This window comes from Arctopsyche grandis, chromosome 5 (assembly GCF_051622035.1).
Source record: "Arctopsyche grandis isolate Sample6627 chromosome 5, ASM5162203v2, whole genome shotgun sequence".
In the NCBI taxonomy this organism is placed as follows: domain Eukaryota; kingdom Metazoa; phylum Arthropoda; class Insecta; order Trichoptera; family Hydropsychidae; genus Arctopsyche; species Arctopsyche grandis.
The window spans coordinates 17,340,450-17,412,538 of record NC_135359.1 but is presented as its reverse complement, the minus strand read 5'-3'; the positions used below and the strand labels follow the sequence as shown (position 1 = coordinate 17,412,538).

General features: G+C 34.5%; 5 protein-coding genes across 5 annotated transcripts in view; 4 read left to right on the top strand and 1 right to left on the bottom strand.

The window, feature by feature from the left end:
* Window positions 1–25,692: 25,692 nt before the first annotated feature.
* Window positions 25,693–26,774, top strand: mRpL27 (mitochondrial ribosomal protein L27). Its single transcript, XM_077431348.1, has 3 exons — window positions 25,693–25,820; window positions 26,010–26,173; window positions 26,251–26,774. The coding sequence occupies exons 1-3, from the start codon at window positions 25,760–25,762 to the stop codon at window positions 26,452–26,454; spliced, it is 429 nt and encodes a 142-aa protein (XP_077287474.1). The 5' UTR covers window positions 25,693–25,759; the 3' UTR covers window positions 26,455–26,774.
* Window positions 26,775–27,431: 657 nt separating this feature from the next.
* LOC143912136 (uncharacterized) lies at window positions 27,432–40,332 on the bottom strand. Its single transcript, XM_077431347.1, has 14 exons — window positions 39,963–40,332; window positions 37,315–37,577; window positions 37,014–37,241; window positions 36,742–36,921; window positions 36,511–36,657; window positions 36,363–36,439; window positions 36,071–36,202; window positions 34,079–35,275; window positions 33,883–34,006; window positions 33,713–33,807; window positions 33,520–33,608; window positions 32,917–33,447; window positions 31,598–31,838; window positions 27,432–30,141 (listed from the first exon to the last, which is right to left on the bottom strand). The coding sequence occupies exons 1-14, from the start codon at window positions 40,045–40,047 to the stop codon at window positions 30,051–30,053; spliced, it is 3,480 nt and encodes a 1,159-aa protein (XP_077287473.1). The 5' UTR covers window positions 40,048–40,332; the 3' UTR covers window positions 27,432–30,050.
* A 2,608-nt stretch (window positions 40,333–42,940) lies between these two features.
* LOC143911600 (RNA polymerase II-associated protein 1) lies at window positions 42,941–46,608 on the top strand. Its single transcript, XM_077430558.1, has one exon. The coding sequence runs from the start codon at window positions 42,952–42,954 to the stop codon at window positions 46,555–46,557; it is 3,606 nt and encodes a 1,201-aa protein (XP_077286684.1). The 5' UTR covers window positions 42,941–42,951; the 3' UTR covers window positions 46,558–46,608.
* Window positions 46,609–50,273: 3,665 nt separating this feature from the next.
* On the top strand, window positions 50,274–63,996 carry LOC143911632 (C2 domain-containing protein 5). The gene is made up of 20 exons (XM_077430605.1): window positions 50,274–50,591; window positions 51,053–51,215; window positions 51,287–51,427; window positions 51,504–51,664; window positions 51,738–51,949; window positions 53,460–56,008; window positions 60,568–60,699; window positions 60,771–60,939; window positions 61,022–61,113; window positions 61,190–61,359; window positions 61,430–61,533; window positions 61,615–61,849; window positions 61,974–62,168; window positions 62,273–62,389; window positions 62,477–62,682; window positions 62,760–62,847; window positions 62,933–63,229; window positions 63,304–63,462; window positions 63,554–63,658; window positions 63,740–63,996. Exons 1-20 carry the CDS (start codon window positions 50,412–50,414, stop codon window positions 63,800–63,802), a joined length of 5,538 nt encoding a protein of 1,845 aa, XP_077286731.1. The 5' UTR covers window positions 50,274–50,411; the 3' UTR covers window positions 63,803–63,996.
* Window positions 63,997–70,867: 6,871 nt separating this feature from the next.
* Lgr3 (Leucine-rich repeat-containing G protein-coupled receptor 3) overlaps window positions 70,868–72,089 on the top strand; it is a 17,180-nt gene continuing 15,958 nt past the window's right edge. Inside the window, exon 1 of the mRNA XM_077431633.1 lies at window positions 70,868–70,960. Within this exon, the coding sequence (XP_077287759.1) occupies window positions 70,873–70,960 (88 nt within the window). The 5' untranslated portion in view covers window positions 70,868–70,872. The remainder of the gene's footprint in view (window positions 70,961–72,089) is intronic.

The window sequence follows — 72,089 nt, the reverse complement described above, 5'->3', positions numbered from 1 at the left end:
TAATATGTATGTATGTATGTACATACACTAACATTAAAATAAGATAATATTATATATGTACATATTTATTTATTTTTTTATTTTTATTTTACATATATACCAGGAAGGCCTTACAGGTAAATCCCAATGCGCCTTCCTGGCCAATTACAAATACAAATGCAGCATTTTTTTTATTATAAGTCGTTGAATTGCGAGACACTGAAAAAACTCGCAAATTAACGAGACATCTATGAATTGTACATACATTTTTATTGTACATCCATCAAATTTCAAATAGTGGTGACATAGTAGGTAGGAAGGATTTTTAGCCAATTTTTTTTCCGGGAACCGTTTCAACAATGAAATCAGAGAAAATTGGCAAACTCTGATAGGAAACGATCAACCTGGAGTCACAAATCCAGGTCTGACCAACAGCATACTCTGAAAAATTCATTTTCATTCAGGGATAGAACCCGGCACCTTCTTGACGGTAAGCAGAAGCTTAACGTCCGAGCTATGCTGCTGGCTATTATATAGTATATAGTATATATGTATATTATATTATATGTATATTATGTTGCACTCGAAGTGTATTTTAAGTTGGATTATATTCCAATTGGCGTTTTAGGTCATTCATATTCGAATACAATTCAACTAGTAAATTATATCTCAGTCACTTGAGTACCTTATTACGATAGCTCTAAGAATGGGTTAAAAAATGTGACTCTCCAACCCAATTTACTAGTCGAGTGACGTTTTCACGAAAACAAAACCGCTCTATCTACCTGATAACAACTTATAGTTAAGGTGTATTATCAGTTGTAATATATGTATGTATATATTATGACTAGTTGGAATGTAATTCGCAATATGAATCAACTTGCGTGGGTTACTCGGAATATATTCCAAGTAGTCGAAATATATTACAACTGAAAATACACTTCAACTATAATGGTAGTTGGTATCAGATTAAATGGAATATATTCCAAGTAATCAAAATATATTACAACTGGAAGATACACTTCAACTGTTACACATGTAATCATTTTAGAATTAATTTTAATTTTTTTGGGGATTATGGCTATACATATGTACATGCATGCATATAAATACCGGAAATAAAATTTATTTTCATTCCAAAAGTCAATTTTCTTTATTTCGAAAAAAATGCTTGATTTTTCGCAACACTGAAATAGAAATAGAATTTTATTTGTTTTTCTAATATAAAAATATTTGAACATTGAATTCACATATCATTATTGTTGACTATTGCGACATTGAATCTCTAAATTGCATAAACGAGTTTTCCTTTTTGTCTTGTTTTCCGTCATTCTTGACCGCATAAATTCGAAGGACCCTTTTGCGGATATCCTTTGAGCCCGCTGAAGGGATTCGTCGCAAATCCTCTTGCGGTTTTCATTTGAAACTCGATCGCTTTGTGTTTCGCCGACGATGACGGTGACCTCTCCCCTCTAAGTTATTTTGATATGATTTAAAGAAAAGGGATGAAAACGGAACCTGGGTAGTTTTTCACAGTTTTCCGGGTTATTTATTCGATGCACCAAATGGGAAATAATAAAAAATGAAAACCGAGAGCGTGTCGAGAAAATTGAAGCGACGCGAACACAAATTGAATTAGCACAGCTGGAGCTGTAGTCGGAAACTCTCATCTTTCGACGGCTTTCAACGAATTTACTGTTGCCGCGATCAGGTTGAAAAATATTTAATGACATCCTCATACCACTCACTGGCCACTAAATAAGATTAAGCGACCCTTCGAAGAGCTTTCACCTGTTGAAACTCAATTCAAAGCAGCTATTACGCTCCGAGTTATCCACTCCCCTAACTATGTAGGTCCTCATTAAAAAAAAATTCACCATTCGTACATCTAAACAAAAATAAACATTCGCTGAAGTTCATCAATTTATTTTTCGCTGGAAAAAAATACCAAGTCTAATTAAAATTTGCCCAGCGTAATAATTAAAGGATCTTAGTTGACCGGTTCTTCTTCTTTAACGACGAACGAAGAGACCTCGGCGATAATTTGGAGATGTTTATGTGTGTAAGTGTGATGTTTTCATTAAAACTTTTGATTCCACAAATTTCAAGCAACATCACATGACGGCCGTAATTACTTTCTAGAACTTCTATCCGTCCAAATTAGAAGATCCGTCCGTCATTCGACGCTGTTGGATCCTAGCAGAACGAAACGTTCAACGTTAGTTGGCTGTTTCTGACAGTTGCGATATACACATATATAATTCTCGTATATATCAATGTACAAAGTAATATTTCCAGATATCATATTTTGTAAATGTATTCAATGCAATCATTTTCATTTATTGCTGTGCCGTGTATTTAATTAATATAAAATACCCAAATATCAATTGTAAATTTAATTATGAATTATTTAAAACAGTGGGAGACATATTTCTATATTAAATATGGAATTGGTATGGTTGTAGAAACTAGCCGACGACTGAAACTTTCTCGATAATTATCCCTTCAACTTGAAAATAAGGTGGAATTCCGATTAGGTACACTTTTTGTTACGTGTGTGTACGTGCACTTGTGTATTAATGAATCCCCTAACATTCATGATCCAAAGGGCTAATGGGGCTTATGGGCTTACGAGCTTAGGGCTTCATCTAAAACGAATCGAGCAAAATTGGTTATTACTACCAAGTTCGGATGATATATATTCACCGGGGGCCCATTTGGGTATGCTTTTCATCCGACGATAAATAAGCGGAGGTTTTGCTTTTTATTTATTTTCATATTCTTTTTCTGTTATGTTTGTCCTCCTTCGAAACAAAACACATACTAAAAAAATGAGTCATTGACATTCGTTCGTATGAATCCGCGCATTGGGAGAGTTTCCATTTTAACGAGAGTTCGCATTATCCGCAATACGAAGCACCTGAAATTATTATTGTGTTTATTTCGCTTTTGGAATTATTGCGTTTTGTTATTTACCTAGTGAATAAGTTGTTTTTAGTATATGTATATTAATCGAAATGAATGAAAAAAACTGAATCGCAAAAGATTTTCTTTTATAATAACGCAGAAAATTCATGTCAACTCGGCAGAATGACTGATGAACGAACCGAATCTGATAAAAAAAAGGAATCGCGTATAAAACATAATACGCAAGCTCGTTAAATTGATATATAAGTACGTTTTTATATATGAATGTGTATCGAATTTTTTCCACGCAATATTATATGTACATATGTAAAAGTGAGCCGAATATTCTATTTACATGAACATGGTATTTTTGTACATTTCTGAAAACGTGCCGCATAAAATGTAATATTATGTTCTCAATAAAATTTCTATTTTTGCAAAACATTTCAGCAATATTCTTGACACATACAAGTGAATTTAGTTGAATGAATAATTTAAATATAATATGCCTATTACTATATTTCAAAATAATATCTTGTAGACCGAAGCTTGCTCAATAAAAGTGAACAAAGGCATACGAAGTAAAAAAGTATTGATAAATATGTTTTCAAATTTAATATTAACACCTTTATTTTCAGCCTCGATATTTGTTAGATTTATTAATGGATTCCTTATATGAATGGTTTGTAAATGAAATTTGTTCGATTAGAGTTTATTAGAGGCTTAATTCCGTTATGTAATCGCCTAGATGAGTTTTTCCAAAGTTAAAATATTTAGGCCGGAAATATGAGTAGATAATGAATTCCAATACCAAAACTACCAAATACAGCTATACTGGTTTTACCAGTTTTACCAGCTATACTGGTTTTACCAGTTTTACCACCTATACTGGACGTAGGTCACCTTCTAACATTAGTTTTAAATCGGATTTGCCTGAAGACACAAATTGATGGATGTTTTTCATTCAATTATAAGTTCATCTACGAAGCCAGTGTTTTAAATAGCTAATAGGGATTCCAACACCGATACTACCGAAATCAGTTCCACGGGTTTTTACCAGAATTTGACCTTCAGTACTATCGATAGTACAAAATAAACTAACAGTATTACCGAAAAATAATAATTGAACTTTTATATTAGATGAATTGCGTTTAATTCAGAAGAAAACGTTTTATCGTTTAGTTTGTATGGATTTGCAGAATAATGATTGAAAATTCAACATATTTTTGACCTACTATTCAAAGGAGCCGCTAAATGTATCATGAATTTAAAATGAAACATAAAGTATGCCAAAAATATCGTACTTATTATTAATATATATTACATATTACAGAATACATCTATTTATTTATAGCTGACTGTTAACAATGAAAAGCCTCACCACCTTCAGATTTTTTTGGAAACCTATTTCTTTCATTTGACAATTTTTTGATTACATTCAAATGTATGTAATATTTGTATAAATATATATATATATATATATATATATATATATATATATATATATATATATATATATATGTATGTAAGCTTAAACCATCACTTAAACACAAATTTTCTTCAAAGCAAGGAGTACGAAAATGTATTTACTTTTTTTTGACACTCACTGATCGCTAATTCGTGTTTTGTACATATGCATACATGTACATATGTACATACATATGTATAAAGACTCAACAATCAATTTATTGATCGAATTAATAATAAGCTGACAATTAACCTATGTACGATTAAATAATTAATACTTTATTGGAAATTAATTACATTTTATCGCAGTAATTGCTTAATTAAATCAATACCGGTACTACTGGTAGTGACAAATGTCGGTATTTGTAGAATCTATAGACGAGATGAAAAAAAATGTTGAATAATTAACAGTTTTATAATAATGTTTAATGTAATGATAAATCATTTATAATTAAAAGATTATGCAAACATACGGCATGTATATGTACATATGTATGTATATATGAAATATTATATAAAACTTAAAAAAAGGTTACTAAAAACTGTAGCATGTTTTCAATTATTGTAAATGGTTTCATCTACGGTAAAACGTACATACATACATACTATATAGGCATAGCTTTAATGAATGAGTTGAAGAGTACATAGTAGCTTTCTTCCGACAAGTGGATGGTGAAAATTTTTATGTACAAATATGAAATTACAAATTTTCAATTTTTTTATAAAGGCGACAACATTCGCCCACGGCGATAAACTGTTCGCAGAAATTTCTCGCACACGCGTACTCACTTAGATTGACGAGCTTTCGCCGAACGCGAGGTTTTTCAAGGAAAGCGCCGTAAAAAAGCGATATCCCGGGAAAAGGGTGATGGTTGAAGGGGCGCGTGAAGATTGAGAGAAAAGAGAAGAGGGGGGTGAAAGGATCGGGGAAACGGGAGATGAAGCTGCTGCCGGTGTTTCGATGGGGGATGAGCCTAATTCGGAGACATAATGATATGCTAATGCGGCTGGCGGGGCCCCTCTGGCGGTATTTGATTATTAATACTCGAAACGCTCGCTTCGGAAATGAAATTTGTCGAACAAAGCGCCAGCCGCGTATAAATTGCGTAATATTCGCACGCAAAAACGCTCCCCGCGCCCAAAGGGTTGAATCAAAAACCGCACGCTATCCAGCGAAAAAATAACATAATGTATTCCAATCGAACGCCGTTTTCCCAGCGCATTTTTTTAACTCCCAAAGCTAGTTTCGTTGGGAAATGTATTTGCTGAACACATTCAAATCAAATTATCACTACCTACTGAATCGACAAATTGAACTACATAAATCCAGAGTTTCATATTATCCTTTTTTTATACAAAATATCTACTTTTATGTACATTCATACATGCATATATAATTTCTACCTTACTGTGTGATTGCTTATATTACAATAATTTTAATGCAATACTTTAATTAATCCTACATTTTTTTTATTATTTTTTTTTCAATTAATCATGCACACTCGCCCAACAGATTGCTCCAAAGCGGCGAGTGTGCTAAACAGATTAAGACTCGAGAAATTATATATTACATACATGTATTATTAAATACATAATTATAACATACATACCGGTCTGGGTTTGGTGCATCCGCTCTAAAATCGCCAGATTAACAGAACGGCAGCTTTAAACGTAATTCTTGTCTTCTCGAATGATATTAAAATTGAGTTGGATCTTTCTGGCGAGTTTAATAAGGCAAGATTCGAAAATTCGAATCTTGCCTTATTAAACTCGCCTGAAAGATCCAACTCAATTTTAATAATTACCATTTTAATAATTGCATCTTTGCACATCGAAAGATTACCCGTCATCTGATGTGCAATCTATCATTCGAGAAGACGAGAATTACATTTAAAGCAGCCGTCCATTAATCTGTCGTTCAATTTGTCTGGCGATTTTAGAGCGGATGCACCGCATCCACCGGTCTCCGTGACGAGCCCGAATGTGAAACGCCGGAAAACGCAAATATCGGAAGGCAAAGATCGAAAATCGAAAGATCTTAAGTCGAAAGATCAAAAAAAAGGGTGCATGGTAAACGGTACATACTCACTTAATTTGCGCGAGCAGGATACAACAGGAACAAGAGAAACAGGCTTTTCCTCGTTTCACATTCACCACTAGACGACGCTGCTGGTATATAGGTTTAGCAAATGGTCGCTATATTTTGAAAGTGCCATAAAATGTTTTGTGTTTAACAATATTTAAATATACTTGTGGCCCATATTACGTTTAATCGGCTTTTCCAAGATTCCGGACATATCGAATAAAATAAGTGATAAGAATTTGTGAATTAAGTCAAACAGAAATAGTGCTTTTGGTAATAAAAATTGGACTTCCGCCACTTTCAAATATAGCGGCTCATATGTAGAAATAAAGAGTATGAAAACGCTATCAGTGATCGATAAATTAAATTGCTCAAATCAATCAAAAGTTCTATGTCAAATTCGATCACTAATGGATGAAGGCTTCTTCAAAACTCTCATCCATCTCATTCTACACATTTTTCTAATTTCATCTATGTACCTTGATGGCTCCATCCATTATTTTACACCTTTTGTCATTTCAATCTTTTTACTCTCTTATAATACTCACCCACGTACCGTACTCCGTTGTCTATCTCTCACCGTTAAGCCGAGCATATAACGTTTCATACTTATTTGAGTGCACTGGACAATGACATATTTTGCATTCATGCGTCATGACTAGGAAAACATATAAATCGAAGATCTTTTCTTCGGGCAGTGACGATTCGGATTTGAAATTGGCTTTTTTTTCTCCCAAATGCACTTCATCCTGATTTTTATTTAATTTTCTTTACCATGCCAATGATTTGACGAATATTTCGTATGAAGATAAAAAATAAAAACATAAAATATGAATTTTAATAATATGGATGTATGTTATTTTACATATTGGATTCAAATCAGTGCCTAGTTGCAAATGAAATATCTAAGCTAATGCATATGTACATATGTATATGTACATTTCAATTAAATTTTCTGTAATGAAAGTCTTTATAATATATGTATGTGCTTATGATGGAAAATAAAGTGGAACGTTTAGTAGTCTCAGATGTATTACTTGAGATTGGAATGACGTTAAATTGCGGTGAATGCGATTTAAGTGCAGTTTAATGGGATGTTGGATTGTTTTATGCGCCTTCTACACGAGCGCCATTTTCACGAAGAAAAGTTGGCTTTCCTGAATTTTCTTTAAGTATCCAATCACATTTCGATCAAGCTGAAACCGAAGACACTTTCCAGTAGATAGAGGACGTGAATTTAATATTGAAAAACTCTTTCATTTCAACGTGCGGCCACAGACAAGTACTATGTTTCAACAACTTTTTTTTTGAAAAAGTGAAGGAAGGGGTGGCATGCAAAGTCATCCCTTGCCATTTACACACACATGCCCCGTCCGTCCATTTGGATAAATTTGCGCAATTTAATCGATCGTTTTCGGCATGGGTATACTCAGGAGGTGGGGTGGTCTTAACCCATCCCGTTGCCTTCGCTTGGTCTGCGGAAAGTGGAAAGAAAACGGGTCAGGATGCCGGGTTTGGATTAAGACAAATCACCGGATCAATCTCTACCTTCTCCAGCACCATTTCCGATTTTCAGCGGGCTTTCCCTTTCGGTGGAAACGTATTACACGGCGTTGCGGTAGACTAATAAAATAAATAATTTATCCTTCGCGACCGTAACTACACCGTTACCCGAAAGCATTGCACTCTAAATTCAACGCAAAAACTCACACAAAAATCCAAATAAATTTGAGAAATATCATACGTAGGCGTTCTTTCAATATAACATTTCACAATATCATACATATGCTCATAAAAGTTTTTAAACTTTCATCCAAATAATCTTCAAACATAAAAAGGAATGATTTTCTGTTACAGTTGTGCATACTTTCCGCACAGTGTTTCCTTTTCGTTTTCATGTTTTCGAGCATGTTATTATTGAAAGTAACTAGTCAATTACGAAGGCAGATGTAATTAAGAAAAAAAACCCAAATTGTAGTACCCAAACTATTCCTAGTTGTCATTTATTTTAAATTGACTATATTCTTTCGTTGAATAGCCATAAAAAAACGGTTTTGCGCATTGAGTTTGCATATTTTCAATTTGGCGACGATTCTTCAGTAGCGGAAGTTAAATCTCCGCTTTTCTATACGGCTGAAGCAGGTGTATTTCCTCGGAAAATTCTAGTCACTGGCGTGATAAACGCAGAGTTGCGCACGCATCCGGAACTCGTCGGACGGATAAAGGTTTTCCGGATATCCAACCGTTAGCCGAAACAGGTTTGCGAAATGTAAATGAGGGTATCCCTTTAATCCGACACTTTTCGTCACGCCTTACACGCATAATTATCCCAACGGAATCGACATTCCAATCCTGTACTACTAAACTATGCATGCAGTTACAAAACCCAACAATCCATGTCCTTCTATAAAACAAATTGATTCAATTCATTCTCGTTATATCAAATTCACAACAACCTATGGAACTTCCCATCAACTCACAGATACAGTTCGTATTGTATTATTACAGTGATGGTTTGCCAATATTGTATGATTACATTGAGAGCTTTGTCTCGAGCTTTGCACATACATAAATTGTGATCTAGGTCAAATTATGTTGTGGGTATGACTTGGACCTGTTTTTCTTCAGTAACTGAATCAACTCCTTCTGGATAATCCAACAGACAGGCATCAATTGAATAATTAGTCAAATTTTAATTATAATCTGGTATTATATTGTATGTTACATACATACGCTGTACTCTGGTTATTCGAAACTTACGACAAGCCACAATTGTGATCACTAAATATGTACATACATATAATATGTACATATATGTTTCGAAGTACCAAATGTGTTTATTTGCTGCTGCATGTAAATTTGACAAATTATAATATTATTTTACATGAATATAAATTTGTGTACAGAGCGACCAAATTATTTTAGTGAATTGCAATATTACAAATTATATGAACGTACGTATACTCATACGTAAGTGTAACTACATATGGATATACATATGTACGTAGATTTCATCCTTTTTAGTCGCTTTTATAAATTAGGGTACATTGAAAAAAAAATATTCTGGAATTAAGAAATTGCGTTAAAATAAAATAATAATTTGAAAAAAAATTTGTGCCATCACCAGCTCCGTTTTAGTAGTTCTCATCATATTAATGGAATAATTTTACATTTAAAAAATCGCATGAGATGATTCTTCACATTGCTAAGGTACGAAAAAATTCGGACATGATGTCCTATGTCCCAGAAATCCTTATCTCAAATCCCAAGAAAAATATTTCAATCAAAACTTTCTTTAAATGTTATAATAAAGACGAATGTATACCTTAGGATGAAACAATTATGGAACGAGTGTATCCTTCTTGTATTGACGATTCTAGAATGGAAGATACACTTTTAGATTTTAATTAAGATGAGAAAATTGTGTGTTTGACGACGAATAAAAAATTGAATAAACTGACAAAGATTTTGCATTCCCTGAAATATTTTTGCCAGATCTAGAAGCAGGCTTTCAGATTCTCATATAAATATTTTAGTATTCTTGAAGCTATTTCAAATAAATTTACTTTTACAATTAAACTTTTTCCCGTTAATAGATATGTACGTATATTGTTTACATTTTTTTAATATTTTGCTAATGAATTAATTTTAAATTAATTTTGTATTAAAGAAAAATATTTTTTACATCATATATCCCGGGATCCCCAGCTCTGAGAAATCAGAAACCCTAAAAGCCAAATCTCTGGTCCAGTATCCACATCCCTTAATCGTTTTTTACTTATACTATTTACCATTAAGATTTCAGAAACAATAAAAATTGTATCGACACTAATATATTTACATATCGGTGGCTTGGTGCAAAGACATTGTATGTTCATATTTGTATTTATGTATATTGAATTTTGGGTTTGTAGATGCTGGAATAATTCAGGTTTTTCCTTTCAAGGTGATTTATGTACACCACACAAATTAGATTAAAAACCTGAATCATTCCAGCATCTACAAACTTAAAATTCGATACAGGTTCAGAAGTGGACATACAATATATCGATATGTACATAAAAATGGATGTTTGTTTTACAACTTGGGGTTACCAAATTTTGTATAGCAAAATTTCCGATCATTAATCTGATTTTTCTTACATCTGAGGTTTTATACATATATAATATATTTATCGTTCGAATTGTAATTATTGCTATTTCAGATTTGACACTAGTCAAACATTCGCGTCATAGTCCACAGGGTCGCTTATGGTCTCTGGTCAAATAGAGACCCGCAAACTGCTGGCAATTAATCTTGGTATGAGTGTGTTTGCCATATTATATTATTATTTCGACGTGTTTGACCAACGCTAATCGGCGAGTCGTCCGGTCCACTTATTTCCATATCGGAGCTTATTGTTTGCCCGAAATCTTATCTGGGAGCTTTGCACAGCGGCTTTGCAGGGTTCGCCGATAAGCCAAATTAATATTTACCGCTCGAATTAGTACTCGAAATGAATCCCATACGCAGACGAACGATCCACTCTTTACTAACGACTTTGAATAACTTTCGTGTTTGCCGACGACGGGTTATATCACGGGCACATCTACGTGCTTTGAACATATTTAATTTTTATTTTTATTTTTACATTCATCATATGTGCTATGACAAGAATTACCCAAGGCGACACGTGTGGTTAGACTATTTTTGTACAAAAGTACTAACAATTTTTCAAACATTTTTTTTGTTATTTTTTATTGTTACAAATCAATATACACTCGCCATTACAGATTTTGCTCCAATGCGACGGGTGTACGTTAACGAAATACAGAATACATAAACAATCAGAAGCAGAAATACAGTAATACATACATATACAATCAGAATATATAGCATATAACAATTAATCAGAAATAATAATCATAGAAACATCTATGGATTATTTTGAATTTTTTTTTGTGTACAATTTTTATACATATAATAAATACGAAATTATAGAGATGTCTATAGAGATATCTATAGATTTCAGATTACTGTGTATAATTACAAATTATACACAGGCAGATTTTGTGACAACAGGATTAGATCTAATACCAATTTTCAGGAACCGTTTCAGCAATGATCAGATAAAATTAGCAAACTCTGATAGAGAAACGATCGATTTGGAGTCACAAAACCCCCAAATCTAACCAGCAGATGGTGAGGACTCGAACCTTTGACCTCTGTGGTGCTAAATATATACGCTACCACTAAGCCAAACTGCTGGCTAAACATAACACTACATACATAGAATCAGAGAAATGTTATAATAATAGAAGTGGCTTTAGGCGTTATATTGTTGTCAAGTGGCGATTGTCCACAGACATTCCTAAATAATTTTAGCATCAGTCGTATTTGATACTTGGTGCTCGACGTACGTCCGATAAAAACTTCTCTGTTTGTTTATATTACTCGCAAGATGGGTAAGCATCGGTAAAAATTGCACAATGCATTCTAAAACACACAATAAACAACATGGGATACATTTTTATAAGTCAATTGATCCGATTGTATTCCGTGCGTTGTAGCGTATTTATAGAAACTTACCGCCTAAAATTGACAACAATTATTTATTCGTAAGGGCCCTTCTATTATTATTACATTTCTCTACATAGAATACAATAGAGACAGATGACATCCAACAATTTTTGTTGATACACAGAAAATTCGATATACCTAAATACATTATGTAGTTAGTATTTGTAAGATTCGGGATGAAAATATCTTGAATTATTTAGATTTAGTTAGATTTATTAGATCTATCACAACAATTAGGCTAGAAATATCGGAAAATCCTAAAAGAAGACGGTTGATCTGTATTTTTTAAAAACATCTCGCCAGCAGTGAATTTGGCCGGGACTTGAACCCACGACCTCTTTACTGGTATGCAATAGCTCTATTAGTGCAATACGCTTTGGCTGCTAGCTTATTACTATAAACGTTGCTGGCGATATCTGGGTAGTTATTAAAACCTAAATCAACCTTATTCTGGTAGAATTTGGCGATTTATCTAACTTAATTGTTGTGACGGATCATTCAATTTCTCGCAAATTCATTTCAAATCGAATTTTTTATTGATAAAATAAAATATGGTTGTCTACTTCGTATCCAGAATATGTTTTTCCCAAAATCCTTCATATATCAAATTTTTTGATTGTTCTATTCCATATAAGACGCCATTTTATGGTATAATAACTGAATTTTATTGATATTGTGTTAATCTATAATTGGGCCCAGATTTTATGAATTTCTACGTCTGAGGCCTGTTGATTTTTCAATAAATAAATTACTTATGTACAAAAATATTACCATAGATGTCGCTTGGGGGCAACCTGTCATGGCACCTATGGTAGAAATGTGTGTATAATAAGTAACTAAATAAATATTTAATGTGTATTTAAAAACTTTTAATTTTACTGTAGTATTTGACACCAAATCATCGTTTATAATCTCGAGTTATTCAGTGGAATTAACTGTGAATAATAATACCGTTCCTTGAGATGTAATTGAAAGGTGTAAGTTTAAAGTTTAAAGTTTTGATAAAATTATTTAAAATTCATTAAAACAAGGTTCTGCAGTATCGATGGAGTGCCTTACTATGACACAATTTTAACTTAAAACTGTATAAATTTGTCATGATGATGGATTTTTACTTTATTTTTTCTTGTTTTTTTCACGTTGAAATATCATTTTTATTGATTATTAACTATTTCTAAGAAGTTTCTCTATCACTCTTCTAAGAAGTATCACTCTTTTTAATCATTCTAATTGGTACATAAATATTGTAACAATTTATGTACATAGGTTCAGATAATCGTTTATCCTCTTCCACATTTTGAGCTTGACAATATTTTAATTTTATATAAATGTAACGATATGATATTACAATTTCATTTAAAAATAAAACGCTTATTACGAATGAATTGTAATTCAATTATTTTTTTTATGTAAATCAGCGAATTTTTGATCGCTCTACATATTTTTGTTTCGCTGTACAAGCACAACACATCAACGTCACAAACACAAACAGGTCATTAGCGATTGTCACTCAATTTTCGTACGAATGAACATTTTTTCAAATAAGTCGTCATTAAACACATTTCCTTTCGGAAGCGGGCGAATTTTATTCAAAAAGTGTATATCTGTCCAAATGACGTCTTTTTTTCATTCGGTTATTGAAGGGAAAATATTTTCAAATTGAACTTGAAAATTTCTTCGCAGCCCTCCCGTAAAACGTAATAATAAAAAGTCAACGCGACACCGGAATATTAACACTCTAGATTTCCTCCGTTTTCTTTTGCACGCGCGCTGGAGTATCCATTGCGATTTCCCGCGGCAGTTTCCTCCGGGCGAATTTTCCTCCGGGAAAAAAATCGCCGGCCGCCAGAGAGTCGATTTTTCCATTAACTGATAAAAATAAGCTTCAATCTGATAAAGCGATCCTGCTCGAGCTGAAAATCTGTGAGGGCCGGCCGGCTAGGTCGAATTCTATGGATTATATTGACCGATTAAAACGTAATCTCGACGAAAGGATAGTGCTGATTTGGAGCCAAAGTAAGTGAAGCAACTTTTACGATGATGACCGACACCCTCCCCTTCGGATAACCGAAATTTTATCACCACATTAACTAGACGATTATTACCACCGTATCTTTATTGATAATTAATCTATGGCAATGGCTACTGCTACAGTGTACAAAATATTAACAGCTTTCTCTCTTTTATGATATTTCATAACAGCGACTAATATTTATTCAATTAAACAGTAAATTTACCACAGATTACTTTGTTTATTAATATTATTGAAATGATTCTATATAAAAGTCACCTATTAATTATTTATCCCAAAAAAATGTATCCTCCATCATTCGTATTCAATCTATGTACATATATTCAATCAGCTTCGTCCTATATACATACATACATATGAGACATTATATTTGAAAGTGACAAAATTTCAATTTGCATTTATCAGAGAAACTATTTCAGTTTGACTTAATTCACAAATTGTTATCACTACTTTTAATTCGATTTTTTCCAGAATCTTGGAGAAGCAGAATTAAACTTTTACAGGCCACCGGTATTTTTTAATATTGTAAAACGCATAACATTATATTTAATGTTTTACAAGATATGTATTTCTCAAAATTAAAAAAAAGTGGACTTACGCAAATTTCAAATATAACGGCGCATATGTACAATAACAATGTTTTTTTCATATGTATACTTTCTCTCAATTGTGTCCTAAAGATTACCTAAACACAATCTGCTTTAGGTCATCGACTTTAGAGAGTCTTCAATTAATTTTATGTATTATGAGCATTTATAAGGATTGTAAATAGGTTTTTGAGCTCTTTTTCCTATTATGCTGTAGATTAACATTATAATAATATAATACTATGATTACTAACCAAATTAAATTAAATTGTAAAATAGAAAATGATCAGTGGATCAGTAGCTATTAAAATAGATATATGATTTATTGTGAACATAATTTCGTAATAATAAAAAGCATTTAAAAATCACAAAAATCGTGTCATAAATATGTACATGCATACTACATATACATATATCTGAAAATCTGAACTAAAAACATTATATTGTGGAACTGATGTGATTGATTTGTAAAATTAACAGATTTCTTTAACAATAGTGTGTATATTATAATAAGGGTATCAAAAAAGTTCCTCTTTCTCTTGTTCCTCTCACAACGATTCAGTCAAAGTTGTGCGATGCTCAACTATCTACATACATACATATTTATATTCGAAAATTAAACATACATACTAAAGAGTTGGTACATACTAGCTCTCATGTCTTACAGGAATACAGTAGTTTTTTTTTTTAGTCTCCTGCTAGAATTTGCCGAATTTGTTACATAGTTACATAGTATATACTTATGATACATAGTAATAATGTTACATAATATATACTTATGAGTATTGCGTAGTATGTAATTGACCATAGGTGTCGCCTTGTGGTAACCTGTTATGACACGTATGCTATAAATAGCCAGCAGTGTATGCTTAGCACCAAGTGATCAGTGGGTTCGATCCGCTATACTGCTGGTTAGATTTGGGGGTATTTTTGACTCCAAATCGATCGTTTCTTATCAGAGTTTGCCAATTTTATCTGATCATTGTTGAAACGGATCCTCAAAATTGGCAAAAAATCATCTTTCCTCTTGTCACAAATATTCTGTATTTATTGTATGTACAATTTGTAAAAAATATTTGTAAAAAATCTAAAATAGATGTCTCAATGGATTAATTCTGTAATTAATTAATTGTTATTTCGTGCTCTTCAGTTTCTGGAAATACAGTGATTTATGTAATGATAAAATGCCGCATTTTTGTAATTAATTTTCCAGGAAGGCGCATTGGGGTCTTCCCGTTAAGCCTTCCTGGTATATATCTATGTAAAAATAAATTAAAATTAAAATAAAATAAAAAAATGTAAATTCTGAAAGTTAACTCAATGTTGAATGAATTGACGTCGGGTTTCACGTTACATAATATTTTGAGAATTGGTTTATCTATACTTTTCGCAGAAAGGATTTTGTCATTTCGTTCAAGAGTCGTATATTTCGAAATCGTCCCACTTTTCTTTTTCGCCTTCAAACAAAGGATTATAAAAGACATTCGCCGCCAAAGTTTTCCTCGGCCACGTACTCAGTGTCTCCAGTTCGGCGCGGCGAGAGCTTTTTTCTAAACTTATTCATGAAACTTTCAGCGGAAAATGATGTAACCGAAGCGAAAGCAGAGAACTTACTCTTTTCATTTCGGATCGAATTCACCCTGCGTGTATGTGTGTACGTCTTTGTGGAAAAACAATTTTAAAAGTCGGCGATAGTTGCACCTGCGAACGTCGTTATTAACTTTTGATTCACTCCACACCGAAGTTTTTCCTGAAGAGAAAACTGTGTCATGAAACCCTCATCTCATTTCAAATTTGAATTTTTCCCAAATTAATTTCCAGCTAAGTGTGAAACGTGAACAACGTAAAAGCATCCTATAATGACTCGGGCTAATACTATTAAGCAAACCACACACTTTAGTAATCTTACGCCGTGAAATTCCTTTCAAAATACCAGGGCTTAACAATATATATATATATATATTGAAATATAAAACCCATATTATTCGAACGTACGATCGATATATTTAATACGTTTAGCTACATTTGATACTGTTGAATTTCAAGGAAATAATATATCCTCCAAATATAAACACACAATATGTACACGAGTCAAAATCAATATCAACACTTGATACGAAATTCAGATATGTATAACATTTAATATATAGGTAGTCAAATGTTAAAAACCTCTGGCGTCAGATTGAATCCAAAGGTTATTAACTTGCCTCTGTTAACTTGCGGTTTTCATACTATCTCATAGAATCTCTCGTAAATAGCACTACTATCAATTTTGCTCGTCTTCAACACATTTATAAGATTTATCGATTGAATTTTAATAGAAATTTGACTACTTTACAACAACGACGTAAGTTTTATAGTTGTATAAGGAAAACTTCGATGTAGCTTTTACCTACAATTGTAAAGTTACTCGAATGCACCGAATCCATCTCTGAGCGACACCAAAGAAAGACTATGTAATCCCAATATCCCGAAGGATCTTAGAGGGCAACGGATAGAAGAAGCTTTTCTGGAAAAATCCGAGTGTAAGCACGGTACAAGTCCTCTACGTATATACATATATTATGTATATGTACATGTAATATATTCATGTATCGGTCGATATATTTTGCTTTTTAAATAAAAATTGTTATCAGTAGGCATAAAAATTGACATGTATTGTGATTTTAAAATTGGAAATACAATGTTTTTCAGTTTACCCGTAACTTTTTGAATGATTCGATTTAATTTAATGGGTTTTGTGTTTCGGGTATCAAATGCGATTAACCATTTTGTGACTAACGAGATACACTCTGTTGTGGGAATCACATAAAATGATTTACACCGAACACCCTTTGACCACCCGCATAAAAATCCTTCCGCACCCTTACTGCAGGAGTGGGAGGAAGCAGAGGCTTTTGAACCATCCCAAATATTTGAGGCATCTGTGTTTGGGCTCCAATTTTCGATTCGTCCTCCCAGTAAAGGCGACAGAATTTCAACGACGGGAAATTAAATCATTTTGTGGAAGCTTTTACTTTCAAATTACCTCCTTTCTATAAAAAAAATATGAAAGGCTAAGTATAATCCAGTTCATACATAACAAATACGGAAGGGATAAAGAGTCGGGGAAAGACTTTTAAACAATAGTCGGCGCGTGCAATCCCCTTCCTCATCGGCACTTTTTCATCCTTTGTAAACTTTCTAGGGGTAATACCTTAGATAAGGTACGAAACCAAGTTTCAGCGACGAGTGTTTTTTTTTTATTTATTTATTTCGAACTGAAGCTTTTCACGGGCTTATCGAAGTCGTAAGTGAGAAACTTTTTTATTTGTAAACGAGCGAATCTGTCCGAATCAAAGAAACTCACCGTTACACAATATCCAAAGACGAAAAAAATCAATTCGTGTAAGTAGTCAAAGCATCATATATTTCCACGTTACCATTTTCAATTTGGATTTATCACGTACATATCCATTTACATATTATAATATATATAAACTTTTGTAATATCTACATATAAAGGTTCGTTTATACCAATACAACTCAACCCTACAACTGTACTCAAGCAGCAGTACGAAAAATACTATTTACTAGATTCTATATGGACACACATATGTACATATTACATACATATATGGACACAATTGTCTTATTTTGCTGTTGCATTTACCATAGGAATCTTCTATATAATTTCGAAAGAGATTTTGTACGTAACTATTGTTGGTTCGTAGAAAAACAAATGAATATTCAAATAAATTTAAATAAAATAAAACTATTTAAATAAATTTAATAAAATGTTTACTATTAGATTGGCCATGTTTAAGCGGTTTATATTACAAAAACTTGGTGTCTAAATAATATTATTTAGACATTAATATATTTTTGCTTTCAATAACACTTACAAATCATATAACTGTCCATATTTGAGAAATAATCAAATCTTTTACACAAATATTTTTATAATTGATTTATTCACAATAAATTATTATCATTCCATAAAACATTCGTTCAATTAAATTTGTTCAATTTAATTTAAATATTATATTTTCCTTTTTATTACACACAAACGTTCGTTTATATGTTTATTCATATTGCCACAGCACAGACCGGAAATTCCACGTAAATAGCAATACGAAAAGTATTCTTTGGTACACTATATATGGACGCATTCATATATTCCATATATGTAGAATATGCCAAAGAGTATATACTTTTCGTACTGCTGTTTCCATGTAGGAACTGGTCTGTGCTGTGCCAATATGAATAGATGTGAACTAATACAGCTCAAGCCGGCAACTGCACGTAAACAGCAGTACGAAAAATATTATTTAGTACGTTCTATATGGACACAATCATATGCTCCGTAATATGTATGTGGCGTGCCGAAACAGCAGTAACCGACTCGATCTATTCATATTATACAGCAGTACATGTCACCAGAACGTATCAAGCAGAACCGGTTTTCTTTAGCCACTGTGGAAATAGGTATTGACGCATGAGGTGATGTCATAGTGTCGAGTGCACCCGTGCTAACGAAAGCGTTGTCAAGCACATATGAATATTTTTGGGAGCGACATATTGAGACAGTATTGATTCGAATTGGTATTGGTACGACACAAGCAATATTGCGCCGTATCTTCGCGCTCTGTAATGTGCATATATGTACATATGCAAGCCGATTATGTCCTGCACTCGTCCAAAACAAGTATAAATGTGCCGAAAACGGGCGGTGCTGAATAGTATGAATAGAAGTAGTCTTTTCCGTGCAGTGTCGTGCCAAGCTATTCACGGGTAGTGTTGAATAATATAAACGAACCTTAAATCACACATCAGATGCATTATTCCGTAAATTATTACATCATAAATAATATAATAACATATTATCAGGGCTGAAATGTGAGCTATTCTATCACATACATACATACATATGTAGATATAAAAGCTAAGCCAAATTGATATCCTAAACGAAAATTGAATAGATACCTCATATATTTTCAGAAAATGTAAAATAAATGAGCACAAATCCTGATATTACTATTTGTTAGAAAAATTGTAATCATTCTACATACCTATACACATATAATTTTAATCGTTTCAGGTTTAATAGTTTTAATAGTGTAGAAATTAATCTAAATGATTATAATTGATGTATAATAATGTGAGTGATGTTGAACAGTTGTTGTACGTGAGTGTTATAGTTATTAACAGTTGGTACCCCAGAGACCGGCTGAACTGTTATTGGTCGAGGGTATCAAAATGGTACTAAACCAGCAGCGTGGTCTAGTGGTGAATGTTGAATTATTTCGTACTTGATGTTACGAGTTCGATTCCCCGCTAAGTCTCGTTGTTGGCCAGACCTTGATTTGTCTAGGTCGATCATTTCTTATCAGAATTTGCCAATTTTTCTGATTTTCATCGAAACGATTCCTGTAAAATTGGCGTTTCCTTCCCAATTTTCTGTTGCGAACCTTTAGTTATTGTTATATCTTAAGTTTCGCCATATTGCTCACCATAGATGTCTCTGTGGTTGTTGATCGAATATAAAATTCGTATTGTTACATGAAAGTTATTCATCGTTATTTATCGTATTAATACGATGTTTGTAATATATATATACTGACCATAGATGTCAGATATTTAGATTTACATGTATCTATGTAATAATTATGTGGATCAGGAAGGCGCATTTGGGTTTTACCTGTTAAGCCTTTCTGGTATATTTGTATATACGTATGTGAAAAATATGTATGTAAATAAAATAAAATAAAATAAAAATCAGCGGGCCGAGTAGCGTTGTGCCGCTGACCGGCTAGATGCGCACGCGCATCGAGTGTATACGTAATACTTCAATAAACGTGGATCATTAATAAAGATCGCCTTTTAATTGTCTCTCTCCTGCAATCCTCTCTATACCCAGGACTCCTACAATAGTATTGCTATATTGAAAATATATGGATTTCTATGTATTTTTCTACAAGTATGCTTAAATAACAAAAAGAGACCCTTGAACTAGCCCCATTCAAAAAATTAGATCCAACAACAAAGCCCCTAATCAATCGTTCTTAGCACAACTAAACCTCAAATGGTGTAGCAGTCGTGACAGACGTTCTTCTGCAAAGTTCAAGTTCAACAAAAAGAAGAAAAGAAAACGAGAAAACTGCACGTCTCCGGTGACAAATGAATGCACGAAAACTCTCTTGTGCGCTGCATACACTTCTAGTTTGCATGTGCACCGCGAAAAATGTAATCAACTACCCGTGTTGACTTTGATTCATCCCTTTTCTCGAGACTTATGGCACATTTGTGTTAAACTAGAAGCTTTTGAGCATAGCCAAGATACCACATCCCGGTTACCCACACACACCGGTGTTGTCGCTTTCAACACTTAATCACTCTTGTGGCACTTGTTTTTCTTGACACACTTTTGAATCATTTGCCATTCCCGATTTCAAGGTACATATATTCCTAGGTTTATTTTCACTCTTTGTTACAAATGGGACAAGTAAAAAATTGACATTTACGCATTACCACTCATAATCCGAAAGTATAGTTTTCGAAGCTCAATTTAACATTGTGTCTACCCCACGCGCGTTAAGCCAATTAATCACGCTTGCTAAAATATTTGCTCAGCTTGAGAAATTCTGCATGAATTATGATACAAGTATTCAATAAATTGAAAAATTTGCTCCAGTAGCCTTAGACTTAATCTCACGACACGTGTATTATTATACATATAATATGATGTCTTAGGCGAATGTAGTTTGTTGTCAAGTATGAATTTATTATCCAAGAGTTACGATGACAAAACCTGAGTCCTGTGGCTCCTAATTCCGTGTTTTCCCACAGGGAAAATCCATAAATAACGTTCGGAGTAGTGAGTATACGGAAGAGAATCCTGTTTGTACATTTTGGAGAAGCTGATGATCTCGGCTATCTGATGCTGTAGCCCCGGGGAGAAAACCGATAAGAAAACTATACACCTTATCATGAAAACCCACCCAACCCATTTCACAAATAACTCATAGATGTGCCCTTGTAAGAAATGGAAATATGTTTTGTCTTGTTTTGTAACTATAGAAAATTGAAAAACAAATTTGGGTGCTACTTTAGTGTGCAGTCTACCTTAGCATACGATCTACCTTTGAATCGCAGTCGACTATTTTTTTATTCGTATCGTAGCAACGAAATGTTTATTACAATTTTTGTTTTTTCCTGCCGCCCCATTATGTTGTCGAAGCATATCTATCAAAATATCGTCAACAGATACATATCTCTTAACCAAATCTTAAATGAATGGGGCCAACTTAACTTAACCTAACCTATCCTGACCCTTAAATAAATAGGTGTTGGCTGCTAAGATATATTTACTTTATCTATGTACGTAGTAACAATAGATGAAGTTTTGTGATCATGCGAAAATTTGAACTCGAGATTTTTACTGATTCGAACTCAGAATCGATTACTGATCACGTTTTCATGATCTAGAAAAAATGTGTGTGTCTGTGTGTGTGTGTGTGTGTGTGTGTCTGTGTGTGTGTGTTTTTGTGTGTGTGTGTGTCTGTGTGTCTGTGTGTTTTGGGGATTTTTTGAACACCGTTAGTCCTATCGAACCAAAACTTGGTATCGGGTACTAAAATTCTTATAGACATGACGAAAATTTTTTTCAAATTTTTAAGTTGACCGGAAATGGTACCTCCCCTTATAGGTGTCCTCTTTTTTTAAGTTTTTGAATTCAATTATCTCCCAAACCGCTGACTGAATCGGATTAAAATTTTTTTACATGTAATAAAAATAATAATGTCTATAACCTTATATTTTTTAAATATTTTTATCTGAACCGGAAGTAGTAGTTTTACTCTAGAGAATCGAGGCTTTTTATGTTTTTCTCAGAAACCTTTTAGTTTATTGAACTGAAATTTTATATCTAAAAGTTTAAGCGTAATAAAAAGTTATGGATAAAATTTGGTAAGCATACCTCAACCGGAAGTGGCAGTTTACTCTTGTTCGATTTATCATCCACTATTTTTTTCGACCCCTTAAACATGTGTGATCTTCACGAAAAAATAAAGTATAATTTTTGTATTAATGTGATGAAAATAAAAAAAAATCACTAAATTTAATAAACCGGAAGTGGGTTTTTCTCCTCTTAGAAAGATCAAAAATGTTGTCGCCTGGATCCTGTCCACACCCCTGAACGTATTAAGCTGAAAAATTATATTTGTATTCTTTATGTACTAACTTAGATTTAGTAACGTTTTGGTTAGAATTCGTAAGCCGGAAGTAGTATTTTTTTTTAAAACAATTTTTCATTATTTTATTTTGACCTTTTAAATTATTTTAAGCGTCTTGATATTTATTGTGTATAATAAAGATAGTGATTTTAAGTAAAAATAAAAAATAAAATCACCAAATTTAATGAACCGGAAGTGGGTTTTTCTCCTCTTAGAAAGGTCAAAAATGTTGTCGCCTGGATCCTGTCCACACCCCTGAACGTATTAAGCTGAAAAATTATATTTGTATTCTTTATGTACTAACTTAGATTTAGTAATGTTTTGGTTAGAATTCGTAAGCCGGAAGTAGTATTTTTTTTTAAAACAATATTTAATTATTTTTTCATTATTTTATTTTGACCTTTTAAATTATTTTAAGCGTCTTGATATTTATTGTGTATAATAAAGATAGTGATTATAAATAAAAATAAAAAATAAAATCACCAAATTTAATGAACCGGAAGTGGGATTTTCTCCTCTTAGAAAGGTCAAAAATGTTGTCGCCTGGATCCTGTCCATACCCCTGAATGTATTAAGCTGAAAATTTATATTTGTATTCTTTATGTACTAACTTAGATTTGGTAACGTTTTGGTCAGAATTTGTAAACCGGAAGTAGTATTTTTTTTTAAAACAATTTTTCATTATTTTATTTTGACCTTTTAAATTATTTTTATCCTCTTGATATTTAATTTGTATAATAATTATACTGATTTAAAATAACAAAAAAAATTTGAACAAAATCCGACAACCAGAAGTAGAACTTTTGTCTTGTGCAAGGATTTGCATATATTTGCGCTCAATTTGTATCGCTTTCATAGTTATTAGTTCAATATCTAATTTTGTTTTGTAACCTTCTTATATTCCTCAAATACATAGATTAAGTCATGGGTTGGTCACACCCGAATTTTTTTTTTTGTTGTAAATATTGATGAAATAAAACTTTAAAAAAAAGATGTTATGGAGGATGAACGAATGAGACGACTGGCATGTTAATGCACGTGTTTATTATATGACAGCTGAAGACAGAGTGAGTAGCAGCTGTCCGAACCCAGCCGGGTTGGTCCCCACTCGCAGGAAGGCAACCAAACTCGACCATGTCGTATAAGCGAGCCGCCACATCACTCCCCCCCCAGCATCAGCGATACCAAAATTACAAAGAAACAAATTTTACAAAAGAAAAAAAGTTATTGTTACACAAAAAGCAAAAAAATTATTGAGTGGGGAGAAAAAAATTATGTTGACGTGGGTCATCCGCTGTGTACATAGGTGTACCGCCCTGAATGGTCGGTAGATTCGAGGGCGGTGACGTCGCGAGCAGGACGGTGGGTGGTCCGATGGTCGCGCGATGCGATGCTGCGGCGGCGCCGCTCTTCCGAGGCTGATGTCGGTTGGTGGGGCGGCGGGGGCGGCAGGGGCATCGATGTGGTTGATGATACTCCGAGCTGGACTGTGAGTCGTTGTGGCTCGTGGAGGTGTTGTAGCGCTACCGCCCGTCTCGGCGTGACGACGCTCGTGGGGACGGACGGGGCCTTGATGATGATGATGATGATGATGGTGCTGAGGTGGTGTGTGATGAATCTTGTGGTGCTGGATGACCGTTCTATGTGTAGTGGATCGCGCATGACTCCACATCCAGCTGTCAAGATCGTCGTCTCATTCGCTCCCCCATTTTTTAAAAGCACCTGTCGTCGACGTTGTGGCTGGACGTCGGTAGGTAGGTAGGTAGGTAGGTAGCCGTGTCTGCTCGTTTATTGTCACCCGCGGGCCGCGACGCGTGTTGATGGCGATGGGGGCGCGGCGGGTAGCTTCTCCCGCCTGACTCGGCGAGGCAGGGATGAGCGGCATGTTGAAATTGATCGAGGCTGCGTGGCTCGATGTCGGGGGTCACCAGTATGGAGGATGAACGAATGAGACGACTGGCATGTTAATGCACGTGTTTATTATATGACAGCTGAAGACAGAGTGAGTAGCAGCTGTCCGAACCCAGCCGGGTTGGTCCCCACTCGCAGGAAGGCAACCAAACTCGACCATGTCGTATAAGCGAGCCGCCACAATGTCTTAGCAGCCAATACCTATTTATTTACGGGTCAGGATAGGTTAGGTTAAGTTTGGCCCTATTCATTTAAGATTAGGTTGTTATGGTCGGTATTATTCAGTCTCAGTGTCACACGCGAGAACAGAGACAGTGAGACCGCATATTAAAGTAAAAAAGTGAAGGTACATCGCATACTAAAGTAGATATGTGAAGGTAAACCGCATACTAAAGTAGCACCCAATTTTTTTTCAATCTTTATCGAATTTGATTTTTTTTCATAATCTTACAACTATCAAATTAAATTTTGAAAATGTTTCACGCAAGGAAGAAACCATAATTAACAACCTGATATAAAGTAATTCGCCACTTGAAGTCTGAAACTAAATGTCTTAATTAATAATAAATGAGTGGCTTAATTGTCAGCATACGATATTCTCATTTACCTACATATTTACTACATATAACTTTTCATACATACAAACTTTTTCTACGATATTATTTACTTTTACCCCAACACGTGGGTGAAATACTGCAAACGTTGGCCATGTGATAGTCGTTGGCCAGTTGATTTAAAATAATAAATCATCAAAAGTTTTCAGAGCTATTAAGTTTTCAATTTAAATCAGAATTTCCATTAGTATCATGACTGACGACTGCAGTATTTCTGTTTTTAATGTATTCATATAAGAAACATTAATGTATTATATTTGTGTTCTATTTAGCCATCCGTATAGGCTATTTGCATATTAAAAACTATTTCTCCCAAATTAATTCGATAATGGTTATGGTCAAAATATAAAGACTTACGGTCAGTAAATCAGCTGTCAAATTTTTCCGCTCCTGTGTGATCACACAAGATGTCTCTTTTATCATCTTTTGCTGAATGTTTTCATAAATTACCTCGCCTTCCATTTACAGGTAACTATTTTATTATAAAAATCAAATCTGAACTTCGCCATTTTTCATTGAATGATAAAATTTTGAATGGCAATACCTAACCTCTAAAATACTTTTTTACGTAAAAGTATTAAAGCGTAGACGTTTTTAATTCATATTCATAACAATTAAACATGATATAATTACATTCTTATTATGATTTTCATTCAGATTTCGTTAGATTTGCCAGTAAGAAATCAGGCACAAGTACCAAAAATACCAATTGTAAAGTCAGGCCTAAGCACCGTGGTTGGAAAGTGACTGAAGGACAATTTGTCCGACAAGGAAAATTGCTAGCCACACAATACACTCTGCGTTTTCACCCAGGACTTAATGTAATTATATATTCATCATTTGTCTGTGATACATACTTTGCTAAATTTAAACCTATTCAAGAATGCATTTATTTCAGGTTGGTATCGGAAGTAACAAAACATTATTCGCAATTATACCCGGAAAGGTCTTGATAACTTGCGAAACAGTAAAACCTAATATGGAACACAACTGGATGAAACGATCTTACGCTGGACGTGAAGGCTCAATTGTGTACAAAAAGTACTTCCACGTCATACCAGATCCACAGCATACACAATTCAAAATGATCGATCAAATATAAGATTTTCAATGTAGACGTAAATAGATTTATGTTGTATAATAAAGGATTTTCAATTAAAACAAATATTTGTTTCATTCAATTTATTTCATAGCTTAGGAATGGGGTGACAAACTTCTATGAACAAAATTTAAATTCAAGCAAACGTTCAAAAATGCCGTATATTATATAACAAGAATAAGACAACACTGTTTCAATAAGATTTTAGAATCAAGCCTTATTTATGATTATCGAATTTGGTGTTTGATTTATTCTAATGTAATTTATAAGTATAATATGACTGGTAATAAAATATATTTTCAGCTCTGTACACGTTACAAATTACATTCTGAGATTTACACTAACTTTAATCTCTCAATTATTATCGTCATCCAATCAATACAATAATTATGAATAGTCAACAAGTGCAATTATTTTGATAAATATGTATCAATCAACCGATGAACGAACATTTAAATAGCTTAAAAATATTCTTTATGTGCAGAAGGAATTCTTTTACAATAATAGAAACGGTAACAAATCAAATAACGGTATTCCAGGTCACTTATTATGTTTATCAACGAACTGACAAGAAAATGCCAGATAAGTCAAAATGTATTATCTACCTTAGCTGAATAAAATGTAATCAATGTCACATTTCAATATTGGTTACATTGATTTAGTATCTATGTATATTTTGTGCAATCGTAATTAATCATATTCAGTCTTGAAAAATTCAACGTAACCTACCGATCATTCATCTTAGACACAATTTTAATTAGATGTAAACTTTTATAATACAAAATGCTATCATAACTCGATTTGGAAAATCTAATGTGATGAAAGTTAACTTTAGCGTGTACCAAAATGATCGTCGTAAGTTGTGATGGTGTGTAAAACAATGTACAATCTCCCATATTAAAATTAAAATTATGTACCCCGTGTATTAATTAAAAAAAATAGGAAAAGGAAAAAATAAAATGAAGAAACAATAAAAAATTAAAGTAAAACCAATATTTAATACGATTTTACAATGAATAAAATGATATATATATGTATATATGTATATTGTTAAACTTAAAAGTAGTATAAATAAAATATTCTGTAGCTAAAAACAATTGAAAAATAAAACTTTCACAAAAAAAAAAAACAAAATGTCTTTGTTGATCGAAAAAAAGTCTTAACATTCTGTTTCACTAAAGAAATATTAAATACGATTATTAACATATTCTTAAATATGTTCCTCGAACAATTGGTTTAATAGACTAGTGGAAATAAATATAAATTATGCACAGTAACCTCAAAAATATGTTCTGATTGATGATATTAGCACATGACAAGTTTTGTTGTTATTAATATGAGAAACAACAAATGAATCGAAAACTAATATTATGTATAGAAATGATTAAAAAAAAAGGCGTATAGAGCCTCTTTGAAGCTTAAGTCCCATATAAATAATATATATTCTATGCACTAATACACTCCCAAACATATCACATTTTTAAGTTTACAATTTGGATGAAAACAATATCAACATTGTCTTACAAATTGTTCTACATTTGTCGAAATCTGACTTGACTCGTGTTATAACAACCTCTAATATCATTCTTGTGGTATCATTACATTGAGCAAAAACGTACATGTAAATTATAAAAAAACACATTCAATTTAAATAAAATGAAAACGAAGCTAGGCCCTGGTGACTTTATTGCATATTTTCCACGTTACGATAAGAAATGTTAATCCTATATGTATATTAAGCAAATTTAAGCTATATTATTGTCACCAGTTTTATTCCGGATGGAATAGAATGGAACACAAGCAGTCTGCAATTCTCTAAAAATACAAAATTTCCTCTCGTTACAAGCAACATCGTCGCATTCTTATTCTATAACAAAAATAGTGAATATTTCATAGAAAATATTAAATAAATTCATCACATTATAAAAAATAATTCTGTAATATTTCATCAATTTGGAATTTTATAATGAGAAAAGTATTAAAAACATGTACAAAATAAATTTGAATGACCCTTTCCAATTTGATTATTATTGAAATACAAATCGAGAGATTAAATAAATAAAAATATAATTAACACTGACGAGTTAAAGTCTGTTTTTCTAGAGAGTTTGAATCAACAACATAAAATATGCAATGAAATGATAACTAATGTATAAATAAAGGTAATAGTTTTGTACGAAAATTAATTATGTAGTTATTAGTTCATTATGCGATAGGTATGTTAAATTGATTAAATTATACATCAGATTATACAAAAAAATAATGAAATTAATTTAAAATTTAATGCTGTTTTATATCCAACTGTTCGACTGAGAAATTTATATATTTTTAAATATACATTTTCTTAACGAATAAATTTATCAAATTAATTAAAATTGCACAAGTGCATGTAATTAAGACAGATCTGCGGTTCACTCAGATCTAACCTAGTTAACTGGGAGTCTATGTATATTGAATTATTAATGATTAATAAAAATAAATAAGAAGCAATTCTGCAACATACGTAATACATTATGTGTAGAGAAAATAATACTAAAATCGCGGTAAAAATTCATTTAAACGTCAATTGAACAATCAATATCATTTTCAATTAAGTACAAAAAGTGAAACTTACACCATTCATTGTAAAATATCTATGATTGATATTTTAAATCCAATCAAATATTAATTTTCTGTGAGGTAGATGATTATGTGTCAATGGAGAAAATGTGCCCAAAATCAAATTTTTGGTTCGAAGCTGTGCATCTACACAGCTTTCTTAAATGAAGGAAAAAATTATAATTACAAATCACTTCTGATTTCTTACATATGACTAGGGTTACCGAATGTTGATAAGATCACAATAAATTCAAATAAAAATCGAAATTAGAGACGAAGAACATACTATGTAGCTGTTTGGTACCAAGATCAATAATAAATATGAATCGATGTGAACATCAAGCACAAAAAGATTAAAACACGCAGGAAAATATTCATAAATAGCAATCATATGTCCCTACAATTAAGTTAGTAGTCTCCTTGCATTCGGTGTTTTGGATATTTAGTATTCTCATAATATGTACATACTACATACGCGTCAAATAAAATATGTATTGCAAAAAATATATAAATCTATACTTCGGTTGTGTTTATTATAACTAATATGTATAAACATAATGCATAATTACATAACGCATATTTTGAACCTAAGGAATGACCTGAATAATTATTTACCAACTACCGATAACCTAATTAATATTATCGTTGTCAACCCATAGATACAAGACATGAACATAGCAAACTATACAAAATGACAATTTATTGTGATAAATTAACAAATTCTTATTTGAAAATCAAACGCGAATCACATAAATAATTTTCTTCGAAAATTTGTTTACAATGCCTCACAATATATAATTATAATACATACAAATTAAGTTCTTTTAATATCACTTACTAGACAATTCATGTGTCTTAATATGATTGTACAATGTGACTTTATTATGATTCATAACAAAATATACATTCATTACAATATAAATCATAGCATTATATGTGGTTCCGTTCGTTGTACAATCTTAACATACTGGAATCAAGAAATTATTCTATACAATATTTAATTAAACGGGTCGCGTAGGCAATGGAGACGCTGGTAAGCTCCAAGAAGCAGTAGCTCTTCTGGGTGGGACCTGTGGTGCTCCTCCACCATTTCTAAATTTATAAATAACATTCATAAAATTGGTGTGCGAATTCATTCTCAATCGTGCAAAACATTATTAATATATTACAACCAAAATTAAACAATATTTTCAATGATTTAAGAAAACAGTATGCCAAAAATTTTGAAATATTTTATATAAATCTATATTCTAATTTAGAAAAACTTTACTGGAGAGCAGAGGAAGACTAAAATCGATTCACATAAAAATGAGGCAATCCAGAGTAAGAGCCTGGCCACACTGGGTGAATTGCAAGCAATTTGGTTGGTGACTTTGTTGTCCAAGTATAGTTGCTTGTCGTCACTCAACTTAGGCAACCAAAAGCAGCCAAGAAACCGCTCACTAATATCTTTTTTCAATATGCGACATATTTTTGTATGAAAATTAATTATGCAGAGTTGATTATTAATTATGCAGAGAAATAATTATTTTTGAATTAATTATTTAGAGTTAATTAATTATGAAGAGAATTAATTATTTTCAATATGTGACACGTAGAGTTTTCAATATGTGACAATACAGCCACACGTGTTCATAGTTTTTTGCATTCTGTACTCGTCGGTGGGTGACTAGTTACTGAATGTGGTACCCCTCAATACAACGCTTTACATTTTGAGGAATCGTGCTGGTCACTCAAGCAATAAAATCACGGTGACCAGACCAAACGCCGGTCAGGTGATTTTATGGCTTGGGCAACCAGTGAGTAGCTTGGTGTGGCATGCTCCATACAACTGCATACATTTGATCTGGTCGCGCAACAAAGTCACCCTCCAAGTTGCTCACAAGTCACCCGGTGTCACCCGACTCTAAGGGAAACAGATGTCAAGAGTTGGAACTCTTATGAACATATTCCAATTCAAGAGAATTAAGTGGATTCATCTAAATGGCTCCAACCAGTGGTGGCTGGTTAGATGCTGTATCTCCATCGCACAGTCATAATTGCATGTGCGTGAGCATTGTTTCTGAGGAGCATCGGCGCACCAATAAAGCACTCCTCACACACGCATATAATGCTTTGTGACGGAGATAGACAGCATCTGACGAGCCGCCACTGCTTCAACCCAATCTTAGGTACCGAGAAAGAATAAAAAGTATGACTAATGTTGAAATAACATTTATAATTAAAATGGCGATGGATGATAACCGTTATACTGTTTTTTCCATTCATCAAAGATACAAATGCATTCCAAATCGATCAATAAAATATTTCTAAAAATAAATCATAGTTGAAAATCTCTTAGAATATTAAAATCAATAGACTCAAAACATTAACATAATGCCAAATACTGTAACAGAAAATAAATGTTAAGTTTAGATCCAGAATTGAATAATCAGATATGTTTGTATTTAAATAAATAATTAGACTTAGTCAAAAGCATTTGAACAACCACTTGGGTTATATACGTACATACATTAGCAATATTATATGACATCAAACTCGGAAATACCTGAAATCTGTAGTAAAGTTGCGGGACATATCTTGCGAGCATTTGGAAACGTCATCGTAGTCACAAGCAGTAATCCGCTGTGGATGCGATGTAAATCGAGATACTTTCGTGGATCCTCCCGTCAGCAAAGTCCTGTTTGGGGATGATGATCTACTACCGCCTGTATTATTTGCACCCAAATGTAATTTTACATAAGAAGTAAACCTCTTTTTCATAATGCCGGCTATAGAATTTAGCCAGCCTACATAATTCAATTCAATTTTCAAAAATAAATATAAATATTATTTAAATTTTTACAACACGTAAAATCGAATAGTATAATAAAAGAAAAAAAATAGATGAAAATTGGATGTGGATGTGCATCAAAGAAAGATGTGCCATTTACAAGCAAGCAAATACAGCAAATTTACAACAAACATAAGACATTACAAATATGAAAAGAGCATTCAGAGACGTGAAACAGGAACCATTGGTGACATATTTCAAAAGAAGAAAAGAAAATGTGATACAACTCATCGGTGTCCATGGTGTAGTTCCATAGACGAGGTAGTCCATTCGTAGATGTGGTTCCCATAGCCAAAGGAGTAGTAGAATCAAGAGACGATCGCCAGAGGTTATTCAGCGAGTGCACGAGCGAGGCAGGTGAGTGATGGGTGATGTACGCATGATACACACAACAGGCAGCAGATAGCAAAGGAAATAGGATTTAGGATAAGAAAGGGAAAGATGACAACAAAACATATAGATGTTAGCCATATCGTAACAAATCATAATGATATTCTATACAATTTTAATTTAAACAAAACTATATGCAATACTATTTATAATACAGATTTACGTATGTTGACAACTGATAGACAAAAAAAATCGTGAAAGTTAATATGATCTTCAATTCCAAAAACAAAAATTCTAAATTACAATTAACTTTGTTTTCATTTCAATACTTCATTGACTTTTAAGCTGCATTTTTAGCATTAGTTTTGATATGTAGAATTTTTATATTTTAATAAAAAGTATGTAGTAAGTGTTACTACAAACATATGCTACGTAAGAGTAATTTATTTACCTTTTGGTGTTTTGGAAGTTTATAATGATTAACTATTGCTATATTCGTAACAATTCACATGTCTGAATGTTAAATAATTGCCGAAAATAGTGAAATAATTTATACAAAAAAATCTAATCTGAAATAACATGTATAATATACATATACATATACTGGCATAAATTCTAAATTGTTAGTACCCAAATTATAGGCATATAGCGATTCCCTTCAAGCAAACTAAAATAATAGCAAAAGAAGACAAATTCCAACAAACCTTGTTCGTCTTTTTCCTTTCCATTACTCTTCCCAAGTTTAGGCAACATTTGAGGACTGAGCTGAGTAATATCCTCTTTGATTTCGGCATCAACTGCACTGTCTTTTTTATCTCTTTCTCGTAGCACGCTTGCTTTCTCTTTGCTATTTTTTCTTTCCAATCGTAACCGATCATGAACACTAGTAGGATTTGGAGAATCGTTAATTATCTTTTCTTCCCTGTCGGCGCTATGACAATCACCATTAATATCTTGTCTAGGATCCGTTTCCCTCATGTGATGGTGATAAGTAGATTTTTGCAATTTCATATCATATTGTAAATTCGTATCATTACAAAAATATTCACTATCTTTATGACTAATGGGGGAAAAACTTCTATCGATTTGGTTTTTTTCACAAGTTTGTGGTCGACTTGTAGATTCACACAGTTTTTCAGCTTCTAATGACGTTGCCATCCTTTCGTTCTTATCAACCAGCAACGGTCGAGATGGGGTTAATTCCCTCTCACGCCATTCTCTTAGCAAATGGTGTTCTAAAAGTTGCAACAAATAAATTTTGTAATGAATACGATGAAATTATCTTTGCAAATAGTAAATTAACTTACGTGGAAGATGTTCTCGAGGCACACTCGGATCACGGTGGGCACGGCGTGGTGGCTCTGGAGATCTACCGACACTCGCTTCTCTACTCAAACTGTAAAATAAATTATTATAATTAAATACCAAAGCAAAATTAAAACAGAAAATGTATAAAATAAAATACATAAAAAAATATATAAAATAAAACACTTTATGGACCTTGTTTGCCGCGAACTTGTATCCCAATCTCGTCGACTACGTCGCTGTCCTTGTTGATGGTAAAACCTTTGCAATACAATTGGACTTGTGTTACCCTGAAATTTCACATTTTAATTACAAATAGAAAAACATTTCATAGTTAAAAATAAATAAAATGAAACTGAATTAACTTGTTGGTGATTGGTATCGTTCATACGACGCACTTCTCTCTCTCTATCATCTTTATCGCGAGTACCCCATCGACATCGAAATTGTGGTGACCACAATGGTGGAGAAAAATTTTTTTCATTCAATCTGAGTAAACAATACACAATTAATACCATTTAAAATATAAACTAAATAATATAAATGTCTATAAGGGCATACCTGGGTTGACCTACTGGGTTTTGTCTCGTATCACCATAAGCTTCTAAGCTGGCAGGCTGCGAACAACTGCCTCCTATATTCTGATGGAAGTTTCCAACATTCGATACGTCATTGCGGCATCTGATAGAAGGAGAACCGGGGTATTTCGACATTGTACAAACAGACGTGGAGACAAAATAGTTTGTAGGACCATTTGGACGAAAGGATGGTGGAGAAAATCCATTTTCAGGCGCATTTTTATAACCCTCATCTCGCACTTGGTTATAATTTTGAGGAACAGCATTCGGGTGCGAATCCATTCTCGGATTTCCATATTCATAGTTATACACAAATTTATTACGGCTAGGCGAATAGTATTGTCTTCTTCTAACTTCGGGAGAGCCGATGGAACGAAACCCACTTTGAGCAACATCTTGAGAGTGATCATAATTAGTGTAACCATCGAAACTAGATGGACCACCACCACTCGAAGAAGGTTGAGTTTTAACTTCTAAATTACTGAAATAATTTTTAGTGTTGGGAGAGCCAATAGTAAATTTTGGTGGCGGCCACTTTTCTGTTACATTCGAACCTTGAGCTGATGCATTGCTATGAGACCTGGTTCTGTACGTTTGAGGTGAATTCAAGTGAGACTCTTTTGAAGTAAAAGTTGGGTTTGTCGATTGACCAAGAAAATTACTTCTATTTATGACATCGCTGTTTGAAGTGGAAGACAGGCATTCAGAAGTATTAATAATTTTCTCTCCCTTACTTTTATTATTTGTACTACAGCCACTTTCGATTAGTTCAGACATATTATTTTTTGGTAAGTTTTTACTTGATTTGTTAATAGAATCAGGTTGTTGGATGACTAATTTTCTTAAAACAGTATTCTCATAATTTTCTACTCCGGGTATTCTAGTAACTACATTACTGCTCACTGTTGAATTTTCAGAGACTGGTGAGTTTATGGTACAAGGTGGTTTTTCACTGCTTGGAGTGTTCTGATTAGGCACATCACATTTTATACTTGGCACATTAGAAAGCTTATTTGATATATTTGCAGAATTAAATAAACTTTTATCATCATTTTCAGCGATTTGTGAAGAATTATTTGAACCACCAGGTTGTGAAGTTGATGAAGGCACCTGATGATCGCTTTTATTTTTTTCTCCATTGACTTGTAATCTACGGCGAATGACGGGGGTAGGTAAAAGTCTGAAATTCACCATAGCATCATTAATGAAAATGCAAAAAGAATAATATAATATATTGAATATGTTAGAATAAATTTTCATGCATAGCATCAAAAAGTCCATTAAATAATTCATAGTTTTAAATATATATAATATATAATTATGTTCTAAAATCGGATGACTAACAAGCAACTTCAATTATTGACCAAGTCATCAATTGTAATCATAAGACAGTTAAGTTAAACACAGAATTAACCTTAAATAGCCTAAAAAGCACAAGACCAGTCACCCAAAGATTGCATCTTAGCCACCCTCCATATATAAGAAAAGAAAACTATTTTTATTTTATTTCATGCACATGACAAACTTTCAAAAATAAACTTTTTTAATTATATTCTACATACATATATGCTACATAAAAAATATATTTTACAATGTTACACCTCATTTCGATTAGAAAAAAATTATTACATTCTAATATATTCATGAATAATTAACATATTTATTAATTCCAATCTGCAATTTATATTTTTGTATATAAAAAATCTAAAATTCTAGATTAGATGTATGCATGAATATTATTTTTAATTACAAATAAATGATACTCTTAAATAAAGTATTTTTAATTTCATTAAATTTCTTAGTACATACATAAAATATTTTATATATAAAATGAGATATGTACAATACCTCAAATCAAAACTACACTAATCTAAAATTAGTACAAAAATCTTGAAATAAAAATGATAAAATAGGAAGATAGAAGTTCGTAGGTACTGAAGCACATGTATAAGATGTGGGGAGCATGCATACCTACCGCGGCGAACTAGGAGGCAAAGCAGAAGTCAACCAGTTTCCAACGGATGCACCCGAAGCTGTTGCACGAGTCACAAAAGGATGATTTAAAAGAGCTGCATATTTTGGTCGATTTCTATAATCTTTTGTCAAACTATAAAAACAAATTGATTCAATATTAATGGTCTAATTTTATGATAAAAAAATGATCACACACCAAGAAAATCAGCTAGTGATAAAAAAAAATATTTGAGATTAATCTATAACTGCATAAATAAATTTAACATCAAAAAATATAAATCCACTATTCTTACCACTGTCTAACGAAAGATTTAAAGTCATCGGAAAATATCTGGCTATCGGGTAATACAGGTGGTTCTTCTTCTATTACCTAAAGTTTTATAATAATGTAATAAAATTATTTAAACAAATATACAATCACTATTATCTAATATAAAATACCTTAGACAGTACTTCAAAATCATTTTGACAATCACAATATGGGAAAGTACCAGTAGCTAACTCAACTAAAGTTATACCCAAAGACCAAACATCTGCACGAATATCATAATCTGGTTTCTGAGGATCTGGTGGATTTATTCTTTCAGGCTAAAAAAATATTCAATTGAAATTATAATTATAAAGCCCAATAAAACATATACATGGTTGATAGTTAACATTTCGATGTCTTACAGCCATATAAGCTGCACAACCAGCACTACGAGTTTTTGCTTTTGAATCAACTAAGCGGCCGCTAATACCAAAATCACACAGTTTCACCACACCGCGTTCATCGATTAGAATATTAGATGGTTTCACATCACGGTGAATTACTCCGTGTGCATCCTTCAAATACGACAAGGCATTCACCGTCTACAATTCAACATACACATAAAAACAATGCTATAAAACGTAAAATAAAAATTATTAAAATATTCGATGAGAAACAAAAATGTATCACTCACTGCAACGGTGACTTTTCCTAATATCTCTTCAGGAATGGGGCCGCAGAGACGTTTAAGGATTTTATCAAAACAAGATGCCATTAATTCCATACAAATCCAAACGTCAGCCTCCGTTATAAAATAGCCTAAACATCGTACGATATAAGGACAATCGTGTGAACGCAGTACTACTTCCAAATCCATCAAAATCCTCTTATTTTCTTCTGAATTACCAGAACGCCGCATTTGCTGAAAAGTCGAAAGATTAATTTTTAATCTTTTTTCTAAACAAACACGACAAAACAAATGCTCAAATATTCACCTTGACAGCAACGACAACGTTCGACGGTATATGGAGCATTTTGACAACGTGTCCACAGGTGCCATTTCCTAGTTCTCCCAAATGCTGCAATTCAGATATGGATGAGCGGTAATGTACACCGTCGACTTTTAAAACTCCGCTCATTTGATAAATTTCACGCAGTTTCGCTTCGGTTTTGAGGGAATCTTGCAGGGCCATGTTCGGTGGTATAAAAGGCAGTTCCAGTCTTTTAAGGGGTCGAACGTTCCCACTTGAAACATCGTCTGAAAATATAATTACATAATGTGCAACAAATAATGTTTTGGAATTATACTTAATGAATGGCTAGCACAAGTTTGAACAAATTCCCCCAAATTAGCTGCATTCTGTTCATATATGTATGTATATAATTGGGAACTCAAAACGCGATCCTAATCCATCTACTCTCAGCCAAATATGTAAATAAACTATCTTAAAGCAAAAGCTATACTGACCACTTAAGCTCATTTGAGTTGCTTTTATCATAAATCAGAGGAACTGGATATATAGAGATTTCAATGGGTGGTTTTAGAATACAGCTGATACGTAATTTGAAATTAAAGTTAAAGCCTAGACCGCACTAGGCGGCACTGCACTGTAGCAACGCTGCGCGGTTAAATATTGTTTATATGAAATTGTATAATATAGAACGCACTTAAAATTTTGTACATATAAATCGTATATTGCTGAACAAACAATGTTTATTTTGAAATAAATAATGTATTAGTGAATTGAAAATGTAAATGAGAAAGTGTGAAAGCATGTAATATATGTACATATAGTTGACATGAGATAGTGTAAATAAAATAACTGTAAACCGTAACCGAAACTGTATACAACTATGTAATCTGTGAGGTAAGTTAGGGGTGGCGAGAAGGTATATCTGTCTGAAGGTAGATCTGACAGTCAATTCTGATAAAATTTTGATGATTTCATTAACCCTTTGAGTGCTGACGTCTTTTCTGTCGAAAGCCCGCCACGCTGAAAATTTCGCCAACATTTCCAACTATAATTATTTAGAAATCCAATAGAACGCAGTTACAAAAACCCTAGATAACTATCGCCGAGAATTTCGAGTTTTGTAAAGGTGTGTTTAGACTCTCTTATATATCTTAAAACAATATAAAATAAACAAAAGAAATCTATTAATGAATGTATTTTTCCAAAACCAGTTCCATCTTCGTCATTGTTGTTAAAATGTAATGCTCACAATCTAAAATACTCAGCAGTTGAGGATTTCCATCGAGAAATTCTGCTATGGTCATAAATTCAGAAATTCCGGTGTCAACCAGTCCTTATAAACATTGACACGGATTACACGACCCATGTTCAATGCATTTTTTTTTCAATGCTACCTGGAAAGGCTTAGCGGGTATTATTCTTGTTTACTCTGTACTAGCTCAAAATACAACGCCTATCAGCGTTTTTCAGGCCTATGAACTTTAGACAAAGGGTTCAAAGTGTCAATAATCAAATTCCTCTAGCGCTGTGTCAGAAATATTTTCCTACTTTAATGACAGCTAGTCTTCATATGTCGATAAAATAGAAAATAAATTGGAAGAGAGGAAATTGTTCAAAATCAGTTTACATATTTTGTTCCGCAAACACACATCTAAGGAAACTAATAAAAAGCTTGTAAAAAGAAACTCACTACCACTTTTAAGATTCACTACGCAATAATATGAATTTAATAAATTTGTTTCAATATTGAACAAATAAGATTCAGGTTATCAAAAAATGACACTAGCAGAGACAACTACTTATGAAAAACACTACAAACGTAGACCATTTGGATGAAAATTATACATTAACGTCATTCGTCATGAATTTATATTATATATTGCCAAACAAACATACCAATAATCGAAATTTTACTGGAAAGTAAAATTCTATTCGTAAGGATACAGTGTGAAATTTCAGTATCCAAACAGTTCGTTCGCAGTTAAAATAAATATAAGGGGCAAATTTAATAAAAAAATAATAACAATTACGAGGAAATGTACGTCTTTTTAATCTCGTAATAAAAATATCCCAGTTCGATTGTACAAAAGTAATGAACAGTACTCGGACAGTCAATGAAAGAATTATGGGGTTCTTGTTTTTAACGTTAAAATTCAAGTGGCCAACAACTGCAGTTTATGTACATATATAAATGTGATTTTTCCAATGACATCGATTACAAACACTACATATGGTCATGGTCGTTGATGACCGCATTAGGACCAACGCTGCTGTCACTTCACTCGTGACCCTCAATTGACGATCGAGATGAACAAACTTTAACAGCATCCAAATTATAATAGAGCGATGTCGAAACGTCAACAGCGTCAACGACGACTTGGCAATGACATTCAGTTGTGATTTGACAGCACGCTGATAAGGAAGAGGAGGGGGAGCGGGGGTGGGGGGGAGGGGGGGGGGGTATCGATGAATAACATTGACAGCGCAGCCGAGGTAGTGAACGTAGGGGTGGGGGGAGGGGAATGGGGCGTGTAGGCGAATTTGACATAATGGACGGGTTCATTGCGAAAGGTGAAGCGATCAAGGGGGCGTGACGTAGGTGAGGTGAGGTGAGGTGAGGTGAGGTGAGGTGAGGTGAGGTGAGGTGAAGTGAGATGACGTCTGAGTACCCATGCGCGGTCTCCTCGGCATATTCTCAATGCGCAGCCGCTCCTCCATCCCCCTCAGTTTGCTGCTCATCGACTCGTTCGACATGACGAGCGACGAGCGACGAGCGACGAGCTACGAGTGACGAGTGACGAGTGACGGGCGACGAGCGACGAGTGGGCAGACACCTTTCCGTCCACCAGTCCACCAGCCACTAGCCAGCCGCTATCCGCTAGCCTCTGGCCACCAGCCACTAGCCTCCAGCCACTAGCCTCCAGCCACTGGCGCTAGCAGCCACCGATCGAACCTTCGCGACGAACCGCGCTCCGCACTCTGCGCTCAGATTGCACGCACACACTGCCATCGACACCAACACTGACACTGTCAGTGTGCGCATTCTCGTACACAACGCTCCTGTTCGCCACCGACAATTTCCATTATACGTTATATAAAAATACGGTTCGGTGATTACTGGTCACAAATTACTCGTCACAAAGTCACTAAAATCTCTATAACGGAACATCTGGCAGCCGAAAAGTCCATCATACTAACGATAACTATCATAGTAACGAGAACTTGAGTGCCAAATATTGTGTATTCGCGATTTTCATGGCAAAAATTGTCTTTGTGACCACCCCAATATGACGAATAGTCCAATTACCATAAAAATACGGTTCCGTGCATTGATTTATAATGCACATAGATGGGCCCTGACGTGTGATTTTGGTCGGAGATCTTGTCTTCACTAACTGAGGGGTGAGGGGGGTTTAACTACTGGGGAAGTTGGGAAAAAAATGGTTTTTTTCCCTACGACGCAGCGGTACCTACCTACCTACTAAGAGAAACTGTGCATGCGCCATGTATTTTGTATGCGCCAAAAGGGAGACCAGTATAACACGTGAGGGCGGATCTAGTGTATTATACATCAATGGTTCGGTGATTATTCCGCAAAAAGCGATCTCGCGCACGTCACTTAAGGCCTGTCGCACACACGGCCACTCGCTACCGCCACCGGTGGCAGCCACAAGCTGCGGAATGCATTTCTCATAGAGTTTGTATGGGATGCGCGCAAACACAGCCACTCGCCACACGCTAGGGCGGTGGCCGGCTCTCGCGGCGAGTGGTCGCCACTCGCCCCTCAACGGTCTTCGACTGTTGTTCGACGGTTCGCGCTGTTGACAATGCGACGTCTTCGTATTGTCAACAGCGCAAAGAGTGCTTCCGTGTCGGAGTCCATATTTCAACTACACAAAAACACTACACTCTGAAGCGAAAAGTGGCCGCCACCGGCGGCTGCGCTCGGCCACCAGTGGTGAACACAAGTGGCTGTGTTTGTGACAGGCCTAAATCTCGATCACGAAACATCTGGCACCCAAAAACTCGTATGTGACTAACGGGTCTGGGTCACTGCAAATAAAGTGACTTGATGGAAAGTCGAAAGATGGAATAAATTAAAATCGATTCGTCGACTCGTCATTAACGTAGGTCGAGGTTATCTATCTCTTTCATCATAATGTAACCCTGGCACATGGTAAAGATCCTTCAAATCTCTAACCCGGACCTATGCTAACGACGAATTGATTTTCATTTTTTCCATCTTTCGACTTTCCTTGCAGAGACGGCCACTGGTGACGAACACCTTCACGCGCGGAAATAAAAACCCCATTGGGACGCGCAGGTGGCGTACAGGTGTCCTCCAGAAACACATTCTAAGGCGAAACCGTGGACTGACCTGGAATGTGTCGTTATCTGTCGTAGGAGTTCTCCTAATTCTATACTCCTCGTCGAATCGCAACCAGCTATACAAGCTGACAAGAAAAAAGCTAGAGACTCGATCACCAGGTGCTTCCTCTGCGTAGACGGCTTCTGGCTATTTCGTAAACAGCGGCGTATGAAGAGACGGCAGCTCCAGGAACTGTACAGCTACTACTAGGCTCAGCCGCACGTGGACCGCTCGGCTCCCGGAATGCAGGGAGACACACAACTGTGTCTCTTGAAGGTCTGATGACAAGAAAGGCGTCTGGGACAGGAGCTGAACGTTAGCTGCAGCAGCTGTAATGTGTGTATATGTATGGGTGACCAGTGGCTGTGGATGTGTCGTCGTCTCGATCAGCTTGCTCTGGAACGGTGCGGGGTGGGGGAATTATACAAAAGAGTAACGGTTATGATCTCGTTTTTATTGATGAGTAGATGGCGCGCCGGGGAGTTTCTCGGCGCCTGTGCCCCTTTATGGCGGAGGCTGTGGATTGAGTAGGCCTGCCTTAGTTCGAGGCCGGCTTTTACGAGGGACGCTGCATCTGGCGGTCCGCGCCGGACCCACGGGAGAATCTAGAACGACTGACAGATGGTCAGAGTAAAAAAGAGAAAACAAAAGCCGAAGCCGTAAGAGGACAGCCAACGGCCATGAGGGTTTTTGGCTCGGACAGGAGCTATGAGCTCAACTGTCTCCAAATAAAGTCGGATTAGAAGAGAGCACTTCTGTGCTTGCACACCCGGGAGCTACGTCTGTGGAGTGGGGGTAGCAGGATGCCAACCTATCCTTTGGCATTTCTGCCAACTGAAGGGACGGTGAGGAAGACGTAAATAGTGTTATATCATATTTAATTTATTCTTTTGTTTATGTCAGCCCATCAAATAGCGGCTTCCGTTGATCCGAATTGCAATATTTTACCGAGTGCACAAGTATGTGTACACAAGCCACTAGTTTTTATGGTAAACGGATTATTCCGCAAAAAGTCACTAAAATCTCGATCACTGAACATCTGGCACTCGAGTTCTCTTTAGTACAATAGTTTTTGAGTGCCAGATGTTCCGCGATCAAAATTTTAGTGACGTATGCGAGATCGCTTTTTGCGGAATAATCACCGGACCATCGTTTCGAATATAATAATTGTCTAATACGTGCGTGCGTGCATGTGTATAAAGTACTCGCTATTAAAACCGATTTAAACAATTTTAAGCTAACTTATGGACTTGGCTGTTATTGCAGTGGTTTATATCATAACTTTATAGATGGGAACTGTCAAAGTGTGGTCACGACACCAAAGTATAGGTTGGAGTGTGTTATTCGTATTGTTGTTGAATATATATATTGTCATTATGATCGCTCGTCCCAAACCTGGTGACTCCGATGAAGATATTCTGGCCAACCAAAAAGTTTTTTTGAGTGAAAAGCGTACAAATAAAGATTTTCAACCTGCAGCCAAGCTTGTGGGTACAAAGAAACATGAAATGGAATGTGATAATGGTCCTCAAGCACAAAAACATCCTAGACTTGACATCGATGAAAAACCTGCGAATACTCCTGATGATAAAGTTTACTATCCAGTACCAGCTGCTTCGATTGTAGGAGATATCGTTGAAAAGAATGTAATCAATTCATCATCTCTTCCGACTACTAGCATTGCAGGCTTACAAACCGCAAAAGAAAATAGTAATACAAACTCCACAAGTATATTTGCACAACGTATGAAGAATAAAAGAAATAAAAATATAACTTCAAATTCTACATTACCCAGTGGAAGCGTGGCTGTTGCTTTAAAGCCACACACATCAGCCAATGTACCAGATTGTAGCTTGGTGGTTAAAGGAGATAATGCGATGGAAATTCATTTACAAAATAAGTCAATCCTTGAAGGTATGACAGAAGAAGAAATATTAATGGAAAAGCAAAAACTTTTAACAACGATTGATCCTGATGTATTAAAATACATTCAATCATTAAATAAAAAACCATCTCCGATTAAAAATACATTTAAAACCCCGAATGAAATAGTAAATAAAATCATTCCTGAGAATACTCCATCAAATGATTTTACCGATAATGATATTGTATCCCACCCAGAAATCAGTAATTGGCTTCATTTTGACACACTCGAGAAAGATAAATTGGAATGGATCAAAAACATGTCTTCGGTCAATATAAATTCTGATAGCAAACCTTATGAAGCAAGATTTGATTTTAAAGGCTATCTCTTACCATATACCATGGAATACACCGAAGAAACCAAAACTCTTTTCCATCATGGAGAAGAGCCCCATCGACCAGGATATACATTGAATGAGTTATTTCAACTTTGCCGTTCAACTATAACTCAGCAGAGATCTTTAGCTTTGAATACTATAGCTGGACTCTTGGAATATAACAGCCTTAATATTTATGATGAAATTATTGAGATTCCAATCACCAAGATATTTTTCGTTTTACGTTTTGGCATTGACGAAAATATCCAAATTATTCTTGAACCAGCACTTAAAGGATTGAGAAACATGCTTTATCACAGAGTGGATGAGTCGTGTCTAGATAATATGCTTGGAATCGAAAATGGTGTCCTCCAACCGAGATTACTTGCGAATAAAATTGAATCGGAAGAAACTGAAACCGATGTGGCCGACCTTAAAGATTTCCATTTGACCGATTTGGATCTTATTAGTGGTGCTCTACGCACAGATATTCTCTCTAGAATCAGATATATTTTAAATAGTATCAAGCCTGGGTACTTGTGTGTTGAGTATTGCTTGCAGATATTGATAAGAATATCGAGAGATTCTATAGAAAACGCTGAAAAAATTCTTCAAGTCGATGGTTTGCTTCAGCATGTATTTGACAAATATATTCCTAAAGTTATTGTTCATCGAGGATCGTTAAAAGAAAACAGTGAAAACCACAAACTCACAATCGACTCTCTAAAATTGGTTAGAGTTCTCGCATGTCAATCAAAAAGCATTACAGAAATTTTCCTGTCTAAGTATAGCATTTTTGATTCTATATTTAATTATATAAACATGACGGTAAACTCAATTTATTTGACTAAAATTCAAACTGAAGCATTTTATGTACTGTCTGTTTTTGTAAGATATGATGTAGGTTCAGAAAAAATTCGTAATATTACACCTTTGGTGTTGAAAACTCTTAATGATTGTGTTAATGGCATTGATTTGTCTTCATCTTGTTCAAATGTATTTTATGAACGTGCTGTTTCACTGTTTACTTTATTGTCTAATGTTCTTTTATTCCAAAACAAAACTGTACCCATAGTTGATACTAATATGATGAATCAGATTGACAGTCTACTTGTATTAAGCGTAACTAAGTGGTGTTATCAAGTTAGTACGATGGAGATGTATTCAAATATCAAACTTAATCTTCTTTCATCAGCGTTCATTTGCCTAAATACATTGTCTAAAATCGGATTTAAGAGAGACGTAAGCAGTTCTCAACTTAATGCGTGTATTTATAATATGATAAGTTCTAAGAATTTCATAAGAATTGCAGACCATCTTTCATCGTGTTCAAATATTTTATCTCCATTACGTGCAACACGTAATAACAGTAATACAAATATTTCTGGTCTCTGCTCTATCATTCTTTCCAGCACTCACAAATTACAACCCACATTGGACAATCTGTCACCATTTTCATTTATATCTACCCTTTGTAAGTTTTTGATAATCAACGAGAATATTGATCTGTCGTCTAATTTTCTTAAAAATGATGGAATATCCTCCTATTTATTAGCTATAAATTTAAAAAAACAACCTAGTTTTTGTGACAGTTGGTTTTCCAGAGTTGAGCTGACAACTTTATTCGATTTAATTCAACTAACAACCAAATCCAATTGTTCTGAAATACAGAAGACAATAATTTATAATATTTCATTTAAATTATCTTATATATTAACAACTGGGTTCAGAAGAAAACTGGAATTTTTATTTACAAATATTATTTTCAATAAAGACTGGTTCTCCACTGATTGTCTATTAAAGAATCTGAGTATCGATGAATCAAACGAAGTATTAAATCATCTTAATGTAATTCTTGAGTGCTATATATTTTCATTGAAACTAAATAAATCCGAATTTAATTCCACTCTTATAATTTCAAATTGGAACCAAACAATTTTACCAAGAGACTGGATTTATATGCCTATACTCGGGTTATATAGTAAATTTCAAATAATAGAAAATACTAATTTAACCAATGAAATTAGTAAACATGAAAACATGACAAAAAATATAGTATGTTCATGTTTGAAATGGATTCTAATTTCTGAAATGTACTTTCCAGATATTACTAATGAAATTCATCTAACGGACCGCTTTTGTAGATTGATCTGTATATTTCTTTGTGACAATTCTGTGTTCTTAGATTCAAGCGTGAAATTCTTTTTACAAAAATGTGTCAAAATAATTTTTGATTTAGAAAAAACTTTGCCCGTATCTAGTAAATTGAACTTTGATAGAACCATTTTGGGCATTGCTAATTTTCAGGATTTGTATATGCAACTGGCCGACCAGTATCAAGCAGTCAGTTACTGTGACCCTGTATTCGCTGCTTGTGTTTTACTTCCACTAGCCCAAAAGCATAATATAAAATGGCGTAAAATTGTTTGGTCCGAGTATGCGGGATGTTTGCGTTCGTTGGACTGTCCAGAAGATATGTTATGCTATCCTTTCAATGAATATTTGAATCCCCCTGAAACTGATATTTCTTTATTAAAATGTTACAACACTGCCTTGCAGGGTTACCTTTTACGACCGGGTACTATTACATATAAAATCGCTCAACATCATATTGAAGCGATGAAGGCCAGACAAAAATGTAAAGCTGTGAAATGATTTTATTTTTGTATATATTATGTGTGACTTTCATAAAATAAAATAAATATTTTCATGAAAAAAATCTTGTTTTGTTTTTGTATACATATATTTATAAACATAATATTATCTTTTAATACAGGTACACACATTTATTCTGATTGCTTACTTCTGCAACACAGTATCATTTCTCTGAACCAATGTTCCGTTATTCGATTCTCAAAGTTAACTCTTTCGCCAATTCTTTTCTCAAAGCTAAGTTTTTTTTTATTTCCTTAGTTAATACTGATTTTTCTAAATGTATGGAATGTTAACATATGATATTATCGACCATCTTTTAATAATACAGCTGCTATGTACTGTAGAAAAGTGGTTGTTACAAATATTTTTCACAATGAAATTAAAGGGAAAAAAATGGCTCAATAGATACAATATTTTTTCATATAATTCGACCATTACAGTACATGTCATTAATCCACTGGTAAATGTATTTCTTCTTTCCTATTATTTATTTTTATAAATTTCTAAGGCGCGTTAGAGCGCCTGGCGTCCGTACAATATTTGTCTTTAACAAACCCCAGGCGATGTTTATTCAAATAAATAAAGAAAAAATCGGTACTTTGGCCACTGAATTTCAAAATAAAAAAGTAAGGATTCATTGATGAAACAATTTTGTGCTTTCAGATTTATATTATGAGGGGCGGTAAGAGTGAAACAACGGTGTTGTTGTAGATTTATTTAATATGACGGTCGGGCAGGAAGTAAAGTGGTTCTACCGACATGCCCTAATCGGTGCCGATTCGCAGGATGGCAGCCCAGGTTTGACCATGTCGTAGGGTTCCCACACTATTTACTGATAACCAGAGATGCGCTCAGATTGTAAAATGGGTTCACTATTGTCAATTTATATTGTAAAGCTTTTTTTTGCTCTCTAGCTTGTAGGTTGACAATAAGCAAACTCTCTTTCCTGGAAAATAGCACTGTCGCGCCGAAGCTTACTGACAATACATATATGATTATGCAATCAATTGGTTTCAGTATATTGTTCTAGCTTAAGTGGCCAACAACTAATGTGTTTCTCATATACCACAGAAGATATTATAGCCACTATTTTGTGCCAAACACTCTCAAGATTCAATAAAAATTAAATATAATGTTGACCGTATCCCGGCCTATGAAATCACGGTTGTGTTTGTAAGCGGATCGTTTATTTATGTTCAATTAATACAAGAGTTATTGTATTGTATGAAGGAGCTAGTTGCTCAACTTCGGAGAAGTGAGCTGGCTGAACTCCAGAGGTTCACTCTGTCGTCTGAAAATGGTTTTGTAGGAATATAGCACGACTTGTGCTATTACGAATCAAAACCAGTGATCTCATCATCGATCCTGTACAAACATGCATAACTCAAGGGCAACGTCCCCTTCGACCATTCCAGAAGAAAGAGTTCATCACTCGATCGTAAAACGAACGAAACCCAACAGTGATGTCATCAGGCAACCGCGACACATGTCCTGAAAAGTCATTTACGCGTGACACACGACCACATTCAAATGAACGACGTCCTGGCGCTGACCCCATAGCTATAAACCACACGTGCCTCGAAAACAGGTCAACACGTGTCTCTAACACACGTGTCCTGGAAACGAAGACAAAGCATCTGCACACGGCACGCTTCAAGCCAGAACGTATATAAAGCGACGCACCAGCTCACAACACCAGAGTGAACCTCTAGAGTTCAACCAGATCACTTCTCTGAAGCTCAACATCTTCGTACATACAATAACCATTGTAACAATTGAACAAAAATAAACGATCTGTAGGCGGGGTAGGTATGTGTTGACCGTATCCCAGCCTAACGAAACACTGTTGTGCTTGTTTTATTAAGTTTTATTGTTTGCCTATGGTTGTACAAAGGTATTATATTTGGGCAAAAGTATGTCGTTCAGCGGTCTCTGGATATGGTAGAGTGTCGCTGGCTTGGCATTCAGCTATGTTCAGAAGGTCTCTGGATGCGGCAGTGTGTTGCTGGCTCGTTGTTCGGCTATGTGCAGAAGGTCTCTGGATGCGGCAGTGTGTTGCTGGCTCGTCGTTCGGCTATGTTCAGAAGGTCTCTGGATACGGCAGTGTGTTGCTGGCTCGTCCGGCTGGTTGATCTTCCAAGTCCGCGTAGTGTAGTGGTGGCTGGTCAGGAGCTGGATGTCGACTCTCTGTTGCTGTGTGTCGGCGCTTGCTGCTGTGGGTCGACTGGTCTGGTGCTGTGTGTCGACTGGTCTGGTGCTGTGGGTCGACTGGTCTGGTGCTGTGTGTCGACGCTTGATGCTGTGGGTCGACTGGTCTGGTGCTGTGTGTCGACGCTTGATGCTGTGGGTCGACTGGTCTGGTGCTGTGTGTCGACGCTTGCTGCTGTGGGTCGACTTTTCTGGAACGATTGGCGCCGTTCCGCTCGATGTAGTTTAATGGCTGCGGTATGCTTCGACTGGTTTGTTTCCGCTCGACTGGTAGGGGCGTTCCGCTTGAGTTTAGTATAATGGCTGCAGGTGGGCTTCGACTGGTTTTGTTCCGCTCGAGTGTGAGGGGTGGAACTGTCTCGAAGGTTTTGGCGATTGATTCCAAGAAGTGCACGTGTTGTTTACGTGTGCGAGTTCTGCGCGGAATGTGGTTTGTTGTTGTGGAATATTCTCGAATGTTTCGATGACGATGACGATGACGAGATTCCTACAGATCCTCTTACAAACTACACAACATGTGTTTCGTTAGGCCGGGATACGGTCAACATACCTTCCCTGTCTTACAGTTGACAATAAGCAAACTCCCTTTCCTGGAAAATAGCGCTGTCGCGCCGAAGCTTACTGATAACAATACATATATGATTATGCAATCAATTGGCTTCAGTATATTGTTCAGTATATTCAGAGAAGGTATTGTGGCGGCTCGCTTATACGACATGGTCGAGTTTGGTTGCCTTCCTGCGAGTGGGAACCAACTCGGCTGGGTTCGGAGAGCTACTACTGACTCTGTCTTCAGCTGTCATATAATAAACACGTGCATTAACATGCCAGTCGTCTCATTCGTTCATCCTCCATAGTATGTTTATGTTCAGTTAATACAAGTTATTGTACTGTATGAAGGAGCTAGTTGCTCAACTTCGGAGAAGTGAGTTGGCTGAACTCCAAAGGTTCACCCTGGCGTCTGAAAATGGATTCCTACATATTCTACCACCACTCACCAGCTCACATCATTGTAAGCTATTGTTGCGTGGACGTGAAGAGGGGGCTTCCAGAATCGGAGAAAGACGCTGGACGGTTATAGTAGCGGTTTATTCGTGTGCTCTCGGCGGCGCCCCAGGCTGGAATGCTTTCCAGACCGAGAGCACCCCATATTTATACCCATTGGGCACAACATACATACACATGTAAACTATTGGTCGATCCCGTTGGCCGTTGCATACGGCTCAACCATTCGTGGAGGCCATTTTGGCGGGAACGAGAGATCAGGTGATTAGCGCTCGTGAGCCATCGGTCCACGAGCGCCACCCGCCTAATCTCTACGTTACACTATCATTCTCCTGAATACAACGATAACTACCAAAAATGTAACTGTATGAATCTTTTTGTAGTTTGAAGCAATCAAGTGGTTAGGTGTGTAATAAGTATAAAAACTGTTGATAGGTAAGAATATAAAAGTCACAATCACATTTAAAAAACATAATCGTTGAATATAGACAGTGACGACTTTCGATCTGTTATGGCTATTGATGAAGGATCGTGTAGTTTTCAGTTTGACAGTCGGTGTTGTGCATTTGCGAGAGAGTGAATGAAATCGACTGGCGTACAGACAGTGAGTGAGTGAGTGAAATCCAGCGTACGTCGCGAAAATGCCAGCCAAGGTGAAGGTGAAGGTTTTGGCAGGTCGTGATCTGCCAGTGATGGACAAAAGCAGTGACACGACCGATGCGTACGTCGAACTCAAACTGGGCGGTATCACCCACAAAACAGACGTCTGTCGCAAATCTCTCAACCCTCACTGGTCCTGTCCCGAGTGGTATCGATTCGAGGTCAACATTCACATTTATTTATTCAATATATTATATGTTTTCTTTCAAACCCATCTATTTTCATTTCGATATCCACTACCTACAATACCTACATTATCACAATATTCATATTCTAATTTAATACACAGTTGTGTGAAAAACATTCTGAAAGTATCCTATATTGACAAAAGTATACTAATTTCGTCTATATGTGACACCTGTACATATTTTATATTAATCTTATTCTCGAAAATTTTTTTTCGTATGTACATTCTTCAAAATTACGTATATTACAACATCTGATTTATTTCAGTAAATATCACCGATGCCTTTTATCATTTTCGAAGCGAAAATAACAGAATCGTATGCTTTTTTGATCGCTTGCCAACTGCACAATCACTGTGTTCACCTAAACATTTGTAAATATTAGCGTAGTCCCTTCCTACGCGTGTTGAATAATTAACTTAAATTTTTTTCAACAGGTTGATGATGCAGAGTTACAAGACGAACCGTTACAACTGCGTCTCATGGACCACGACACATACTCGGCTAATGATGCTATTGGCAAAGTCTACATATCGCTGAACCCACTGCTTTTACCTCTAACGCTTCATACCGGTATAGAAACTTCACATCCGGGCAAAGGTTAGATGCCCGTTAAGTATTGCCTTTGAACATAATTCAAATTTAATAAGTAATTTGAGAACATTTTTCAGGTGCCATAATGTCAGGATGGATTCCAGTTTTTGATACAATGCACGGGATACGCGGTGAAGTAAACGTTATAGTGAAAGTTGAATTGTTCAATGATTTCAATAAATTTCGACAGTCTTCCTGTGGCGTTCAATTTTTTCACTGTAGGCAAATCTCCAATTTGAAAGTTATTCACTATTAGATTGAATGATCAAAAAATAACCTGTGTTTCAATTCCAGCTCCCATCATACCGCACGGGTATCAAGTTCAAGCTATTCATGGTTTCGTTGAAGAACTCGTAATCAACGATGATCCGGAATACCAATGGATAGATAAAATTAGAACGCCGCGCGCATCTAATGAAGCTAGACAAGTCGCTTTTTTAAAACTTAATGGTCAAGTAATACATTTCTTCTTTCTGATTGAGGCACTTTGTATTTAACGTAAATGTACACTATTCAATGTGTTTTCAGGTTCAACGTAAAATCGGATTGAAAGCTATAGAACTCGGTGCCAATGCTGTGATCGGTTTTAAGAGATGTTTAGATCTTGAAGGTGAAGTCGGAGTCGTAGCACGGGGTGCAGGAACTGCTGTAACACTATCGAGATTACAAGAACCGCTTTCGATTATCACCCCCAATATCATGACTTCTCAAGTCGCTCATTCTCCAGATACTCTTCAACAGTGAGTTTTTTATTTTTTATATGAACTTATTTTCAAGTCAATCGTAATTTTTTTAATGTAATTCGATATGTATCATTTGGTTAAACGCTGATTTTTTTTTTAAATTCTTAAACAGCACAACTAATTTTGGTTTTACGGTTCATATTCACAAATGTACTGTTAACTGATTAACAAATAATTGGGTGTATAAGTAAAATAAATATCACTATTTATTTTAACTCACTAAAGGCCGTCAACACAGTGTGTGTTTTTAAATCCTCCAAACTTCATACAACAAAGGATTATTTAAAAAATATAGTTTCAAATTTCCAATCATAGATATCATACATATCGATTAATAAATTTTAAAAATATATATTTCTATGGTTAAAAATTTTTTAAGATATTTTTTCCCAGGAATTGGAAAGGAGCAACATAAAATCACGTATTTTCTTACCGAAGTGGAGACTAATCAATCTTTACTAAGTTTGACCCACTGAATTCGAAATGATAATAATTTTTGTTGGCTTGTTCTCGTTTAAGAGAAAAATTAGTATTATATATTAGCGAAATTAGCTAAAAAAGTGTATTTTTGACTTAAAATTCGCTAGTTTATTAATTATAAGTATTTATAAGCAATTAAAACATACAATCAATAGAAGAAACATCTAACTATTGATTCCCACTTATACTATGCTCACTTTTGGCACAGCAGTACCAGATTTTGAATTAAAAACTGCAAATGCCAAAAATTTTAAAAATTGACCATTTTTTTAAACGCTCATATCTCTTAAACGAAAGCAAGCCAACAAAAATCGTTGTCATATTTGAATTCAAAGGGTCAATCTTAGTGAGGATTGATAAGTTTACGCTCCGTTAATTTTTTTTGTTGCTCAATGTAATCAGAAAGGTATTCAAATCCCAGATATCGAAATTGAGTAGCTTTTTCTCACGTAGCATACATATTTCTCAAATTGAATATGTCATTCAAATGAATAGATATAGTTTATTACATGAAAATATATTGAAATGTATATAAATTTTAAACAACATTGAATACAGCAATTACCATAGTTTGAGGAATACTGATCTGATAATTCACATGGTCGAAAAAAACTGTTTAGAAATTGTATCCCAATTTTTAATTTAATTTGTAGAAAGGTTTCGAAGTTATGTTTAATTTACAAAATCTATTATATTATTCAACATCTACTCATAGAGTTTTTGGACAATTCGGACGGTCCATAATGAGTTAATATTTGATATGGAAATTTATTTAGTGAATTCGTCAATTGGTGCATATATTTATATTATTAAAACTATAATGCTGCGATATTAAAAAACTCCACATACATTTGATTTAATTTATTATATTACATGAAGATAATTATTTGAACTAATTTTTTTATTTTATTTTTTCTTTGCATGGTTGTGTATTTTGTGTCACATCAAAATGTTTTACATATATTGGCATTTATTTATAAATTCAATTTTTTTTGTCTATTTTTCACACTATTGTGTTTCTCCATAGCCAACTAAAAAAATATTTTGAATTCATTAATCTTGATAAATCTGAGAACATCAAATCGGACATGCCTTATTCTCATCAGTTAACAGAATCAGATATCTTGAATCGTTTACCACCTCTTGCTATTTATGGGGATGATCAATTAAACCAAACACAGACAGAGATTAATTCCGTTTCATTTACCAATACTGGCGAAAACTCTTCTACCATGACTCAAGATGATGAAAAACATATGTTACAAGAACTTTTACGCCAAGAAGATTTACGGCAAGACGTATCCAAAAAATCACTTAAAAAAAGTATCAAAAAGCTAAGGAATTCGTCACAAAATCTTTTTAATAAGAAAATGCGTTCAATGAAGACCAAACGATTTGACTTTTCCAATGATGAAGAAACCGCTGACAGAGCATCAATCAGTTCTATTTGCTCCGATAGGTCTGCTAAATTTTCCTTTACAGACATAAAAAATGAAATTAAGCGAAAGTCCAATCTTAAATCTCGACTTTTAAAAAAATCTCCCGACGGTGGAGATGGTAGTGGTATGGCAGCGTTGTTGGTTCGTTCTGTAATGCATGCCCACTCCAGTTTGGATTGCATTAAAGAAAGCCTCGAATCTAATTCTCCCAGTTCTACATTGAGAAGATCTAGCAAATCACAACCTAAAATCGAAATACCTTCTGCGACAAACAAAAAAACATCTCCCGAATTATCTATTGTAATCGATACACCACCAAACACGAGTCCGATCGAAGGTGACCATGCGGAAAATCCTTTCAAACTTCAATTTCTTTCTTTAGATAACATCAGCTTAAATTCTGATAATCCTAGTGGAAAATTAAACTTGGCTCCGATAAAACGAGTATCGGAATCATGTCCTACAACACCTAAAGAGTCGATGATCACTAATCCGTATCTATCCATACCGAGTGATGGAAATCTTGCAGCCTCCAGCATTTCATCCACAATGTGCAGTTCCGACGAATACTCCAGCAGTGACGCTGACGATTCAGACGAAATATCCGACGGCAATAAAATCATCAGCGATTGTAATTTAGACACTGTAAGTGGTGTTGTCAGATCGGTGATGGAGCATCAAATCGACAGTAACGTAATAAGTCACATGGATGAAAAATTACAAAATATTTCTCCAAAGTCTATAGAATCAAAACCACTTCAGTTCGAATTCAGAAATGATATGTGGAATTCAGATCCTAATATCAAATATGATAAGAAAGAAAATCAGTGTAAAAGAGACTCTAATGTGTCCAATTGCACCGAGGTGCTTTCTTTTCAAAACGCTGTAGATCAAACTACTATTTATATGAGTAATTTAAATGCGAATAAAAGTTATCGTGCTTCGACGGGTGATTTGCGTGAAAGTGTTCACGCCTCGACATCATCCAGAGATGATAATGCGCAGTTTTCAAGGAAATCGCGCTTACCACGAATCGATCCAAATTTAGATCTTCCACCGGTGATGGGCGGAGCGAGCATAAGTTCAACCAACTTAGTCGATTCTGCTCTTCAAACCATGCTATTAGACAAAGTTAACGTTATCGGTTGCTATTCATCGCCTGCGACAGCCGATGTTCTGTCGTCGCCGTCTTCTGCAGACCCCAATAAACACAGATTCAGATTTCATTTCCCAAAAAATATATTTCACCGACAGACATCTGAAATGGCCGAGAAACCGTTGAAAAATAATTTACTGCAAAGAGCTAGCAAACTGTCACTGTCTTCGTTAGGTCCGTTGAGGAAAAAATTTAGAACATTTTCTGCCGGAGACAAAGAAGATCACCCTAGTTTGATCAAAACGGCAATGCAGACAATATTGATGGAAAAAGTCAATATAATGGGTGAAATAATCAATAATAGCCCAATTGTTGGTGACGAAGAACACTTGCATGGGGATTTAGACATCGAACATGAAGGCAAACACGACTCATTTGAATTACATTCTGACGTCCTATCGTGCTATTCCGATGATTCTAAACATAACACGCTAGATTCACATTTGGATAGTTTATCTCAAGATTTGTTGTCGCTTTCGATGAAGGAAACGGTTCTTGGATCACCGTTTCTTTCGTATAATGAACTGCGATGTTGTAGTGATCCTAATGTGAACTGCGAAACTTGTGCCAAGAAATGTCCGGATAGCTTATCATACCAGTCGAATAATTCTCACGACATGGAAACACACAATTTGGATTCGATAGCTACAAAAACTAATATAAAACAGGTAACAGAATTCGAAAGCTCGACCGTTCTCCAACGGGATATGAAACAGCTTGATAGGCGTCGGTCATTAGACGACAGTAAAAACAATATAGAAAAAATAATAAATAAAACGGACTCTCAATCTGTCAAAAACTATTCGGATATTTCGATTTGTACTAACGATGCGTTGGGAAAGTCTAAAAATATTTACAATACATCAAAAACATCTCAAGACTCCTCAAAGGATTTGCCGGAGTTTAAAATGTGCATCGTGGACCCGGGGAATAATCAAAAAAAAAATTCTTGCACCCGTTGCGGCTATCCAAAACTTGACGGTAATTAGTCTGTGGTGGATTCTTGGTTTTGCACCGTTGTTTTACTTTATTTTTTGTTTGTTTCTTTTTTGTTTTGCTATCTATTACCCTCCGTTTGCCACCCCCCCACTTATATGTAATTAAATACGTATTACATGTAGGATTTCATTTATACACACAATCGTTAGATTTATATAACTGTTATCGAAATGTCATGAATGAGTGTGATTAACCAGCATGCCTTGTGTGGGTGTGGGGTGGATGTGGGCAGGTCCGGTGGAGGAGCCAGCAGCAGTCCAGCACACGTGCGAGCCGACTCCCAAGGAACTGCGATCAATTCCAACATCAATGTTACTCATCGAAGATCGTCCGATTCTGACCTAAGCATTACACCAAAAGGTTATAACACTAGACAATTTTTAATATCATATCGCTTTCGAAATATTTATAATTATACATATGTAGTAATATTGTCCGATTATTTTTTTTCAAAAATTGTATTCCCGACATGTTGGAGCTTTGTATATACATACATATGTCGAATTTCAATTTTAGTATGTATTATGTATGCCCCACACTCGTGGATTCTACAGTAAAGTCTAAGGTAAATTCATTCACATATAGTGTTCTTGCCATCAATTTACCGTATTTATTGCCGCGGTATTACAAATCAACGGTACAATTTGATCCGCACATTTGGCAGATTACTTCGTATTGTGATGGAAGGGAAATTTTTGTTTTTAAATATGGAGAAAATTGTATTTTTTAGGTACGCTGAATATTTTCGTCCTAGCATATTGATTTACTTTTTCGCGTGAATTGTTTAAAAGACGTTGAATTATTTATTATATTTTTCACGCGCCATTGCTTTTTGATATGATTTATCTCTTGTAATCCAAATATTATACTAATTTTCTTATTTTGCTGTTGCATTTGCCATAGGAATGCATTATAAACGTGAGTAAAAATGACGAAAGCTAGGAATGTATTTAAGGTGTAATAATTGTTTCATTAACGCAAAAGTATTTTTATTTTTTTATTTTGATGTTACTTTTTTTGACATTGTATTTGATGTCACTTGGTGTTTAATATTATTTAGACGTTAATATATTTTTGCTTTTAATAATAACATAACAAATCATATAATAACACTTACAAATCATATAACTGTCCATACTTGAGAAATAATTAAATCTTTTACACAAATATTTATATATATTTTTATAATTCGTTTATTCACAATAAGTTATTATCATCCCATAGAACTTCCATACGATTCAATTTGTCCAATTTAATTTAAATATTTTGTATTCCTTTTTACGTTACATACTAACGTTCGTTTATAGGTCTATTCATATTGGCACAACACATACCGGCAATTGCACGTAAACAGCAGTATGAAAAGAACTCTTTCGTACATTATATATGGACGCATTTATAGATTCCATTGGCGCATGCGCATTCCCGCATTAATATGCGTCCATATAGAATGTATCAAAGAATATGTACTATTCGTACTGCTGATTCCGTGGAGTTGCCGGTCTGTGCTGTGTCAATATGAATAGACTTCAACCAGTACAGCTCAAGCCGGAAACTGGACGTTAACATCAGTACGAAAAATATTATTTAGTAGGTTCTATATGGACACAATCATATGTTCCGTAATGTGTATGTGGCGAAACAGCAGTAACCAAGACGATCTATTCATATTATACAGCAATACATGTCACCAAAACGCATCAAGCAGAGCCGGTTTCTTTGGCCATTGTGGAAATATTAACGCTTGACGTGATGTCATAATTGTGAGTGCACCCATACTTGCGAAAGTGCTGTCATGCGCGTATACATATTTTCCGAAACGTCATGTAACAAACGTCGCGCTCTGTAATGTATGTATATGTAAGTCGATTTTGCCTTGCACTCATCCAAAATAAGTATGAACGTGCTGAAAACGGCTGGAGCTTTATAGCAGCGTTTCTCAACTTTATTTGAACTGTGGCCCCCTTTTGCGTTAAATATTTTTCTGTGCCTTCCCCCCCCCCCCGGATATATTCTCGAAAAAAAAGTGCATATTAAAATTTTATATATTATATAAACTTTATTTTATAATTACAAATTTATTTATTTTTACATATATACCAGGAAGGCCTTACAGATAAACCCCAATGCGCCTTCCTGGCCAATTACAAACAATGCAGCATTTTTATTTAAAGTCTTTTGAATTACGAGACACTGAAAAACTCGCAAATTAACGAGACATCTATGAATTGTACATACATTTTATTGTACATTAATCATACTCAAATAGTGGTGACATAGTAGGTAGGAAGGTTTTTAGCCAATTTTAAATGGGAACCGTTTCAACAATGAAATCAGAAAATTGGCAAACTCTGATAGGAAACGATCAACTTGGAGCACAAATATCCAAGTCTGACCATCAACACTACAGATGTACTCAGAAAAATTCTTTTCAATCGAGGTCAGCTCATGGGATCCAACCCGGTGCCTCTCGGTATTAAGCAGAAGCTTAACGACCGAGCTATGCTGCTGGCTAATTTTGAGCATACATACGTAATATATTTTTTTAAACAATAAATTGAAAGATAATTTTATTTAGCGTAATCCTTGTGCCTGATATAAACTAGCGACTTTATTTATATCTGCCTCAAATGTTGTTAATGACATACGGAGATCGCCTCTTTTTTCAACATCAAGACGGTTACGAGCTTTTGGAAGGAGATACATAACTCAACTAAATCCAGATTCGACGAGATAAGATGTAGGAAATAAAAATTTCCCTTCTCCCGAAGCTTTGGAAATATACTTGCTATTTCAGTGCTGATCCAAAAATTATCTTTATTTAGTTAATATTAAGAGACCCACTTTAACGCCTTCCCAACCTTATGTAAAAAATATTTGGCACACCTATTTTCAGATATGCGATATATCCTCGATATTTGCCAACCATTGAAGCAGCCGCATCGGTTGCAAAAGCTAGTATATTTTCCGAAGCGCAAACATATGTATATTCAGTTTGATGACAAATAAAGCATTTAAGTTCTTCTATCGATATTAGTTCAATATAAAAATTGTATTTACATATTCTGACAGCGCCTCCTAGAGCTAGTATACCTCCCCAAAAGTAGAATTTTAGTTTATGCCTCCCTTGAGAGGGTCTGGGCTACTCAAGGGGAACCCAGGTTGAGAAACGCTGCTGTATAGTATGAATAGAAGTAGTCTTTTACGTGCCGAGCTGTTGACGTGCTGTGCTGGATAGTATAAACGGACTTTTATTCATTCAGCTTGGCAAGTCTTACTACAAACCTTTATAAATACATACATTTTTTTATTTTTTTTCTTTAAACATTAAACAAAACTATATTGTTAAATGCAGACTTGGTTGCTGACAACTTTGCGAACTTACGTGCTAAATAGTTGATTGGGTGTGATTTAGACAGTTACTTTTATTTTCATTTTATTATTATTAACCAATCGATACTAAAATATCTACATTCACAATTTTTTTTTAATTGTAGCCATAAAAGCAATAAAAACTATTTCAAACACTCATTACAAACATGTCGATCATTTGCATTTTGAATTATTGTTATGTTACAGTTTTCATTTGTATGCAAAATCATTTTTAATGAAATTGCGTTTTAAAACTTTGGTATCGAATGTATTGAATGTTATATACTATACCTATATTAATTTCGCAAAATTTTGATTTATGGATTTCTTTACAGCTACATATGTACATATGTATGTTCTTATAGCATGACCTGGAGTAAAAACAAAGTGTATATATATATATATATATATATATATATATATATATATATATATATATATATATATATATCTGTCTGTTTAAATTATTTATATATGAATTATTTAATACATATCTAATTATTTTATTTAGATGTTATTGATCTAAGATTTTCATGTGTGGGCTCATTCTTTCTATTATATGTATTTAGCATATTACTTTTAAATATTTATTAAAGTAGGAATTCTATATAAGGACCTATTTCAAATGATTCATCTTTCGGTTCGCCAAATTGTTGCGTTACATCTTATAAATTAAGCCACTTCTATATAATTATTTTCATTAAAACAATTCTGCTATTTTTACCATGCTTTCTATGTATGAGAAAAAACTTAAAAACACAAAAAAAAAAAAAACTACTTTGTAATATATGAATAAACTGTCCTCATACTAATTTTCTATCAATTGCATGGTTTTTCGTTTCAAAGTGCTTTTCGCCTGATTATAAAACTAAATAAATATTTATTAGGTGAGTTTTTCGCGTACTTTATTCAGTTGTTTGTCTACATGCACATATATTGAGTTTTGACTGTTAAATGTGTAGTTTATATGCTTTTATATTTGATATACTGATATAGATGTGTTATAAAACTGTGATATTGAACGTATAACAGTCACTATTTTATTCGGTGTTTGAAATACCTAACATCAATATATATATATATAATATATACAATATTATGTATATTTAGAGGCTGATGAATATAATAATACTTTTCCCGACTTTTAAGTTTACAAATTTTCATTACAGGCGGCTCCTTAACAACTGGAGTATGCGGTGCAGCCGTTTTACGTCCATCGATGAACCAAGATAACCTGGATTTACTTGAATATCCATTTCTTACTATCGTCAAATTTCCTCCTGGATTTATTATGCATATAGGTGTGTACATTTTCTTTTTTTTCTACGCAATTTAATTGTTTTAATCATTGAATGTTCCATTTTTTATGTAGGAGGTGCAGTAGCAGCGAGATCGGTTAAACTCTTAGAACGTGTTCCGAACCCGGAAGAACCTGCTCCGCGTGATGCATGGTGGAGTGAATTGCGCACAGAAGTTCGATCACACATGAGAGCTTTGCGTTGCAATGCGGTGTTAGCATACCAAGAAACTACTTCCATCAGGTGAAATCAGACACCCATTTTTCAATATTGTATTTGTTTTTTTGCTATCATAACAAAATAATTCCTTTTTTTATATATTAAGTGATGATGTGTGTGTGCTATCGGCGACTGGAACCGCTGCCGTTATAGATTTACGACTTTCTTCCGCATTGCCGTATAATAATGCTTATCCTGGTAGGGTAGCCCTGTAATGAAAATTACATCATCTTGAGTTGTGTATTTACACGCTAATTGAACTATCATTTTTTAGTTGCAACTAGTATCGAACCCAATAAAGAACACGAAGGTTCTAACCGAAGTGAACTCACTCAAACTTCATCTCTTGACAGAACAGATTTTGATAAAATTGAGAATACTACTGCCACTAATGCTGCTACTGCTGCTACTGCTAATGCACATAAACCCACTATGGAAAATCATGTAAGTATAATTTATTTGATCAAAGATAATAATTAAAATATTTTATTGATTGTGTGATGTTTTATTAAAGCCGAATCGAAAACGGACAGGTGAGCGGTGTGGACCATGCCATCTGCCCTATAACAGTGGATCTGTACCTTTCCGTGTCAATGTGACTAAGTGTGCTGTCTGCAAGTAAATTCATGATGATTTTCATTTTTTTATGTTACTATATAATCATAATAGCTTAAATTAATCGTTCAATTCTGTATCAAGGAAAGGACGTGTGCCGAGTGTTATGTTGTGCTCAATCGAACCAATCGATGGACTGAGTATTGTAGGTCGGGGTTGTTTGGTACAAGCTGTAGCTAGCAGAGCAAGAGTTCTTCAACGGGGGGAACCTGCCGCAAGAGACATATCAGATCAATTGCCGTTCTTAGAATATGAATTGCATCGGTTATTACTCGCCAAACTTCGAGTTCGTGGAATGAATGCTATCTTCGGATTGAAGGTTCATATATTACATCAAAATTGATTACTTGTATTATGTACACATATGCGAAAGAGACTTTGTATGTATGTATGTTTATTTGTTTGGTAAGCCGGGTAAAAACACTAGTGTAAAATATTTATAGACTACTATTGCTGTTGGAGCTACCGTTGTAGCAGCGGTTGGTGTTGGAACTGGTGTTCTTCTAGCTGCATTGGGTGCTAGTGCTGGTGGTCCACGTTTGCGTGCTGCACCAGGTGACCCTCGTTTACTTCGCGCTCTGCAGCGTGGACTTGACGATGCCCTTCATGCTAATCGACATGTTTATCATTTAAATATGGTAATTTTTTTAATTTTATTATTTAAATTATGAAAGATTTTGTTTTATAATGTCTAATATTTAAAATATCTAAAATAATAGATTTTTTTTTATAATGTAATAAGGAATCCGATGGTAAGGAACCTAAACAGCCAGTAATAATATCTGATACGGAGGATTCCGATGAGGAAGTTCCCGATATGGAAATAAATGCTGGTAATAAAGATACTTGTGTTCTTGAGGTACTGTCTTTATAATAATTCAAAATTAGAATGAATTAATATCACATTTATTGATTTTTAATAATTTCATTGTATAAAAATTTTTAGGTAGACGATGCCGAAGATTTGGAAGTTTTAAAAATGTTAACAGAAGCACGTCCACCTGCAGGACTGCATGTTGTTAACACTCAGAGTGTTCCAGGTCTACCGGGCTGTGAAACTTTAGGCTCCGTAGGTCATCTTCAGATGTTTACACAACTATGGAGAGCTCGCCTTATGTCACCAACGACTTCTCTGCATCAACATTTTCATAGGTTTTATTTTATTTCGTTGACTTTTTATTAATTTTTTTTTGCCGTCATTACTTGATTTTATCACTATTTCTTTTTAGATTACTTCAAAGTGTATATTTTAAACTACGTAGGATGGTCCCTTGTGCTGTTTGTGATGTGAGATTTAGACTAGATCTTCCGGAAGCGGTTAGTTAATTTGTGATTTTTTTAAATTATTTATTTATATTCTCTTACATAATTTTAAAATTTTAATGATTCATTTTGATTGCAGGATGAAATTCAACTAGTTGTTACGGGGATGGCTCTCGGTATAATTGAACCTGCTAACATGTCAGATAGTAAAATTCAAACTGCTCCCGAACCTACGGTGAAAAAATTCGACAAAGAGACTTCTGATGAATGTCCTGTAAAAAAATCTGAATCCAATGAAATGATTTTCACATTAGACGAAGAAAGTTCGATTGATATCAATAACTTTAGAAATATGACTATCGCTAAAGGCCAAAAGCAAGAATCACCAGGACATGTTATGACTAACAGTACTCAAACTCAATCATTATCTAATAGTGTAAGTGTAGCATGATTATTAGTACTTACTTTGGTGTATCGACAAATATTGCAATTTTTTTTTAATTTTATTAGGAGTGGAGACCCAGTGTTGTAATGACGCCCCTCGCAACTATACCTGGAGGACGCATCCTCAACTATCTTGGCAATTTAGATTTCATTTTTGTCAGAGAAAGTACAAGTGTTCGTGAGCAAGGCGGTCTCAGTGGATTTTTACATACTTTTATCACAGAGGTACATAAATATCAGTATATACATATGTATTATACGTATAAGTAAGTCTATGTAGTATTTTATCATATTTAATTCAATTTGTTTATTTCAGGTTTTGACAGTAGTCAGAGCACATGTAACGGCACTAGGAGGAAATGCCATTGTAGCATTTTACATGACTGAACTTATATTAAGTGATAACCCTCATAAAAATCAAGTGAGAGCTTTATTTTTATTTAATTAAAATAACTGGTAAAAAAATATTTTAAATGAATAATTTGTTGTAATTTTGTTTTAGGCGCAATGTCTTGTCAGCGTCGGTGGTGATGCTACTTTTGTATCATATTTCTCCAACGAGTAGAATCAATTATTGATTGTGTTAAGTCTTTTTTAATTGAATTTATTTTTAAAAGTTTCATGTTATTTATTTTTAAAAATTTCATGTTATTTATTTTGAAAAATTTCATGTTATTTATTTTTAAACATGTTTACCGAATGTACATATGTATGTATATTTTTACATTGTAAATAAATCGATAATCTTTGGAAATTTTAATGGTGTTTTTTTATTTTTTAATTAGTACAATAATACTTCGACTAGTTTTAGTCTGTTTAGTCTAGTTTTGCCCGTTGAAAATTCAATGGTTGGTTTCAGAAAAATTTGATCTGATTTATGTAAAATAAAGTTACAATACGAATAGTAATAAATTTATCGGAATTGGAAATGAAACATAAATCGGGTATCGGGAATCGGAACTGAAACAGGGATCGGAAATAGGAACTGAAACAGGAATCGGGATTCAGAACTGAAACAGGAATTGAGAATCGGAACTGAAAAAGAAATTGAGAATCGGAAATGAAATAGATACAAAATACATACAAAAGTTTAGTTTACAAAATGTAATACTTTCCGATTATAAACAAACGGTCATTGACCTCGTGAAGTTGAATATTATTATTACACAAGAAATTACACACATACATATATGATGTGCATTTGGTAGCGCGTTCAGGCCGAGAACTGTGGGACCTAGGTTCGATACCTCGTCGGGTCCGCGAAAATTAAATCAATTTTATTTATCGAATATCATTAATATATAATTAATTTTAATTTAAAAATATATATTTAATTGTTCAATATGAAAACAAAAAAAAATCGGTTCAAAATGTCACTAAATATAATTATTATAATTGCGTATTTTTATATGGCGAGAACAAAAATTCAATAAATGTTTAAAAAAAAAAGGCTAATTCAAAAATTGACTTTGGCGTCGTCGTTGAACTCAGGTATACCTATAAGAGGCTATTTTTGAGGTCACGGGTTCGATACCGCGGCAAAGCCTTGACGAATGAATTTAGACTTTTTATCGATTCATTATATTCGGCTAGTGTTAGAACACACACACACATAGATTAGCGTCTTTATGTATATAATAATATCCAGTGGCGTAATTTTCCAAAATAAAATTATTTTGAAAAAATATATATTATACATATATAAATATATTTTTTTCTTGGAAGTCACTATTACATGAAAGTTCATTAAATTTTCAAGATTTGTACAATTTTTGATAAAAATTATATGAAATTTTAGATTAAATAACGAGTTTCGGGAAACTTCTGATTTTTAACAATGGGTTTCCAGAATCCCATGGAAGCCATTAGGGTGACACCACTGATAATATCACATTTCACGGCGAGTACAGTTATATTGAATAACATCGTCATGTAATACTTTGAGACTCTAAGAACTAGAGCTTTTTCTACTAATGCTTATTATATATAAAAATATTATTTTCATATACGTACATACATGCGTATATGTACCTACATATATGTGTATGTTGCAGCCCAAGTGTTCATTCACATTCGTTCATAAACATACTAGTTTTTTCATACACGAACATAAAGGTTACTAAATGAACTTGGGTTTTAGTTAAAGTGCCAAAAGTCAAAAGCTATGTATCTTCAAATAGATTTCCACCAGGTGTCGCATTCAAATTTTAATTCAAAACCTTTGAGATGTTAAGACGAGTATTTATGTAAAATGAAAGACTATGTAAACCACATTACAACGTTGCTATAATTTCCGTTTCCGCTCATTTTTACAAGGCTCTTTTATGTTTCACTTCGCAAACGATTTGAGCTAAAATTCCTACAGCCTTCCGATCGTTTTGAAACATTGCCATTTTGCGCGGTTTGGTCAACGATGGAAATTTCAATTGATTTTTATAGTTCGATGGGAAAAATAATCGTAATTACAATGTTGCAACCCAGGGTAAGCTTACATACATAGAGGATGGGACAAATGATTGAGAATACCTAAACTTATGCCTAATTGATAAACTAGTTCGTTCGTCAATTTGTGTACAGTATAACTAGCCATATTGGTTAGTATATGAACGAAGTAGTAAGTTCATGAACGAACGAGGTGTACATACACTTGGACATTAACAAATTTATAAAATATTTGTATATAAAATTATTATTTTGTATAAAAACAATAATTTTATTTTACTACCGCCATCTATGTTTAAAACTAATAAACAAACGATGGATAAACGTCAACGACTATCTCGCCGGGCAGATATCAAACGCGTCTTACACGATATTTTTGCACCATCGTAATGGCGGAGGATCCATTTACTTATATTGATGACCAAAATGAGCAATATGGCAAAGTATGAAAACGATCGGATAAGAGGCAAACTTTTTCCTGAATTGTAATCGTAATTGAAACGTAAAGGAGGTATGTAATAATAAGCTTCCTAGATCTTATGCGTACACCACATACATATGTAAATTCAAATTAACACAGACATTTAGAAATATTGTATGTGGGTTTTGACAACTTAAAATGCAATGGTTCAACTCACACCAATCTGGAAGAATCTTAATTACATAATTCAGGAGACAGTGACGTGGAAAAAAAATAATGAATGATAATAAAAAAAAACTTCAGGTATGATATGAAAATATTATAATACTAGCTGAACCCTGCATGCGTTGCAATGCCACAATAACGCATGCCATTCCCGTTCCTGTTCTCGTTCCCGTTCTCGTTCCCGTTTCCATTTTTCGGAACAACGCAGGCAGCGAACACACTGGTCGCGACGCGAAAACATTTAAAAATAATAGCGAATGACACTCATTCCCGTTTTTCCCGTTTTTCACACACACACACACACACACACACACACACACACACACACACACACACACACACACACACAGACATTCATTTTTATATGTATCATCATCATCATCATTTACAGCCATTCGCCATCCACTGCTGGATGAAGGCCTCTCCAACACGCTTCCACTCGTCTCTGTTTTGCGCAACACTCATCCATCTCAATCCGCACATTTTCCTAATTTCGTTCACCCATCTTCCTTGCGGTCTTCCTTTTACTCTTTTGCCTTCTCTCGGGTACCATTCAAGCACTTCTTTTGTCCACCTTTCGTCCATCCTCCTAGCTACGTGACCCGCCCATTGCCATTTCAATCTCTTCACTCTATCCACTATGTCCACTACCCTTGTCATATTTCTCACCCACGTGTTCCGCTTCCTGTCTTTCCTCGTTATGCCAAGCATACAGCGTTCCATACTTCTTTGAGTGCATTGGATTTTATTTTGCATCTTGGCGTTCAGTGTCCAAGTTTCACATCCATACGTCATCACTGGCAAAACGCATTGATCAAAGATCCTTTTCTTCAGGCAGAGTGGCATTTTTGATTTAAAAACAGCATTCATCCGTCCAAATGCACTCCACCCTAATTTCATACGTCTCTTTATCTCTTCATTTTTACTACCAGACATGTCAATTATTTGACCTAAATATAAATAATTATTTACTACTTCTACTGGTTTATCATCTAAGGGGATGGTATCAGGCATGCAATAACTATTGAACATTAGTTTAGTCTTATCTACGTTAATTTTTAATCCTACTTTTCTACTTTCCCTGTCCAGCTGTGTTAGTCTGATAAGTAGGTCAGCTGAATCACGAGCTACTAAAACTATATCGTCTGCGAACCGAAGGTGACTCAAAAAGCGACCATTGATGCTTACTCCGGCTGTATCCCAATCCAATTTCCTGAAAACTCCCTCAAGCACCGCATTGAATAACTTGGGCGAGATTGTATCTCCTTGTCTTACTCCTTTTCCTATGCTAAATCTATCTGTACCTGAAAAAATTTTAACCGAAGCTGTGGCATTCTTATATATTGCAGCTAACAGTCCCACATAGGGTTCCGGCACTCCCTGTGTTTTTAGAGCGTTAAGTACTGCATTATGACTAACTGTATCGAAGGCTTTCTCATAATCGACGAAACCTAGGCACAATGGCCGTTGATATTCGTTGGCGCGCTCGATTAGTTCGCCAACTACTTGGAGGTGGTCCATTGTACTGAAATTTGCCCTAAACCCTGCCTGCTCTATAGGTTGGTTCTCGTCGAGGATATTCTTCAGCCTTTCTGTAATAACCTTCGTGAAGAGCTTGTAGACCGCTGAAAGTAGACTAATGGGTCGGTAGTTCTTGATATCGCTTTTGTCGCCTTTTTTGTGTATTAAAATGATAGTTGCGTTATTCCATCCTTCTGGTATAGCTTGGTTCTGGATGCATTTGCTGAAAAGCCTAGCTAAGATATTAATTAGGGGGGGGCCGCCACATTTTAGTAAGTCAATGGGAATATTATCTTCCCCTGGGGTTTTACCGTTCTTTGCAGTTTTTAGCGCGGCCTCTACTTCGCTAGGCAATACTGCAGGAACCCTTTGGCCGTGTGTCGATTCCAGAGCGGGGAATTGGCCGTTGTCGTTCTCGTATAGTTTTGCATATAACGTGTAAACTCTGTCTATGATTTCTTCTCTATTCCTAATTATTACTCCGCTCTCTGATCTGATTGCGATCATTTGGTTTTTGCCTAAGAAAAGATCCTGTTTGCACTTTTTCAGGCTACGGTTATTCTTAATGGTATTTTCTATTAGCTTGCTGTTAAAATCCCTGACATCCCTGACTATTCTCTTTTTAATTTCCTTATTTACTAGATTGTATTCTTGCTTATTATTATCCCTATCTAAATTCCTTTTATGCTTAATTAGGTTTTTTGTTTCCGCTGAAATTTTGCTTAATTTAATCTGTTTCCTGAATCCACCTAATTTCTTACCTGTTGAGGTTAGAACCGAACTAATTACAGTGTTCAATTCCTCGATGTCTGCTTCTGGGTTTAATTTCCCGTATCGATTTCCAAGTTCGAGTTCGAATTCCTTTTTCCTAGACCTTAGTTGAGCGAAATCTGGAGAGTTACTGCATCCTTTTATTAATTTCCTACGTTCGCAATTTATATTAATGGCCATCTTGGCACGGACTAATCTGTGATCGCTACCTATATCTACTTTACTTAAAACACTAACGTCTTTAACGGAGTGCAGGGCATTTGTTAGGATGAAATCGATCTCGTTTCTGTCTCCTTTAGGACTCTCCCAAGTCCACTTATTGTTGGTGTTTTTCCTGAAAAATGAATTAGTGATAAAGAGCCTGTTGTGTTCTGCGAATTCTATGAGGCGATCGCCTCTGTCGTTTCTTTGGCCGGTACCAAAATTGCCTACTGCTCTTTCTGTATTTGCCTTTTGTCCTATTTTTGCGTTAAAGTCGCCCATGATTATTTTAAAGTGGTGACGGCTATTATCGTATGCGTCCTGTATTTTTTCGTAGAAGTCTTCTATTTCCTCGTCTGGGTGGCTAGATGTGGGGGCGTACACTTGGAAGATTTGACAAGTGTACCTGCTCGAGATTCTTAATACTATATAGCATATACGTTCCGATATGTCGCTTATTTCTATAATATTTCTTTCTATTCTCTTATTGATAAGAAACCCTACTCCTCCTATTCTACCATTTGGTAGCCCTCTCCAGTAGAGACAGTTACCATTTTTTAGGATTATTTGGTTTTACTGTTTTCGTCTTACTTCACTAAGTCCTACTATATCCCATTTGATATTTTCTAATTCATTCTCTAATGCAAGCACACTTCCTTCACTCGATAACGTTCTTACATTGTACGTGGCTAAATACAGGTTTCTATTAGCTAAGCTATCATCCATCGTCACTCTTACCTTGTTGGAGGTTTGGATATTATTTTTCTCGCATTTATCCAAGATGTGTTGAGAAAAAGGCGGTACTTGAGAGAGATTTCCATTCAAGGAGTGAGTTCTTACCGCCATAGACTCTTCTCTGTGGTCAGCTTTGACAGATAGTCATCCAAGGTATCACTTGGATCACTTATGAGTTATTACATGCCATTTAACAGGGTTACTTTGTAAGTGAAAGTAGTTAGTTATGATAATAATAGATTAGCAATTGTTATACTACTTTTTTACAGATCTTTATCGTGAGACGCCTCTTTGGAGACAACGGATTTATATATGTGAGTGCGGTTTGCAATTTAATATTTTAATAATAACTTTAGTAAAGAATATAAAATTACACGAATTACTTTAATATAATTTAAATATGAAAAAGAACTGATAGACAGTTGGAAAACACCGTTTCTGTTTGCTATTATTCTATTAAGTAAAGTTCGTTAAAGATTTTTGGCTGGAAGCAATTATGTGGAAGATTTATTGCTTCTGTGGGACCGAACCTTGACTGACGAAGGACCCTTTTTTTGTATTCAGGTAAGGAGATGTATCTCGTTCGTATATGCTTTTGCTCAGATTCGACACAAAAATTAGCACAAAATTTTTCGAAATAACTGATATAAAACCGCTTTTTACGACCGATTTGCTGTTTATTTTTACACTTAAATTATACTAGGATGCAATTAGTAAAATAAGTGAGTAGATGGTTAAGTTTTTAGATTAAATTTCGTGCAATAGCCGGGTTTAAGCGAGTAATAGCGGGAAGAACGCAGAAGCACGTCTTCCCCGCATGACACGAAAGACCGAACTCTATATGTATATATAGATAGATTATTTGAAAACTGGTAAAAGAGTTACTGAAACGATAAAACGTAGCTTTAAATTGACCGTATAACAATAAATTAAGTTTAATTCCAACAAAAACCGCAATAATAACTATAGATACTTTTCTTATATGTATGTACATATTGTACAAGTCTGTTTTGTACGTAAACATGTGCATACATACATACATATGTATGTACATGGTACAACGTAGTTGTATTTTATGATAATTGAAAGTGAAATTTCGATTTTGTTTTTATGAAAGTAAAATTTCGATATTTGATTAATGCCCAAAAATTTTTTCAACTTTAATCGAAGCTATTGCGATTTTCGATTTACAACAATGAAAATGTGGAAAATTATAAATGAGTTTTCCACATGGGTTTTATTGCGTGTTAGCGCACGCGTATGTCGTGTATGAGAGGTAAGATAAAAGGCGAGCCTCAGTTGTCTGCTATTCGTTCGCCATGAAATACGGACGCAGCTTCCTTCTCGGGTCATCCATCGTCTTCATCATAATTGTGATATCAGCACTCGTTTTCTACTTCAGTCTCGGTAAGTATTAAGCAGTTAATTAATTTTTAAACTGACTAACCGGATAAGAAAATTTCTCAACAAAAGTTTGCTACGATAGACTCTTCGTTTGTTATCTCTACCCATGATATAACCACTATCATTTGCAAAGTCTTATTAAGTTTCGCTGTCTTGAAAGGATTTCATCATCGTTAATTATATCATTCTTAATTATATTGCCAAAATGGGAATTCGTAGTTTAATACGCTTAATGTATATTCATTGATGTCGACTTCGATACTTTCGTGGATGTTTGTAATTGAATTCGATTACAATTTCCCTGATCCCTCGGTCTTATCGTAAACCAAACTAATTACAAATTTTCCAACCCTTCGGTTGATTTTTATTGTCTCTTTCGCTCGATTTAATTTACGGTCTTCGAAGTTACCCAAGTGTTAATTATTTTCTTATCTAATCTACTTCTTAGTTAGAATTCGAAAAGATATTTTTTATTATTGAGTTGTGATCGCAATTGAGATAAATTTAACAGGTATATATATTTTTTCTTTTACCGGGAAAATATAATATGAATACGATATAATGTATCAATCATAATATCTTCACAACTTTCATTACAGTACGTGTCATAAATGTCGCGAATTCGCTTTCCTAAAAAATGTTACAATTCCAATATTTACATATTTAAATTTCATGGTTCGCTTGAAAGGTTCAATCTCGAAAATATCCTATTCTTCGCACCTTTAAATTTTTATCCGTCTCGCTGTTCAAGGTCTCATCAAAATTTATTATCAAAAACACTTTCTGGAAGGTATCGTATTTTGACACAACTTATTAATAATTTCATGAACCCGGATTCATTAAATAAATTTTCATTAGTCTGAAACTCGTCATATTACTCATTTCGCTTATTTTAGTAGAGAATGTTTCTACGAAAATTTCATTTCAAATCTACATATTTATATTTAAGCACTAGCCAAATTATCTAGCATTACTAATACGGGTAAAAGTTGATAAAAAAACTTCTTCAAATTTTTTTTATTACGATTTATGTTCATATGTAAGATTTATGTAGAGTACCGTGAGATATATGCCAAATTTGGTAGTTCAAAATTGAAAACTAAACCTAAGATAGCGGGCAAACACATTCATC

Bases quoted from the DNA above. Each gene is read 5' to 3' on its own strand.
- mRpL27 (XM_077431348.1), top strand. From the start codon at position 25,760: ATGTCTCTTTTATCATCTTTTGCTGAATGTTTTCATAAATTACCTCGC. The intron at 25,821-26,009 runs GTAACTATTTTA...ATTTTCATTCAG, and splicing joins ACCTCGCCTTCCATTTACAG to ATTTCGTTAGATTTGCCAGT. The intron at 26,174-26,250 runs GTAATTATATAT...CATTTATTTCAG, and splicing joins GTTTTCACCCAGGACTTAAT to GTTGGTATCGGAAGTAACAA.
- LOC143912136 (XM_077431347.1), bottom strand. From the start codon at position 40,047: ATGTCGAACGAGTCGATGAGCAGCAAACTGAGGGGGATGGAGGAGCGG. The intron at 35,276-36,070 runs GTAGGTATGCAT...GGTGAATTTCAG, and splicing joins TTGCCTCCTAGTTCGCCGCG to ACTTTTACCTACCCCCGTCA. The intron at 31,839-32,916 runs GTTTGTTGGAAT...TGAATTATGTAG, and splicing joins AAAGGAAAAAGACGAACAAG to GCTGGCTAAATTCTATAGCC.
- LOC143911600 (XM_077430558.1), top strand. From the start codon at position 42,952: ATGGGAACTGTCAAAGTGTGGTCACGACACCAAAGTATAGGTTGGAGT.
- LOC143911632 (XM_077430605.1), top strand. From the start codon at position 50,412: ATGCCAGCCAAGGTGAAGGTGAAGGTTTTGGCAGGTCGTGATCTGCCA. The intron at 60,700-60,770 runs GTGTGTACATTT...TTTTTTATGTAG, and splicing joins TGGATTTATTATGCATATAG to GAGGTGCAGTAGCAGCGAGA. The intron at 63,659-63,739 runs GTGAGAGCTTTA...ATTTTGTTTTAG, and splicing joins ATAACCCTCATAAAAATCAA to GCGCAATGTCTTGTCAGCGT.